This window comes from Nicotiana tomentosiformis, chromosome 2 (assembly GCF_000390325.3).
Source record: "Nicotiana tomentosiformis chromosome 2, ASM39032v3, whole genome shotgun sequence".
Taxonomy (NCBI): domain Eukaryota; kingdom Viridiplantae; phylum Streptophyta; class Magnoliopsida; order Solanales; family Solanaceae; genus Nicotiana; species Nicotiana tomentosiformis.
In genome coordinates, this window is record NC_090813.1 from 147,643,836 (window position 1) to 147,715,924 (window position 72,089).

The 72,089-nt window shown below is 39.0% G+C and overlaps 2 protein-coding genes across 3 annotated transcripts; one reads left to right on the forward strand and one right to left on the reverse strand.

The window, feature by feature from the left end:
- Positions 1 to 7,758: 7,758 nt before the first annotated feature.
- Positions 7,759 to 23,679, reverse strand: LOC104106257 (lipase-like PAD4). 2 transcript variants are annotated; one of them, XM_070196229.1, is made up of 4 exons: positions 23,530 to 23,679; positions 23,094 to 23,412; positions 9,005 to 9,673; positions 7,759 to 8,775 (listed from the first exon to the last, which is right to left on the reverse strand). In XM_070196229.1, exons 1-4 carry the CDS (start codon positions 23,547 to 23,549, stop codon positions 7,963 to 7,965), a joined length of 1,821 nt encoding a protein of 606 aa, XP_070052330.1. In that variant the 5' UTR covers positions 23,550 to 23,679; the 3' UTR covers positions 7,759 to 7,962. The 2 variants fall into 2 exon arrangements, with proteins under 2 accessions (XP_070052330.1, XP_070052331.1); XM_070196230.1 differs by having other exon boundaries at positions 23,526 to 23,668.
- Positions 23,680 to 32,809: 9,130 nt separating this feature from the next.
- On the forward strand, positions 32,810 to 36,289 carry LOC138905822 (uncharacterized). The gene is made up of 2 exons (XM_070194338.1): positions 32,810 to 33,411; positions 36,172 to 36,289. The coding sequence occupies exons 1-2, from the start codon at positions 32,810 to 32,812 to the stop codon at positions 36,287 to 36,289; spliced, it is 720 nt and encodes a 239-aa protein (XP_070050439.1).
- Positions 36,290 to 72,089: the final 35,800 nt, after the last annotated feature.

The following is a 72,089-nucleotide window of genomic DNA, read 5'->3' on the forward strand; positions in this document are numbered from 1 at the left end:
CATATAAGAAACGCCCAGAACATTCAATGAAAATACATCTAAGGCAAAGGATAAATATGATTGGGGAGTTAAAAGATGGTCATATGTTGACTAATGAATAGCAAATCCAAGTTGTCATACACTCTTCACCTAATTCTTGGGATCATATAAAAATGCATTTGACCCATAGTGAGCGAATCACAACTCTAGAAGATGTCTGGAGTCATCTTGAGTTAGAGGAGGAATGACTTGAGGCTGCAAAGCCAATAGCTGAGTTGCACATGGCAACAAACTCCAAAACCAAGAGTGATTCAAAGAAAAGGAATTGTGGAAAGAAGAGAGGTCCACCTCAAGCTCAGCCAGCTCAGCATGCTACAAGGACAAAGACTGAAAAAGGCAAGAACAGACGTCCCAAACGTGTCAAAGTTGCTAAAGTGAAATGCTATAATTGTGACAAAAAGGGTCACTATGCCAGAGATTGCTCTAAGCCTCCTAGAAAGGTATTTCACGATGCTCGAATTAGTGAATTTTGTGTTTCTAGTTCTATTTTTGTAACTGAATCTAATCCTTTGTGGATTATAGATTTTGGAGCAATGGACCACATAGCCTGGGAATGCAGTGCCTTTGTTGAATTTCGGCGAGTTTCATGTGAAGAAAAGTGGATATATATGGGCAATAACAATAAAGTTACTGTTGAAGGGATCGGTACATGCAAGTTAGTCTTGCGTGGCGGTCGAGACCTAATACTATATGATGTTCTGTTTGCACCAACAATTCGCCGGAATGTTATTTCAGTTTCAGTTTTGCTTAACCTAGGATTTGACTTATTTTGTCATGGTAATTCTGCCAAGTTGATTTTTGGTTCAACTATATTTGGTTTTGGTCATGTGACCGGAGGCTTAATTATTATGGATTTGGATTATGATTCATTTAATAACAATGCAGTTTTTCTATGTTTCTTTTTTCACATAAATATGATAGTGATGTAAACATATGGCATGCAAGAATAAGGTTTTCTAAGTTTTTCTATAATTTATTTAGCCAACAAAGAATGCAAAGCTTCGCAAAATAAGGTTTGCTTTCCAATATTGAACATGTGGAATTGTCCACTTGTAAAAATTGTCTAGCTAGGGATGGTAATGGGGCGGTGCGGGTACGGGACAGTGCGGGTTTGGGAGTTTGCGATTGCGGGGCGGGGAGGGTTCAAATTTAAAATAAAAAAAATCACGCGGGGCGAGGCGGGGATTTAATTTTTTGAACTAACTAGTGTTGTGTCCTGTTGAAGGTTCGTTAAAGTGCTGTTTTCATAACTATTTTTTCTTCTTCTTTGAATATGAAATTGTATGCATTTAACAGGAGAAGCATTAGTAATTATTTGTAAATCATTGTATATGAAACATCCTTAAACGCATTTAGATTTGACACGAATGTGAGCAGAAAATAAGTCCTACATAATGGTCGAAATCTGTGTTATTTTCAAGTCACCTGATGTGATTAGGGTGGGAGTTTATCTATGTGATTGCCTTATTGGCAAAAAAATCACAAAAAAGAGAATTTTTATTAAAAATATTTGTGGGGCAGGTGAACACGGGTGGAGTGTGGGGCGGGTGAATGCAGGTTTAAATCCTATGCGGGGCGGGACGGGGTATGTAGAAATTATGCGGGTTAAGACAGAACTTACCCCGCCCCACATCTCCTGCCATTCCTATGTCTAGCTAGAAAATCTATAAGAAAACCTTTTGGTCATGCGACTAGAGCTGAATATCCTTTGCAATTAGTCCATTCGGACATCTGTGGGCCTATGAATGTTAGGGATAGGCATGGAGAAAGTTATTTCATCACACTTATCGATGAATTTACCCGTTTCAGTTATGTCTATTTAATTTCCCACAAATCAGAAGAAATAAGTTGGTTCAAACGCTATATGAGCTTAGAGGAAAATCAATTAGACAAGAATATAAAAGCTCTTTGAACATACCATTGTCGTGAATACTTATCAACCTAGTTTAATGGGTTATGTGATGAAAAGAGAATAGTTCATCCGTTAACTATCCCAAATACTCCATAACAAAATGGTGTTACAGAGAGAAGAAATAGAACACTCCTAAAAATTGTTAGGTCAATGATGGCATAAGCTAACCTCCCAATTATTTACTAGGGTGATGTATTGCTTACTGCCCCCTATGTACTTAACCGAGTGCCTATAAATCAGTTACTATTACTCCGTATGAGTTATGGACTGGAAGACAACCCGACCTGAGTGTATTATGACCTTGGGGTTGTGCTACCCATACACATGATTCGTCTCACAAATATGGAAAATTGGGCCCGAGGGGAAAGAAAAATATCTTTATAAGATGCTCTGAAACCTCAAAAGGTTATGTATTTATAGGTCAGCAAGACAGTGGGAGTGTAACTAAATTTGAATCACGAGATATCACATTCTTAGAGGGTGAGTTCCCTAACAAGGGAGATGTAGGTCAAGACCTAACCTTATTTGAGATAATGGATCAAAAAGTACAAGGATCACTTCATTTGAGCAGGAGAATTTTAGCAGATGATGAATTAGTTTCTCATCAACGACATTCTTCATCATCAGATGCAAATGAAAGTAATCCTTCTATATTTAATGAAAGTGACCAAATGAATCTTGTTCCAAGTGGGAGCGAGATGGTCACAGATCTTGTTCCAAGTGGGAGTATGATGGATGTTCCTGATCTGAGTGGGAGCAACAACGATCCAAATAGGAATAATGATGAATCACATATAAGACGTGGTTCTCGTAAAAAGATTCCCCGTCGTTGATTTGATGTTGAAGGCGGTGAACTATTTATGATACTCCTGCAAGAACAAAACGAGCCTAAAAATGTAAAAGAGGCTTTTTCATGCCCTTCTAAAGATAAATGGACAAAAGCAATAGAAGATAAATTGGAGTCTATGAGAGTCAACAAAGTTTGGGAACTAGTTGACCTCCATGAAGGACACAAAGAAATTGGGAGCAAATGGGTTCTCAAAATTAAACTTAAGGCTGATGGCACAATTGAGAGAGATAAGGCTCGACTGGTGGAGAAAGGGTATACACAACAGAAAGGAATAGACTACGAAGAGACTTTCTCGCCTGATATATGATTTACCTCTGTTCGCCTAGTTCTAGCTATTGTTGCAAGCTTGGATCTTGAATTACATCAGATTAATGTAAAGACTGTCTTTCTTAATGGAGAACTAGATGAAAAAATATATATGGAACAACTTGAGTGTTTCATTGAAAAGGGCCACGGACAAAAGTTTTGTAGACTTTTGAAGTCTATTTATGGCCTCAAACAATCTTCAAGACAGTGGTATATGCGCTTTCAGAATGATGTTGTATCCAATGGTTTTACCATGATGGTTGAAGACCATTGCGTTTATACCAAAAGATCAATGAACAAGCTTGTCATTTTAACATTGTATGTAGATGCCATACTTATAGCTGGAAATGATAAGGAGTTTATCACCGAGATAAAGTCATGGTTGTCATCTCAATTTGAGATGAAAGATATGGGTGAAGCTGTATATATTCTTGGAGTTTAGATTTCAAGAGATCGTCCGAGGAAACTATTGTATCTCTCACAAGAGAATTATGTTAGAAAGGTTCTTGAATGATTCAATATGTAAAATAGTAGCCCAGTTGACACTCCTATCAGTAAAGGCCATGCCTCGAAAAGTAGATGTGTCCTAAAACTCCTGAAGAAACAGAAAGAATGAGACGAGTTCCTTATAGGAGCGCAATCAGAAGTCTAATGTATGATATGGTGTGCATTAAATCTGATATCTGTTAAGCAGTTGGCTTGGTAAGTAGATATCAAATCGATCCAAGTTTAGTATATTGGAAAGCAATAAAGAGGATCATGAGATATCTGAAGGAAACTGCTGATTATGCCTTTTGTTACCAAGGCGGCAATGATCTGCGATTAGTTGGATATAGTGATGCTGATCATGGAAGAGGTCTAGACAAAAGGAAGTCAACCTCATGATATGTTTTCTTACTCAGTGATGACGCCATATCATGTAGTAGTAAGAAACAATCATGTGTATCACTATCTACAATGAAAGCCAAATACGTGGCTCTCGCATCAGTAGCACACGAAGTTGTTTGGTTGAAAAAGTTCTTGGAACGCTTGTTGGATATCGCTAAAAATACTGAATCAGTGTTAGTCTACAGTGACAGTGAGGCTGCAATATCCTCCACCAAGGACTCTAAGTTTTATTGTAAAACCAAACACATAGATATCAAGTATAACTATGCGAGAGACATGGTTAAACGCAAGGTAGTGAATGTGAAGTATGTGTCTATAAAAGATATGTTAGTAGATCCATCAACCAAGCCTTCGTCTAGAGATGCATTTGTGAGACACACTAGGTCTCAAGGCTTGCGTAGACTTTGATATTCTTCATTTTGTTATTATTTTCCCGTGTTCACAAAAGTGATATTCTTTAATTATCAATAAAGTTAATTTACATACATACATATTTATATTACTGAATGTTACGTGTATTTTTTGTTCATTTTTTTTTTATAAGTATGTCAGATAGACAAGAGGTTGACCTTCTCACACAGGCAACCGCCTCCTTATCTTAGTGATGTGCGGAGATGAGACATGATTTTAAGCAAAATTATCATAAGAATAATTAGAGAGCTATTCGCTTAAAATCAGAATGTCACTTAAACAATGACACATGGTCATTAAAGTGAAAAATGTTCACCTAGTCTTCTCTGTAAGCCAGATGTGAGTTAAATATGATATTGTAGATCAAGAAACTCAAATTTACATACTTATAGTGTCTAAATATCATCTGTACAACATTCTTTATGAGATAAAGACATACTCTCCTTGAGAAAAAGGAAAAAATATTGTAGCACGTGTTTCATACCATATGTGCTAATGTCAACCAATTGGGTTAATATAAGTCCATTCTTAACTTATTGTTGTGTAAGACCTAGAGCTTTTATGGAAGCTCAAGATTTTGTACCCTCAAGGACTCCGATCAGATGCTTGAGGCTTAGTGTGATGTTAGTTATCTTAGTGTATTTCCAAAGGACCATGAACACAGATTCGGTCATATCTAGAAAAATAGTCAAACTAATATTAGAGGGATCGTGAGAAGAGGAAGATCATTGATGGAATCTCATTTAATTGTATTCATTGGTGCACCCGTTATAACTTATGAGTTATGATTGTGAATACAAGAAATAATAATTTATGAGATGTTGAGATTATATCAAATGTGATTTCTATGATCTAGGGTACTGCATATTTTATGATCTACTTGCAGGTTTGCACTCGACAAGAGGCTATATACTCCTACATATATATAACACTTAGCTCTCATAATATGCTGGTCGCACGGTCTACTATCCCTTATGAATGATTGCGGAGATGAGATGAGAATAAGTTTCTCAAAATTAGATGAGCAATTCCATTATGTGTGAGTGAGAGATGTAGAAAATTTTGGGTCCACCCAGAAGGGGTGCACTAAGGCCCATTAGGGTAATTAGTTTAACCCTAATTATTTTCCATATAAGTACACCTAAAGTGTATAATTAAATATAATTAGGGGGTTGATCCGTCACAACGTGACAACCACCACCGACCAGCAATTCCAGTCGCGGTTTATCCATTCCTTCCGCTTCCGCTACGCGAACAAGTTAGTTCTCGTTTTATGATTTAGACGCTATCTAATGCGTTTAGTTTACCGCGTATTCATTCAATAGTACACTAAACCAAAAAAAAAACATTTCGATTTTCATTACAATTAAGAAATCAAATATCTTATTCGAACCATAGAACTTATAATTTCAACAAAGATATCAAAAACATAAGTACCACTCCTTAGCAACCAAATAAGCCATCAAAACACTTGTCGAATCAATGAATTAGTTCATAAAAAAATTATTTGGAGTAAGTTTAGAGGCAAAATGTTAGACGCATAAATCTAATTGTAAGGCCATAAGTATGAGAAAGTGTAATAACTTATGAATGGCTTTGCGGAGAGTATTCTGTTGAGTGTTGCCTGTGAGTTTGTGAGGGTAAAAGTCTAGATATTACAAATTAATCCAGCGCTAATCTATATTTTGAGCGAATGCTTTAGTTTTTGAAGGATATAAAGTTGGTTAATATTTAAAGAACTTGTTCATGATAAACATTTAGTATTCATTCTTCTATAATAACATAAATATAGATATAGATTTGCAATTATTAGTAGCAGAGGTTTACCCATCCAAATTCTTCGAGCAATAAAGGTTCAAATTTATTCCTTAACATTTAATTAGATTTAAAATTGGGCTTTTGACAAAGTTAGCTGCTCGACAAAAACTATGAACAGTCGCCTAGCCCACAATTGCACATTATAACTTGTAGCCAAAAATAAATAAAATATGTTAACCAGCATATTTGTGCTGCCCCGCCCTCCCTAGTGGCCAAAATCCAAATTTTTCTTGCATTCTTTCCTCTTCTTCCAATTTATCCCGTTCACTACAACTTTACCAATCTTTGCTCTCCTATCTTCTTCGTTCTTGGAAACAAATCATACCCCAAAAAATTTACTACAATAATACAAACTCTAGCACTTCTTTTCGGGCCAAAATTCCAAAACTTTCTTTATTCCGCTGCTTCCATTCTTATTTTATATAAAATTTCATTTTGCCTTACCAAATTCTCCTTGTTCAATTTATATATTTTCCCACAGATTCTATAATCTTCACTACTCAATTCTTCTGTTTAATTCACATTGTTTCTCCTTCTTCACAACAACAATCAGAATGGACGTTTGTAGGAACTCACACTGTTTGAATTTGACGCACAGTGTCCTTAAATCTTTCGTTTCTTAACATTTAAGGTTTACTGAGGCAAAATTCCTTGAAGCCTATTTTTGTTATGTGTTCTTAAAACCTTTGAAATTTATTTTTAACGATGGAGCTTCAAATAAAGGGAAATATCAGATGCCTCCCTCCAAATTTAATGCAAAGGAAATATCTATTGCATTAAAGTTCCTGAAATATTAGTACATGCGACATAATTCCTGCTAATCCCCACATTTATAAGAACTTGCTCCTCCTCATTTTTCCTTTTCACCATTTTTCCAAATTCTTACTTGGATAAATAACACATGTCCATTTAGTTAAATTCAAATCAATTAAAGAAAGGTCTTAAATAGTGTTAGGATAATAGATATTTGCATATATTTGTCCGAAAAAATTTGGCAATGCCACGATTCTAGCAAGAGTTTTCTTTTTAAATAATCGAGAAACTTATGAAGTGCAATTGGCGTACAGTTCGAAACTCAATGAATGATGGGATTGTTCTCAACCCTTCTCCAATTAAATACGATGCATTCGCTCATAACTGAGTTTGAACTCGTGACTGCATCATGAGCTGCGCTCTTACCACTAAATTAAAAGCCTAAACACGATTGTCTTTGATAGTTATGAATTCGAACTCGTGACGTTCTTATCCACACATCATGAGTTGTAATCTTAACATTTGATCAAAGACCTAGGCAATTGTATTTGGTGATTATAGTTCCTTGAGTAGTTTAGTTCCTCCTATTTTAGCAAAGATAATGCTATCTAAAGATTATCTAAGTTCACTTTGGGACATGTATACATTCATTACCAGTTTATCACTAGTGTTAGTAGCTTATATGCCTTTTGTTTTCGTAATATGTGCACTTTCTAACCTCTAAAATTTCTTTCAACTTTTTCATCCAGTGATTATTGACAGTTCCTTAAAATAGATCATCTGGTTATAATTCATATCTGTTTTCCTTGCAAAGATAGATCCTCTTTATATAATTCAGGCCCACTTTTGATACTGATGTGTTTACATTAAGATTGGAGGTAAGACTTAGAATAGATATTTCAGTTGAGCTTCTTTATTACTACTATGTAGAGATAAGGTGGATCTGATGCCCTAACTGGATCCACAAACTTCAAGCAATATTTATCTAAGGAACCATTTCACCCTCAGGAATTCCAGGAAAGTGAGCTTGCACCAGCTGTAACTGAGATTGGAATTCCTTCCATTCCTCTATAAACAATGTGTAGCTTGAGTTTTTGGCCAAAACATCTATTGAAACCTCCTTATTTTCAATCAATCTCCTAGCATATTGATCAAACTTAGTGATATCTTCCAACATCTTGACAAACTTTCTAGCATCAGCCTCAGCTCTGACTTTAATCAGCTTGTCTCTTGCCTCCTCAACCTTAGCCCAAAAGCATGAATCTTGTGTCGAACTCGCGAATCTGCTCCTTGCAGCAGTAGTATGATCTGTGCCATTCTCAACCTCTCCGTCATTCCACCACGTATCGAAAATCTTGTACCTTCTCTCCCGACCGTGCTGCATATAGTGGCCTTTCACACGATGCATCCCACTCCTGTAGTACTCTGCAATATCGAGTGGCTCTACGAGGAGTTTGTAGAATTGAGAAGCATTTACCCACTTTGCACGCTTATGAAAATCATAGGGCAGTTGATTCTTTTCCCACTTGTCAATCACAGAATCCCAAAACTTAGCAAGTCTGATCCTGTTCATATTGACCTTAAAGTCCCTTTTCGAGGCACCTCGTTGCTTGTACGAATCGTAATATCCCATTTGATCACTAGATTTATCACATGATTCTTTATACCACTCTATCTGTGCTCTTAGTGGATTGATCTTGGATAAATCAATTGCAAGGTTGGCACTATTATGGTTGCGAGTTCGACCTGACTTTTTTGCCTCTTTCAGGGCCTTCTTAGCATCTTCTGAATTCAATTCCTGTTTGTCAAGTAGAAGCAAAATCAGAGAATGAGAACCAACATAGAGATGAACCATGTGAAAACTAGAATCAACAATATGAGAGCAATTTTCATCCCTTTAGAGCAAGGTACGAGTATCAATACATGTGATATAGTACCAATACAGCATACATTGCTCTCGTGTGATGAAAATTGCTCTGCAACATTACTAGCATATGAAATTAGTCAATATAAATGTCTGACATTACATGAGAAGCTATTCCTAATGACTCCAGCGCCAATGTTATCCCTGCTTCATAGCTTGCCTCAGGTAGATTGCCTCCCACGAAGCATCTACTCTCTATAAATTGCCAATGAACTTTCTGAATAAAATGCGCGTAACCAAGATGATCGTCGAGGCTAGAACTTGGTGAACCATTCAGTAACGTCAAGTAAAGCAACTTTACGATAAGCATCCCATTATCGACACAAACTGCACCCATGTTGGTGCAGAACAAGTAGCTCCCAAAGGGCCAAAATGAACTCTTACATTCACCTTTCGATATAACTTCAAGAGAAGCCAGCACAATGCGGAATAGCAGAGTCTTGTTTTCCTCAGATAAGTGAAAAATAAACTGGAAAGAACATGAAGATGAAGCCAGTGGAATGAGTGGAGTAGGAGAAGGGGCAAAGAGCAGTCTTGGCACTATATCATGCTGTGAAACCACATGGCAAAAATGTCCAGCCCATCTTTCTTGAAGAATGGCTTGGGAAAAGGACTCATTGCCAAGCATTGGGGAGCCAAAGGTAATGCAAATTACTGAACAAACAGTTTGCAGGTGGGAGAGAAGCCAAAGAGCTAAGAGGGAAGCAATTGCTCCTCCAACCGAGTGTCCTGTTATGACTAGTGACTTGGTCGTGTTCATTATTTCTACCATCTGCATATTTTCAAGAGAAGAAATGTGACAGAATTTCTTTGAGGGAAAATTCAAGAAAATAAAAACCGAGAAAAAGCTTTTAATTTGTAGGTAATTTTATGAAGAGAAACAATCTTAGAAATTATTAGATCTTGTATTGTTTTCAGATTTCTTAAACATTTCGAGAAATTCATTAATTTCGTCATATCAACTTTTTTCAAATGATTATCCTTCCCTTTTATTTTTTTCAATTTCCAGTTGATCATTAAGTTTTAAGAGATACTTTACGAAAGAGCTTTAAGTTTTAGTACCATTTAAAATAATCTCTCTCAACTTACCAACTTACCATGATTAAGTGATCAAAAGTGGTGGAACACATGATAATTGCCCATAGTTAAATGATAGAAATTTATGTCCAACCATGTCATGCAGATTCGTTTGGTGCAAATATTACCAAGTGTACGTATGCTTTTACCCACATTTTACTCCTGGCGAAAAATTATGTATTTGGAGTGATGAATGAGACTAACTCAACCTATGATAGTCTTGTTCACGGTAACTTTTTTCTTTTTATTACTAGTGCGCTATTTTCGCATTTGCAAATTAAATAAACAATTACTTTGTGTACGGTCAAAACCGATTTGACCGATTCTCAGTCATAAAGACCGGTCGAGACAATGACGTTTCAATCGAAGGGTATCCACATGACAAGCTCGGACGAATTCCGAAGTAGAAACGTCGGGCTTCGAACCATAAAACCAATCAACGGCAAAACTCGATATCATTATCGAGCCCGTGTCCGAATCGGACTACGGGGCAACACCGATCAACACAAGCCCCGAATATCGATGCCCCAAGGCAGAACTGAGCTCGAGTCAGTGCCAAGCTCGCACACAAGAGCCGTTACAACCGCACCAAGGGAGAGAATCTTGGCGAGAATCAAGAAAGAGACAAACCATCATGGGTCCTCCACTATATGTATTTTTTTATTATGTTGTTATAGATGAAGCAGTGACCATCTACTATAAAAAGGGAGATAGACTGCAATAGACACAGGTCCTCCAGGGATATATTAAGATTTCATTGTGCTTGTTTTTCGAATTCATTTTCAGTCTTCCCGTCCAACATTCCCATTTTATAGCAAAAATACTTGTATTGTCATTTTGTATCAAAGGAATTTACATACCCTTAGAACCATATCTAAATTTAACGTTATCCGATTTTTTCGGGTAAACAGTTTGACGCCCACCGTGGGGCTAAGGGTAACAGTGATTGTTTGATATAAATCTACAGTATACTCCAGCTTACAACTTCAAATCACCAATGGCTCTACCTATAGACCTCGAAGCCGGCTTTCAAGATGAAACCAACAACTTGGCGCCCGGGGTCGGAAGGCTACCTGACGACGGCAACGAGGCTCGAATCGAAGAACCCGAAATTCGAGCCGAAGTACCATTGGATGTCAATTCACAAATAGTTCTAGAAGCGAATCAGCATTCTGAACCGGAAATAAGCGTTCAGGGCGGTGCTCGACCCATAGCCCGAGACACCTACAACACCGGGGAAATCGGGGTCAGCTTGCGTATGATTTTCGAAATGTTACAAGCCCAACAAGCAGCGATAGCTCAGTTGAAGAGTCGAACTCATATGCAAAGTGAGCCGAACTCCAATCCGCTTCTTCGAGAAGTCACCCCCAGAACGGAGCCCGCCGTAGTGAAATCAAACGAGCAGGAATCGGGGACCGCTCCTGAAATTGTTAAATTGCTCGAGGAACTCACAAAATGAGTTGAAGCCAACGACAAAAAAGTAAAAACGTATAACGCTAGGGTCGATCAAATTTCGGGGGCTCCGCCAATGATAAAAGGGCTCGATTCGAAAAAATTCATACAAAAGCCTTTTCCCTCGAACGCGGCCCCAAAACCAATCCCAAAAAAATTCCGTATGCCCAAAATTTTCAAATATAACGGTACGACCGATCCTAACGAACATGTCACCTCCTACACATGTGCCATCAAAGGCAACGATTTGGAGGATGATGAGATCAAATCCGTGTTGTTGAAAAAGTTCGGAGAGACCCTCGCAAAGGGAGCAATGATCTGGTATCACAACTTACCACCAAATTCCATTGATTCCTTTGCCATGTTAGCAGATTCGTTCGTAAAAGCACATGCTGGTGCCATAAAGGTCGCAACAAGAAAATCAGACCTCTTTAAAGTAAAACAAAGGGGTAATGAAATGCTGAGGGAATTCGTATCCCGATTTCAAATGGAACGTATGGACTTGCCACCGGTCACAGACGATTGGGCCGTACAAGCTTTCACCCAAGGACTGAACGGGCTAAGTTCGACATCATCACATCGGCTGAAACAAAATTTGATCGAGTACCTAGCAATAACTTGGGCAGAAGTACACAACCGATACCAATCAAAAATCAGGGTCGAAGATGATCAATTGGGAGCTCCGTATGGGCCCGTACGTCAGAACCACACAACCACTAAAAATCAGAGGGAAATTAACAGAGAACAAAGGTCGAACAGAGACCGATACCAACCGTACGATACAGATCGGATGAACAACGGTTTAGCACGTGATACGGTTCGGAACAACTGAAGGATTAATCGGGGGCAAAATTCTCGGGGACTTATGAGCAAGAGAGGCTTTGATAAATATGCCGATTCTATAGAAGTCCCTCGATTATCGGAGTATAACTTCAACATTGGTACATCCGCCATCGTATCGGCCATCGGACGCATCAAAGGCACCAGATGGCCTCGACCCATGCAAACCGATCCTGCCCAAAAGGAATCCCAATCAAATGTGCGAATATCATGGCACCCATGGCCACAGAACGGAAGATTGTAGGCAACTAAGAGAGGAAGTGGCCCGCTTATTTAACAAAGGACACCTTCGGGAATTTCTTAGTGATAGGGCGAAGAACCATTTTAGGGACAAGGAATTCGGCAAGCAAAACGAGCCAGAAGAACCGCAACACGTCATTCACATGATCATCGGCGGCGTCGATGCCCCTCAGGGACCGATGCTTAAAAGCACTAAAACATCGATTGTGAGGGAAAAGCGATCTTGAACTCAAGATTATACACCCATAGGGACTTTGTCCTTCAGTGATGAAGATAAAGAGGGAATCATCCAACCCCATAACGATGCACTGGTAATATCTGTACTCATGAATAAAACTAAGATTAAGCGTGTGTTAATTTATCCAGGTAGCTCGACCAATATCATCAGATCGAGGGTCGTAGAACAGCTCGGCCTGCAAGATCAGGTCGTACCAGCAACTCTGGTTCTAAACGGATTCAATATGGCATGTGAAACCACCAAAGGCAAGATTACCCTGCCGATAAACGTGGCCGGAACCATCCAGGAAACAAAGTTTCACGTGATCGAAGGTGATATGAGATATAACGCCCTTTTCGGAAGGCCGTGGATCCACAGCATGAGAGCCGTACCCTCGACCCTACACCAGGTCCTCAAATTCCCAACATCAGAAGGTGTCAAAATAGTGTACGGAAAACAACCGGCCGCAAAGGAAATGTTCTCCGTCGAAAAAGCAAAATCAATATCCTCGTCTTCGCCGATAAAAGGATCAGGTTCAGAGCAGAGCGCCAAATAGCAATCACAGACATCGGCTTCGACCCAGCCAGGTAAGCAGAACGTTGAAGAAGATGATGATGATCGATGGATCCCTCGATCCTTCGTAACCCCCGATGATTTCGATACCACCAAATCAACAATCGAGGAACTGGAGCAAATCATACTGATCGAACACTGGCCCGAACGAAAGGTATACCTGAGAACGGGTTTGAGCCCCGAACTCAGGAAGAAACTCATTCAATTTCTTATCAATAACATCGACTGTTTTGCCTGGTCCCATCTAGATATAACAGGGATCCCGCCGGACATAACGGCGCACCAACTAAGCTTGAACCCTAGGTTCAGACCGGTGAAGCAAAAAAGAAGGCCCCAGTCCGAGGAAAAGCACGCATATTCATAAAGGACGAGGTAACCAAATTTCTCAAGATAGGGTCCATTCGGGAGGTAAAATACCCCGAATGGTTAGCCAATGTGGTTGTTATACCTAAAAATGGGAACAAACTTAGAATGTGTGTGGAATATAAGGATTTGAACAAAGCATGCCCCAAAGATTCCTTTCCACTGCCCAACATCGATCGCATGATCGATGCCACGGCCGGCCACGAGATCCTCACCTTTCTCGACGCCTATTTCGGGTATAATCAAATTCAGATGAACCCAGACGACCGGGAAAAGACTTCATTTGTGACCCGATATGGAACATATTGTTATAACGTAATGCCCTTCGGGCTAAAAAATGCAGGAGCTACTTATCAACGCCTAGTAAACAGAATGTTCGAAGAACAAATAGGTAAAACAATGGAAGACATCATGGTGTCATGGTGTCAAATCGGGGAATTGAGATCAACCCCGACAAAATCAAGGCCATCGAAGACATCACCATCGTGGACAGCGTAAAAGCTGTACAAAGGTTAACGGGAAGAATTGCAGCCTTAGGCCGGTTCATTTCAAGATCATCAGATCGAAGTCACAATTTTTGCTAACTACTCAAAAAGAAGAACGACTTCGCCTGGACACCGGAATGCCAACAAGCGTTACAGGAATTGAAACGATATATATCGAGCCCACCACTGCTTCACACTCCAAAAACTGACGAAAAACTATACTTGTACTTGGCGGTATCGGAAGTCGCCGTAAGCAGTGTCCTAGTTCGAGAAGAGCAAGGTACGCAATTTCCCGTTTATTACGTAAGTCGGACCTTAAGAGAAGCAGAAACTGGGTATCCGCACTTAGAAAAATTGGCACTTGCGCTGGTAAGCGCATCTAGAAAGTTAAGGCCGTACTTTCAATGCCACTCCATAAGCGTATTAACCACCTGCCCACTCCGTAATATTTTACATAGGCCCGAACTATCAGGCCGTTGGCCAAATGGGCCATCGAACTCAGTGGGTACGATATCGAATATCAACCCCGTACGGCCATCAAGTCTCAAAATTTGGCAGACTTCGTGGCCGACTTCACGCCAACCCTCATACCCGAAGTCGAAAGGGAATTCCTTTTGAAATCAGGTATATCGTCCGGGGTATGGATCCTTTTTACGGATGGAACTTCGAATATAAAGGGGTCCGGGTTAGGCATAGTTTTGAAACCCCCCACGGGTAACATTATTAGGCAAGCTATTAAAACTATCAGGTTAACTAACAACGAGGCCGAGTATGAAGCCATGATTACAGGTCTCGAACTAGCTAGAAACTTGGGAGCAGAAGTCATTGAGGCGCATTGTGACTCTTTGCTGGTGGTGAGTCAAGTAAAAAAAACCTTCGAAGTCCGAGAAGGTAGGATGCAAAGGTATTTGGACAAACTGCTTATCACTTTACACCATTTCAAACAATGGACCCTACGGCATGTTCCACGAGAACGAAATAATGAGGCCGATGCTATTGCAAATTTGGGATCGTCGGTCGAGGTAGATGATTTGAGCTCGGGGACTGTCATTCAACTTTCAAGATCGGTAATCGAAGATGGGCACGCCGAAATAAATTCTACTAGCTTAACCTGGGATTGGAGAAACAAGTATATTGAATACTTAAAAAACGGAAAGTTCCCTTCAGATCCTAAAGATTCCAGGGCCCTACGGACTAAAGCTGCTCGATTAACGTTGGCTACGGACGGAACACTATATCGAAGAACATTCAATGGACCGATGGCGGTATGCGTGGGTCCGGGAGATACCAATTACATCCTCCTGGAAGTACACGAGGGCACTTGTGGCAATCACTCCGGTGCCGACACATTAGTTCGAAAAGTGATCAGAGCGGGGTATTATTGGATCGATATGGGCAAAGATGCGAAAGAATTTGTTCGTAAATGTGATAAATGTCAAAGGTTTGCGCCAATGATCCATCAACCCGGAGAGCAACTTCACTCGGTTCTATCCCCATGGCCATTCATGAAATAGGGGATGGACATCGTCGGCCCTCTGCCATCGACCCCAAGTAAAGCCAAATTTATTTTATTTATGACTGACTATTTTTCTAAGTGGGTTGAAGCGCAGGCGTTCGAGAAAATAAGAGAGAAAGAAGTTATAGACTTTATTTGGGATCATATCATATGCCGATTCGGGATACCCGCCGAAATAGTATGCGATAATGGGAAGCAATTCGTTGGCAGCAAAATCACAAAATTCTTCGAAGATCACAAAATAAGAAGGATATTATCAACACCATACCACCCTAGTGGGAACGGTCAGGCCGAATCAACGAACAAGACTATTCTTCAAAACCTGAAGAAGAGATTGAACGACGCGAAGGGAAAATGGAGAGAAATCCTGCCCGAAGTCCTTTGGGCATACCGAACAACGTCAAAATCCAGTACGGGGGCGACCCAATTCTCCTTAGTATATGGTTCCGAAGCATTGATACCAGTCGAAGTCGGTGAACCTAGTCCCAGATTTCGATTCATGAAGGAAGAACCAAATAATGAGGCTATGAACACCAGCCTTCAATTATCGGACGAAGGACGAGAAGCTGCCCTCATCCGATTGGCCGCCCAAAAGCAACACATCGAAAGATATTATAATCGAAGAACTAAACTTCGCCATTTCAAGCCCAGGGACTTAGTGTTAAGAAAAGTCACCATCAATACTCGGAATCCAAACGAAGGAAAATTAGGAAGGACCATACCAGGTGCTCGAGAACGTTGGAAAAGGATCATACAGGCTCGGCATCATAAACGGCAAACAGCTATCAAGCAGTTGGAATGTATCACATCTAAAACGGTACTACTGCTAAGATACGACCTTTACATATTCATCTAACTGACCCATGCAGAAGTCCGAACAAGAGCTGAAGAAGATCTTTCGATTAAAAGCACGCGTTGCACTCTTTTTCCCTTAGACCGGTTTTTCTCCCAAATGGATTTTTCGGCAAAGTTTTTAATGAGGCAACCATCGATCGTGCTGCACTTTAAACAATATCAGAGGCCTCTTTCCGACCGACCTCGGACCTCGAATACCGGGGGGGCATCAAGGCCCTCAAATACATCGAGTTCAGATGCAAGAAAGTCATCTCACAACAATAGGGTTCCAACAGGAAAAATTGTAAGAGCCAAATGGTCAAAATGAACCATGCTCATATAGATTGGCCCAAACATAAACACATGTGCAATGACTTGAGATTTATTATGCGACCAGAATTAAGATTCACTCAACTATTAAGCCTATGGGCTACTTACATTCCGAGTTCGAAATAATCACTCGACTATTAAGCCTACGGGCTATTGTTATTCCGAGTTCGAGTAAGCACTCACTCGACCATTAAGCCTACGGGCCACATTATCTCGAGTTCGAAACATTCACTCGACTATTAAGCTTACGGGCTAGTGTTATTCCGAGTTCGAGCAAGCACTCACTCGACCATTAAGCCTACGGGCTACTTACATTCCGAGTTCGAAATAATCACTCGAATATTAAGCCTACGGGCTACTGTTATTCCGAGTTCGAGCAAGCACTCACTCGACCATTAAGCCTACGGGCTACTTACATTCCGAGTTCGAAATAATCACTTGAATATTAAGCATACGGGCTACTGTTATTCCGAGTTCGAGCAAGCACTCACTCGACCATTAAGCCTACGGGCTACTTACATTCCGAGTTCGAAATAATCACTCGAATATTAAGCCTACGGGCTACCTTTATCTCGAGTTCGAGCAAACACTCACTCGACCATTACGCCTACGGGCTACAATATTTCAAGTTCAAAACATTCACTCGACGGCTAATAAGCTACTTTTACTCTGAGTTTACATTAACTCAACCATTACATTACACCTACGGATTATGTTCCTTCAAAGTTTGAATCATCGACTCAACAAGCAAACCCAGGGGCTACAAATCTGATTGATCAGAGAGACTAGAAGGTCAACATTCGATTAAAAGTCTTCACAAAACAAAAACAAGTCGACCTGTTTATACATATATATATACAAAAATTGCCTACGAGATTAATGTACAAACATGAAGAATTAGAAACTAAGCTTCCTGGTCGAGCTCTTCCCCGTCCTCGGATCCACTTTCGCTACCATCACCATCATCATCATCATCATCAGAAGCCAAGGCTTCAGCTTCCGCTTCGAGCTCTTTTGCCTTTTTTTACCTCTTCGGTAAGGTCGAAACCTTGAGCGTGTATCTCCTCGAGGGTCTCCCTCCGAGACCTACACTTAGCAAGTTCGGCAATCCAATGAGCTCGAGTATCGGCGTTCTTCGCCGCTTCCCGGGCCTCCATCTGAGCAGCCTCAGCATCAGCCCGATATACAGCAATGGACTTATCCGCCAAGACTTTCGACGACTCAACCTCCGCCTTAGCCTCAGCAAGTCATGTTTCAAGCTCCTCGATCTTCTTATCTTGAACCGACCCCTTTTGCTTGACACTTCGAAGTTGAACGTCGGCCGATAATAATTTTGTTAAGATGGTATCTTTTTCCGCTGCCAGGCGATCGAGGGTCTCCTTCCACCGATTGTATTCAGCTCGGATTTGATCGACTTCTTTTGCTGCAACTGAGACAACGAAGGGTTAACTTCCACGGTTGAATCAGACCCATACTTTAATAGAACGAGGCTCACCTGCTTATCGAGCTCGACCCCTTCTTCACGGACCTTAGCCAAATCCACTTGGAGGTCATTTATAGCCTCGTCCTTTTGGCTGCAAAGAAGCCGCAGGGCATCTCTCTCACCTGAGACCTTCCGGAGCTCGGCCTCACACTGGCTAAGATCGACTCAAAACCTACTAATGGCCTGCACAGTAAGAAACACGAGTCAAGTATGGAAAAGAACAAAGAAACCAAGTATGGAAGAATCATTACCCGAGTAATGAAACGCTGAGCCTCCTCTAATAAAAGAGAAACGTCACCGATATCGGAACCATCGTCGACTCCAGTAAAACAATCCCTAAAAGGATCCTCTACACAAGAGCCTGCGCCGATATCGGGAGTCTTCAACTCTCGAGCTTCCTTCAGCGCCTCCTCAGAAAAAAGATGGAAGAGAAGGCGAATTACCCATTGTCATAGCCCCGAGCAAATCGCTCGGAGTACTCCGGTCGAGACTCAGGTCTTCGGAAACAACCCCGACAGGCACAGCCGCCATCGGCTCGGGAGCTCTGGCAACCTCGATGGCCTCCGTAGATCGGACTACCAAAGCCGAGGAGCTATTTTCTTCTTCTTCTCTCAGTCGTTGGACCGAGTCAATCGAAAGGGCAATTGCTTTTCTCCTCACCCTTCGAGTTTTGGGCTTGGGGTCCTCTGACCGAGAGGAAGCTTTTCGCTTCTTATCTTCCCCCTGTTTAGGGACCAGGGACTTGTTTCCTTCTTCACCGCTCGAAGGCCTCATAGCGGCATCCCTGGTTATGCCTGCACAAGAGGAAATCGGTAACGAATAGAACGCAAAGAATACTTCGAAGGAAACAAGAAGCAAACCTCACCATGGTTCTTGGCCTCCCATCTGCCTTTTGCCAAATCACGCCAAGCGCGCTCGGCGTAAGAGGAGGTCGAGGCCAACTTCCGAACCCAGCCCTCGAGGTCAGGCACCGCTTGTGGCATCTAAGGGGCAGCTGAACATCAGGGAAGGACATCAGAAAAAATCGGTAAAGGACCTGAAAAGTGAACAAAAATCACTTACAGTCAAAATTCCATTCTTCAGGGAACGGCATCTTCTCCTCCGGAATGAGATCACGGGTCCTCACTCGAATATAACGACCCATCCAACCCCGATCCTTGTCTTCATTGATGCTCGACATCAATGCCTTCGATGCCCGACGATGAAGTCTGATTAGTCCTCGAAAGATCTGAGGCCGATACAGTCGTATAAGGTGGTTCAGAGAAAAATCCAACCCCCCGGCTTTGATAGAGAAGAAGCGCAATAAGATCACTATACGCCATAAAGAGGGATGAATTTGGCCAAGGGTGACTTGATACCTTTTGCATAAATCAATAACCACCGGGTCGACGAGTCCCAGTGTGAAGGGATAAGTATAAACACTTAAAAACCCCTCCACGTAAGTGGTAACACTCTCATCGGAAGACGGAATTTGCAACACGACCTCGGAACCCCAGTTGCAGTCTTTTCTGACGGCCTCGAGGTGATCCTCCATTATAGAGCACGTATACATCGATACGTGTTCACATCGACCCGGAACGGAGGAAGGGTTCTCCACCTTAAAATCGGTCTTCAAAATGCACGGGCCAGGAACATAGTCATGAACTGACGGTTCCACCGTCGCCTTATCATCAGACGGCAGTGAGGAAGAAGCTTTTTCCTTCTGAGGTACGATTTTGGAAGTTTTCGCCATTGATATGAAAGGAAAGAGTGCAAAGGAAGGTGAAGAAATAGACAGCACCAAAATTCTGGTATGGACGGCCCCGTAGCAACGGAGTAGAGAGGATAAATAAGAAAGTTTGGAAGAAGAGAAGGCGCAAAAGTGGTAAAGGTTGTATGGAAAGACTATTTATAGACTAAGGCATGACGGTTCGGTATCAGCGGTGGCCGACCACCGTCTGACACACATTAAATGCCTCGGTAAAACCGAGCCGATAGGACAGCTATCACATACGTCAAGATCGGGTTCGATAGAAACGTCACATAAATTTGATCGAGCCGCAGGGAAATCATATCGTTCCTCGCCGCATCCTTTCCGAGAAACGAGGGGACTATCTGTGTACGGTCAAAACCGATTCTCAGTCATAAAGACCGGTCGAGACAATGACGTTTCAATCGAAGGGTATCCACATGACAAACTCGGACGAATTCCGAAGTAGAGACGTCGAGCTTCGAGCTATAAGACCAATCAACGGCAAAACTCAATATCATTATCGAGCCCGTGTCCGAATCGGACTACGGGGCAACATCGATCAACACAAGCCCCGAATATCGATGCCCCAAGGCAGAACCGAGCTCGAACCAAGACTGGGGATTCGATCTAACACCGAGCTCGAGTCAGTGCTAAGCTCGCAGACAAGAGCCGTTACAACCGCACCAAGGGAGAGAATCTTGGCGAGAATCAAGGAAGAGACAAACCATCATGGGTCCTCCACTATATGTATTATTTTATTATGTTGTTATAGATGAAGCAGTGACCCTCTACTATAAAAAGGGAGATAGACTGCAATAGACACAGGTCCTCCAGGGATATATTAAGATTTAATTGTGCTTGTTTTTCGAATTCATTTTCAGTCTTCCCGTCCATCATTCCCATTTTATAGCAAAAATACTTGTATTGTCATTTTGTATCAAAGGAATTTACATACCCTTAGAACCATATCTAAATTTAACGTTATCCGATTTTTTCGGGTAAACAATTGTCATTTTGTATCAAAGGCATTTACATACCCTTAGAACCATATCTAAATTTAACGTTATCCAATTTTTCGGGTAAACAAATGTGTTACATAAATGAGAGAATTTATAATGTCAAGGGCATAATAGACTTTTCAAGTAAAAGTATTATAAAATCTGGCCAATGTGACTTTTGGGATAAATAGAGCAAAGTAAAATGATTTTTGTATAACAAAAAAAAGAAAAATGACTTTTGAGTAATGAACACAAAGTTGAATGATTTGAAGAAAAATAACTTTTGTGTTATGAACACCCAGGAAAATTACTCTTAAAGTTTGAATAGTTTTGAAATGGTAGCTAAATACTGATTAGTTGTCTGAAAAATTGCTATTTGTCCATTTTTTCCGGAAAAAAGAAACTCACCCCTTAACAATATAAACGTTAAATTCGAGAAAAACTTTATGCAGAACGACTAACAAAGGATTGTAGGGTTTGATGTGACTTGAATGGTTCATTTAATCAAATAATGCACATGGAATCTACTTTGGACGACATAAAATGGTTGTTGAAAAGCTCGGTCTTTGCTTTGTCAATTTCAGAATTCTGAAAGAAAATAAATAAATAAACAAATTAGTATTAAAATACAAGAATGTGATGTTGACTTATATTGTGGTGCATTGAATCAAATGATGAAAGGAACAGTATAGAGTGTGTGAAAGTTCTAAAAAATCTAGAAGAGAATAATTTTTGTTTTTTTCCCAGGAAAAATACTCTTTGTTTTAGCATTAAATAAAAATTTTTATATTTTTTAAATCTTCAAACTTCTACGGTTCCACATCCTAATCAAAAGTCAAGAGTCAAGATTCGATTATGATGCACATGGAGATTTTTATAATTTTTTTAGTTCTGGAACTTACTCATTCTGGTAAAAGCTTTTCTTGTTACGAGGGACATGGAACTAAAAAATTAATCTTCCTCTTTTCACCCAAATTGAATTTCTACCTTCAGTAGCAGTATGTCTGCTTGATAATTGTTCCTTCTATTTCACATTAAAGTTCTTTTGCTTAATTTTGTAGATACAATATAAGAAATGTCGAAATTTTGAGTTACTTTATTTTGTCGAAGGAAAATGTGGCAGAATCATATGTTAGTATTTTTTAGCTTCCTTTTTAAGAATAAAAAAACAGGTCTTCGGAAACAGTACACAATATCCTCCACATACTTCATTTGCGGGATTATACTGGGTATGTTGTTATTGTTGTTGTTGTTACCAGGAGTATTTCGTAACTTTTTGTAAGCATTATTCTACGGAATTTTTAATTATTACAGATATCCGTTATTGCACTTTTTTTCCCTTAAAAAATGAAAAAGAAATTTAAAGTGCTATCCAGAGTGCTAAAGGTAGATCACAACAAGCACAAATCTTCAAGATTATATGGATGGAGAGGAATTAAATGATTTCTGAAAAGAAGAGTCGAAACTGGGAAGTCATTGCAAGGGAAAAAACCAATATTTGTAATATTAGAGCAGGTCTGAGGGTCAAGACCATGTTACAAAACTTTATGTTCTAGAGATAGATTATATTTTCTAGAAGTGTATAGGTCTGATTGTTTTTTCTTGTACTTGTTAGATAGCTGACTGTGTTATTAGTCTAGCTATAGGTTTGTAAAGATTTCAAAGGTGATTAATACAAAAGTTAGTTACCAAAAAAAAAATAATAAAATATTAATATATGAAAATGGAAAAATCCAATCCATGTCATAACATTATTTTTAATCCATTAAAATTGAATCGGTATATTCTCAATATGTATACCAAAAAATGAACCACCCTCAAATGGGGTCAAGTTATATTTGTTCAGTTGACTACGTATTGATACGATTAACTAAGTATTTGGCCGTCTGCGCAATTGTTCATGACCATTATGGAAACCTATAGTATGGAGATACATTAGTTACAATTTAGGATTAATTAAAACCACAGGAGAGTTCTTTATTAGAAGATGATATCCCAATTAAGTAAAAGATATATATATATATATGGAAATACTTACATAAATAAACTGACCTGATTACGGAAGAAATTGTCTGTGTAAACAGATAGGAAAAGATGCAATAATCCGGCATGGACCATGGGCAGATTATCCGGCCCATCCATGCACAAGCCAGAAAATAGTTCATCCGGCAGCGGCACCAAATTCCGGCAACTTTGGTCGACTCCGGCGGCCAATTTGATGCCGGAGAACGCGACGTATGCTGTCCCACCAACTTTAATCACGGCGAAGTGGCTATCCATCGAGGCATCGGCGACGCCGCAAGCCTTCCAAGACTCCTCCAGCAACGGCGTCGACGCCACAAAAGCTGCCAACGTCTCGCTTGACTCGAACCTGCAGCCATCATAATAAGTTTTCTTTTGTTGACTGAATTTATTAAAAAAACAATTCTATAAGTCCAATTACTATAGTTATGGGTTAGTGGAAAATTAAAGATTGGTGTTTACTTACGATGAAGCTTCCGATTCCATTGCTTACGAATTATCAAAGTTTATGTGAGAAAAGAGTTTGATGCAAAGTTGCTAACTGTAAAGATTTGAGGAATTAAAGGATATTTATGTATTAGTCTTTGAGATTTTGACATTTGTGCGTGAATGTTACTCTGCGTGTGTATTGTGCGCGTGCTGTCGCGCAATCAGTCCGTCCCATCATGAGGAAAATGAGTGAATGATAAGAGTAATTCTTTGAACTTGACATCCTGAAGTGTAAGGTACGTAGCAACTTTCATCTATTTCATATTTCTCTAATTAATAATAACTTCCATTTTCGATTAAATATTCTCTTCTGCAACATCTACCATTATGAGGTCGTTTGATAGGGTGTATTAGAATAATGCAGAGATTAGTAATGCAGAGGTTATTTATGCATAAATTATTTTTTATATCGTTTGGTATGGTGTATTAAAAATTAAAATGCTTACAAAACGCCCTTCATATTCTTTAGTTTTAAGGGACTTTAAAAATAATTTTATCTTTAACCATGCTAGTGCATGCATTAATAACCTTGGTATTATTAATATCATGGTTTGCTATGTATTAGTTATACATAGGATAATACCAAATAGATTATATAACTAATATTTGCATTAGTAATATATAGGTTGAAAAAATGTATCAACCAAGGGATTAGTAATACCAAAAATTAATGTATGCATTATTTTTCTCTAATGCATCCTATCAAACGACCCCTAAGGATGTTTACGGAATGTTAAAAAAAAATTCTAAATTGAGAATTGAATCAAATTAATAACCCGATAATATTTTGATTGATTTCGTTTTGGTTTTGAATTTTAAAAACTGGCAAATTTGATTTGGTGTTGGTTTAAGCAAAAACTGATCAAAAAATCAAACCAAACCGACTATAACGATATATATTTAAAACTTATTATTACACACACACACACACACACACACACACACACACACACACACACACACATATATATATATATATATATATATATATATATATATATATATATATATATATATATATATATATATATATATAGATAGATAGATAGATATATATAATATTTTTAAAATTTTATTGGTACATATTAATCATTTGTACTCTTGGTTTATAGTAGGGCTGTTTAAGGGGAGGGTACACGGACATTAAAGGTTAAGGGTACGGGGAGGGTAAGGGTAAGTGGAGGGTTTCTTAAGCGTACTTTTCTTAACGGTATTTAAGGTTGAGAATTAAGGATATTTTTTTGGGTACCCTACTAGTAACCCTATTGGTCCTAAGGGTACCGATACTTAAGGGTGCGGTACCGATATTTTAGGAGTTTTTTAAATTAAAAATTAAAAAAAAGTATATTTAAATACAAACAAGCTTTAATGGATAAAAAAAATTCAAGGCTATGAAGTGCCTTTTATTTTATTTTATTCAATGTAAACATTAGATTTCTAATACAAGTTATAAGTATTTATTTGTATTTCAACATTTATAAAAATAAAATTACATATTTCTTTTGAACGATTTACGCAATTTTTCAATAACTTAATGTGGCTCTTCGGTTGGAATTGGTAGCACTTGTTCGTCTGCATCCCCGCGATCTCCGGTTGATAGTATTTGATTATATGTATCGTCGTCTTCTTAAATTATTTTTGGAAGGACAAAGTTTCTTCTCTCCACTTTAATCCAATCTCTGAATAAAACGGTAGTCTCCAAGGTGTCTTCTGCCAATGAGTGTCTGTGGTCTCCAAGTTGAAATCGTGATGCACTGAAAGCGCTTTCAGAAGCTACCGATGAAGTTTGAATAGTTAGCACATCTCGGGATATTCTTGAAAGAATCGGAAATGATTGTTCGCTCATTCTCCAATATTTTAGCAAGTCTTCATGTCACGACCCCAATTTCCCTCCGTAGGATGTCGTGATGGCACATAATCTCTACGACTACGTAAGCCTAACAAATAATAATAATAACTTAACAGAAACAATTATCAAAATGCTAAAAACAAGCTGAATAACTGATATAACCTTCCGATGCAAAACATAATCTCAACAATACGTTCCTCAAAACTGGTGGAACTGAGTCATAAGCTCTACAAAGTATAACTAGAATAACTACTACATCACTGTCCGAAAAAAATACAACAGTAAATGAAAAAAATGGGGAAGGTGACTCCGAGGCCTGCGGACGCCGAGCAGGCATACCTTGACGTCTCCGATAAAGGCAGCTAACAGGTAATCTCTAATGACCGGCACGAGCAGACGTACCTGAATCTGCACAAAATGTGCAGAAGTGTAGTATGAGTATACCACAACAATACCCAGTAAGTATTAAGTCTAACCTCAGTAGAGTAGTGATGCGGCTAGGTCAAGACACCTACTAGGATATAAATAACAATATGAAAATGTAATGCGGATATGTAATGGCAAGTGAAGAAATAACTGATATGAAATAAGATAATAGCATGAACTAGTATCGGAAATCAATAATGGAAATAGCATAACAGAAGCAACTAAAGGGGCTACAATGATCATATACGGACAATAACTGCTAGAACAATAAAGAATGAAACAACAAAAAATGTTCCCACCATATCCGAAATAGCTACATGCACTTTAGCCCATCTTATGATACCATGTGGCTTCGCGTAGATCCCCTACAAGCAACACGCATATAAGTCCCACCTTATACCGCCACATGCATATCAACCCCAAGCCTTATATCGCCACATGCGCATCAATATCACATTACAATAACAACTCGCACCATATGTGTTCATATATCACAATTTGCCAACAGTCCATAATATCAATATTTTCACAATAATAGCCCACGGCTCCACCACAACGGGTACACAAATATCAACAACAACAATGAATGTAAAATGCTCAAAAAGGAGATATTCATCAATAACAATTTCGCCTCAATATGGTAACGACTTTCACAACTTCAACACCAATAATTCAACAATGAGATACAATGTACAGCCACGGTGTTAAATAGCAATAACTCACAATAGAAAAGATAACGTGTAGCAATGACTTTAGATAATAGAAATCAACAATGAAAGAGATAACGTGAACAATATTTCAAACAATGGTAATCAACAATGAAAGAGGTAACATGGACAATAACTTCAATTAATGATAATCAACAATAAAGGGGATAACATGTATAATGACTTCAAATAATGATAATCAACAATGAAGAGATAGTATGTAACAATAAAAGAGGCAACAAGTTCAACTAAAGCATGAGAGCAATTAATCAATTAGGAGGTAGAGCAGGTGTTAACGAAATCATTTAAGAAATGTAAGGATAGACTAACACAAGTAAGAATATATTGACTAGGAGAATTTAGAATATGATATGATATTTCAATTTAAAGCGTGAAAATAGCCTAAGTAGCCTAAACATGTCAAATTCCACGTACAACTCGTGTACTCACTCGTCACCTTGCGTACACGAATTTCACTTAGCACAATTGAATCAAACAATACCAATCCTAAGGGATAGTTTTCTCACATGGAGTTAGGCAAGACACTTACCTTAACTAGGCCAATTCAATACTCGGAAATAACTTTTCCCTTAAAATTCGCCTTCACACGGCTCAAATCTAACCAAAATGTACTTAATATCATCAAATAATGCTAGGGAATTTAATTTCAATAGATAAAGCTAAGATCTTTACACTTTTCTTAAAAAGTCAACCCAGGGCTCGCTTGGTCAAAACTCGGGTCTAAAGGTAGATTCCGTCTACCATGACCCCATGAGTTCATATATGTGATTAGTTTCAAAATACGAGTCCAAATCGACTTACCCAAGGTTTGTTAATGTTAAAATCTAACATATGTTGATGGAATATTATTAGAAATGGATTAGAATCACTTACCCAAGGTTTGTAGGTGAACATCCTCTCTCCAAATCGCCTCCTACCGAGTCTAGGATTCAAAAATCAGAGAATGATTTCAAAAATCCCGTCTCCCATCCCTTTAACCAGTTGCAGATGTCGCATTTGCAACATAAGGTTCGCATTTGCTAACCCTCGCAATTGCGGACCAGGGCTTGCATTTGCGAACCCTGACAGACTCAACATTCATCGCAATTGCAATAGAGTCTTCGCAATTGCGAACTGGAGGGTCATCGCAAAAGCAAACACTGTCCAATTTCTGCTGGCTTCGCAAATACGAAGGGGAGTCGCATTTGTGACAACTGCCCCTCTTATGCCACCTTCGCAAATGCGACCTTGGTGTTCGTATTTGCGACACCCGAGCACCAGACACAGGTTTTGTCATTTTTCAGTTCAAACCACTCTAGAACATGTCTGAAACTCATCCGAGCCATCGGGGCTCTAAACCAAATATCCACACAAATTTTAAAATATCGTACGAACTCGCTCACGCGATCAAAATAAAAAATAACGTCTAAAACTACTAATCGAATACTAAAACGCATGAATTTCAAATAAATTTTTAAGAACTTCTAGAATTACAACTAAACGTCTGAATCCTATCAAATCAACTTCAAACGACACCAAAATTTGCAGACAAGTTCTAAATACCATAACAGACCTATTCCAAGTCCCAAAATCAATTTCCGAGCTCGATAGATAAAAGTCAACCTACGGTTAAACCTTTCAACTTCAAATTGTCAAATTTTGACAAATCAACATAAATCAACTTACGGACTTCCAAAAATCAATTCTGGGCATACCCCTAAGTCCGAAATCATAATACGAAGCTATCAGAGCCATAAAAATACAGTTTCGGGGTCATTTTTACAAAAGTCAAAGTTTGGTTAATATTTTCTAATTTAAACTTCTAATCAAGAATCAAGGGTTTAAATTAACCCGAAAACTTTTCCGGAACGAAACTAACCAACCCCGCAAGTCATAAAATCATAAACACATACATGTGTGAAGCAATAAGAGGGAGAGGGTAACATGGCGCAATTACACAAAATGACCGATGGGGTCGTTACACTTCATTCCCCTCATCATCGCAAATATCAATAATTCCTACAAGTAAGTAAACATCAAAATCATTAATTTGTGAAGATTGCGATTGACTAATCATTTGCCAAATATAACCAAAAGGTCTATTTGCAATAGTCTTTTTAAGAGGTTGAGATGATGAAGAAGTAGAGGCACCAGTCTTTGGTAACAGTCATACACAACTTTAGCATTATCTTGAATACTAGCCAAACAAGTAGAAAGAGTTGGTCTTTGAATTGGTTCTATTTCTAAATTAAGGTAAATTATTTTAATAAGTGTCTTTGCACCAATAACTTTTATTTGAGGATTTAAAACAGTAGCAGTAATGTAAATCATAGGAATAGGAAAAAAATATTTATAAAATTTTTCTACCATTATTTTAATAGCATCTTTATAATCTTCTTTTGTTTATACTCAAAAAATAACATCAAAATTTCAGCTATATAAATTAACATCCTAGAAATAGTTGGATAATATACCCTAGAAAATTCTTTAGTAGCATAGAAAATATTTTCTAAAAATGAATAAGATAAAAAGCGGTATCCCAATCATCATCTATTATCATATCGTGACCATATTAAACATGAGAATTAAACATGTTGGAAACATGCAATCGAGATTCATAAGCAAGAGACAACATATCATATATTGAATTCCATCTAGTTGCAACTTCTTTAGGAATTTTTCTGAAGCGTAATTCACAAGATTCACAAGGCATTTTAAATTCTCTACCTCTAGAAGGTATTTGAGAGCGAAAGATATAACCAACTGCAAATCTAATTTTGTCAAGAGTAGAGTATAGGGTAAAATATGTTATATTAAGTAATTGCATAAGAGGGTAACTCGTGGAGCCGAAGGCAGAAGATAGCAAAGATCGAAGACAACTGTTCCATTTGCTACCGGAAAGGATGGTGCTCATAAAGGTGCAATAAATGCCTGCCACCCGGTAGCATTTAATGAAGAATATTCTATAACATTTAATACACTGCCCGTTATAAAGAATTTGTCATTCATGCTCACCGTTATACATTCTTCAATGGCCCTCATAATTGACATTAAAGAAAGGCATGATCCTACGACTTTGTTCCCTAGGTACACCTATAAATAGTGAGCTCTGTTATCATTGTAAAGGGCACGAACTACAGAGCTCCAATAACATGCTCCAGAAAATTCGTTTGGTTAATAAAGTTATGACAGAACTAAAACAGGCATTATCGGGTGCTTCCAATAACACAAATGGACGAGGTCCAGTTCCTCCCGGTGCTCCTACAAATCAAACAACGCAGAGGATTGACAAAAATAACCCGAGGGCCGAGGTCGGCTTCGATGGAGCAGGGGGAGCGGGTTCAGTCACAACAACGATAGCGATCCCTTCAAAAATGAACTCTTACAGTTTATGAGGGAAGTGAATGCCCGCATGGACCAAATCCCGGTTGCACACCAGTGCTAAAAGGGTCGGACTCAAAGAAGTATACTCAGTTGCCGTACAAACCATGAGCGACACCAGAATTAATCCCGAAGCGGTTTAAAATGCCCGATGTGCCGAAATATGATGGGACTTCGGACCCTCAGGAGCATATTACCACCTATATAACGGCGGTGAAGGGGAACGATTTAGCTCCCCACGAGATTGAATCTATTTTGCTGAAGAAATTCGGAGAGACTCTCACGAGGGGAGCCTTGACGTGGTATTCGCTGTTGCCCGAGCATTCCATAGATTCCTTTGAGATGCTCGTGGATTATTTTATTAAAGCCCATGCCGGGGCCAAAAAAGTGCAGGCCCGAAAGACCGACATATTTAGAATTGCACAAAGAGAGTCATAGTTGCTATAGGAATTTGTCACCCGGTTCCAAAAGGAAAGAATATTGCTCCCGGCTGTTTTGGATGAATGGCAGGTTGAAGCATTCACCAAGGGTCTGAATCCGAGAAGTTCTGATGCTTCCCGGATATTGAAGAAAAGCTTGCTTGAGTTCCAAGTGACAAACTTGGGTGGATGTTCACAACCGGTACAAGTCTAAGATAAGGATTGAAGATGATCAGATTGGCTTCCCGGTGTCGGCAAAAGGTCGAGAGAAGAATAAAGAAAAATCAAAAGACGATTTTGACACAGATATACGGTCTTTGAGGGGCCGATTTTTGCCCTATGAACGGGCCGAAGGACGTGGCAGAGGTTTTCGGTTGGCATACAGGTTCGTGACCTACAGAAGAACTGATCGTTGTCGGAACAACAAATCATTGTAGGACAAAGAAACGTCAGGTTCTCGGGATCTTTCCTATCCCAAGCTATCAGAATAAAACTTCAACGTCAGTATAGTAGAGTTGGTATCGGCTATGAGGAACATTAAAGAAGCACGGTTCCTGAAGCCGATGAGGTCCGATCCCAGCCAGAGGGACCCTAATTTATGGTGTAAATACCACAGAACGAATGGCCACTGGACTGGGGATTGCCGACATTTGCGTGAAGAGGTGGCGACACTACTGAAAAATAGCCATCTCAGGGAATTCTTAAGTGATCAGACCAAGAACAATTACAGTCGCAACTGTGATAACGCGAAGCCCTCAAAAACAGGAGAAGATCCCCCGTGCCAGATGATCAACATGATCTTCGGAGGGAGGGAACGAGATCAACGGGGTTACCTTCTCGGCAGCAAAGAAGATGAAGGTATCAGTAACACATAGCAAGAGACTCCGAGAAATCGCTGAAGATGACATCAGTTTCACAGAGGAGGACGCAGACTCACTGTTGCTACCGCACAACAACGCATTGGTAATTTCTTTAAATGTACTGGATTTTAAAATCAAACGTGTTCTGGTGGATCCAGGAAGTTCGGAAAATATCATACAATGGAGGGTATTGGAGCAAGCCAAACTTACTGGAAGCATCATTCTGGCCACAAAAATCCTCGTCGGGTTCAACCTCGCAAGCATAACGACCCGAGGAGAGATCTTGTTGCCCACAAATACCAAGGGGGTGATAAAGACAACCCTTTTTGAGGTTGTGGATAGTGATATGGGTTATAACATTATTTTGGGAAGACCGTGGTTGCACGAGATAAGAGTCGTACCATCAACATATCATCAGTTGCTGAAATTCCCAACTCCCTAAGGGATCAAACAGATAGAAGGCGACCAACCGACAGTAAGGGAGATGAATGCGATTTTGGTCTCCAGTAGCAAAGGGAAGGAGCATGCGGCATAGCGATTACAAGAACCAGTGCATGCTCCCGAATCAAGTGAAGTTAACCAGGGAGAAGAAGCATCAGAATCTTATCACGTGCCAAGATGTTTCCAGGTACCAGAAGAGACAGACACAACGAAGTCCACAACGGAAGAGCTCGAGAAAGTTCAATTATTTGAAACCTTTTTGGAGAGGAAATTCCACGGACAGGACTGCACCCCGAGCTCTAGTCTAGATTTATTAAATATCTTAAGTATAATGTTGATTGTTTTGTATGGTCGCATGCGGATATGACAGGTATCCCAACGGAAGTGGCCGTACACAAGTTAAGCTTGGATCTCAGCATCCCTCCGGTAAGACAAAAGAAATGCCATATTACGGAGGCCAGGAATTAATTCGTCAAAGAAGAGGTAACTCTCCTACTTGATATCGGTTCAATCCGAAAGTTAAAGTATCCAGACTGGCTAACTAATGTAGTAGTAGTTCCTAAGAAGAATAATAAATTTTGTATGTGCGTAGACTATAAGGACTTGAATAATGCGTGCCCAAAGGACTCGTTCCCACTGCCAAACATCAATCAAATGATTGATGCAACAGTCGGGCACGAGTTAATGAGTTTCATCGATTCTTATTTCGGGTACATCCAAATTAAGATGAACCCGGACGATCAGGAAAAAACTTCGTTCATAATAAATTTTGGCACATATTGTTATAATGTGATACCCTTCGGGCTAAAGAATGCCGGAGCCATGGAAGTTTATATAGACGATATGTTTGTTAATCTTTGAATGCATGTGAACACCTTAAGCATTTACAAGAAACTTTTGACATCCTAAGGAAGCATAAAATGAAGCTTAACCCAGAGAAGTGCACGTTCGGGATCAGCTCCGACAAGTTCATAGGATTTTTGGTATCACAAAGGGGGATTGAGGTAAACCCCGATAAGATCAAAGCCATCGAAGACATCCCGGACCAGCTATCAAGCATGAAAGAAGTTCAAAGGCTCACATGGAGATTGGCTGCTTTGAGCATGTTCATTTCCAGGTCATCATAGAAATGCCACCGTTTCTTCGTGCTACTCAAACATAAAATCAACTTCGAATGGACCCTGGAATGCCACATGCTTTGAGAGATTTGAAAAGGTACTTTTCAAGCCCTCTGTTACTATCAAAGTCGATGGAATATGAAACACTGTTAATCTACCTAGCAGTCTTAGAGGTAGCGGTAAGTGCCATTTTAGTCCGTGAGGACAAAGGTACACAATCTCTCATTTATTATGTTAGTAGAATTTTAACGGGAGTAGAAACTCGCTACCCGCACTTGGAGAAGTTGGTCTTAGCTCTCGTAGTCATCGCTCGGAAGCTGAGGCCTTACATCCAATGTCACCCAATGGCTGTGGTGACCACCTTTCCCCTACGGAATATCCTTCACAAACCCGAACTCTCGGGTAGATTAGCCAAGTGGGCCGTCGGAATGAGTAAATTCGACATAGAGTACAAATCTAGGATTGCGATTAATCCACAAGTTTTGGCTGACTTTGTGGCAGATTTCAGTCCAGGATTGTTTCCTCTAGCAACCAAAGAAGCAATGATAGTGTCAGAATCGACATCGAGAGTTTGGACCTTATTTACGGATGGAGCTTCAAACGTAAATGATCCTGAGCTTGGCATAATATTAACCATGCCTCCGGGAGAAACCCTAAGGTAGGCCATAAGAATGGTCCCTTTGACTAATAACGAAGCAGAGTATGAAACTTTGATTACAGGACTCAAATTGGCCCGGGGTCTAGATTACGAGGTCATAGAAGTCAAATGCGACTCCCATCTGGTGGTAAATCAAGTCTATGGGATCTTCGAAACCAAATAGGAGCGCATGCAACAATACGTGGCGAAGGTTCAGGCTCTACTTGCTCGATTCCGGGAGTGGTCAATTACGCATATCTTAAGGGAAGAAAATTCATAAGCGGATGCACTAGCTAACCTCGGTTCATCAATGGAAATGAAGGGATCGGATTCAGGGACGGTAGTGCAGCTCATGCACTCGATTCTGGACGTAGATAGCTACTATGAGGTGAATACAACTAATTTGATATGGGACTGGAGGAATGAGATCATTGATTATCTCGAACACGAAAAGTTGCCCGAAGACTCCAAGGCATCCCGAGCGTTGTACGCCAAAGCAACGTGATATAGCTTCAAAGGAGGCCAACTGTACAGGAAATCATTTCAAGGCCTGCTGGCCCTATTCTTGGGAGCCTCCAAAGCTAATTATGTTATGCGAGAAGTCCACGAAGGGATATGTGGAAATCATTTGGCGCAGACTCCTTAGTACTAAAACTGATAAGGGTAGGATACTATTGGCCCCGAATGGAACAAGACGCCAAAGCTTTCGTGCAAAAATGTGGTAAGTGTCAACGCTACGCACCACTGGTACATCAACCAGCAGAACCATTACACTCAGTTCTATCTCCATGGCCATTCATGAAGTGGGGAATGAATATCATCGGACCAGTGCCGCCGGCCTCTGGTAAGGTAAGATTTCTTTTAATTTTAACTGACTATTTTTCTAAGTGGATTGAAGCAGGTCCTTATCAGAAGATCGGCGAATGCGGGGTGGTGGATTTCTTATGGGAGAACATAATTTGTAGATTTGGAATTCCAAAAGAGATAGCCTACGATAATGGGCCATAGTTTATAGGCGCAAATATCATAAAGTTCCTTGAAGACTTGAAAATCAAAAGAATCACGTCTTTGTTCAATCATCCGAGCACAAATGGTCAAGCAGAATCAAAGAACAAAGTGATTATACAAAATCTCAAGAAGAGGTTGGAAGCGGCCAAAGGTAAATGGCCTGAGGAACTGCCTGGAGTGCTATGGGCGTACCGAACAACGGCCAAATCAAGCACAAGAGAAACTCCTTTTTCCCTTGTGTACGAAGAAGAAGCCTTAATCACAGTGGAAGTAAGGGAGCCCACCTTGAGATATTTTCAAGCAAATTAAGAGACAAATAATGAAGCAATGTTAATCAACTTGGAGCTACTCACCTCCGTTATTTCAAAGTGGGAGACTTAGTTCTAAGGAAAGTAAGTCAAAACACCCGAGAACTCAACGACGGGAAACTAAGCCCAACCTGGGAAGGCCCCTACCGGGTTTTGGCTGTCACCGGGAAAGGTTCGTACGAGTTGGAGAATCAGGATGGAGAAAAGTTTCCAAGCAACTGGAATGTGGCACACATCAAGAGATATTATTGCTGATGAACATCACATGTACTGAAAGTATGTGCTGCACTCTTTTTCCCTTCGTCTAGTTTTTGTCCCAATTGTGTTTTTCTGGCAAGATTTTAACGAGGCATCAACAAAAAGCGTACTGCAAAGAAGGTAACAACAGCAATAAGACCTTTAATAGTAAGGCACACAAGTGAAGAACCACTCATGAGCGGTTAGATAATCTTTGGCTCGATAGAAAAATTCCCACCAGGATATTAAGTTTGCTATCCAGCAAAGGTTACCCGACCGTTCACTAGTGCAGAACACTAAAGGATTGTTAGATAGTCTTTGTATCGATAGCATAAATTCCAAAGGGGAAGTGAATTTTGTTACTGAACTGAAGATTATCTAGCAATTCATTAGTGGAATCCTCGAAGGTTCAAAACTTCTAGTGTTCCAATTCGCTTTCCTTGCATTTGAACACGGGGGGGGGGGGGATGATATGAGGATACTGCAACAATGACTGCCACGTCGACCGGAATACGAAAATCGATAACATAGTTATATCATCAGGACCAGGGATTGCGTAGCCAACCCTGTAGAAACAAGTTGACAAGTTAGCCACAAGAAATGGCAGTTTCGTTTTAGCATAATGAATGCTTATGTACTTTTTGAAAATAGAAGGAATAAAGTAAAGTCCTTTTATTTCTATCTTGTTTCTTGTCTGAACGATAAATTGATTTTATCATTTGAAAGTTAAACAAGTACTTCAAATGTTAGTACCGTAATGAATAGGAGACGTCCTCTTCAAGAGCACCGTAAACATAAGAGGGCCCTCTCTTATAAAAACCCTCACGATAAAGGGTTGATTTCAGATTAACTTGTGCCCGAAATCCAAATGCATTTGGTGAAAAAATGCACCCAAGGCCTTACATAATCAGACGCAAACAATAAAACTTGAGCAAAACACTTAAGCAAAATATGAAAGGTCAACTCAGGATATTTATTCAACAAAAGACAGGATACATGACAAAGGAAATGAAGACCGTTGCGGCATTGTGCATGGCATTCTTCAACAAGCACACTCCCGAGAGAGCATGTATACTTTTTCTGAAGCCAAAGGCTTCCGATAGTTAGCAAGTTCCACCGGTCAGGATAGCAAATTGCATTCGGTGGAGACCGATAGAGTAACACTCCTCCTCCTTTGCGGATCTTCTGAAGGGGAAGCATAATTTTGCCCTAAATTCCCATGAACTAGGGACTGGGAGAGAGGAACATCCTCTTCTCGGATAGATGCGGCCGGTGGCGATGATGTAGCAGTTGCTGGTGGAAGAATTGGTGAAGAAGGAGATAAAGCTGATGGTGTTGAAGGGTGAGAAACACCTGCGACAAATGCAGTGCTGGTTGTTGGTTTCTCGTCAACTGAAGATGGTAGGGACCCGGTACTCAGCTCCACAATATCGGGCGCAGTGACTGGGATCCGAAAACGGGAGTTGGCATTTTCCACCATTTCATACTCCCCCATAGTGTCGAGGCATCGTCCTCGGTTGGTGTAACTAACTCATCATATTGAGCAGTCTATTGAGTTGAGGAAAGTCGTCGTCTTCTATGTAGAGAAGCTCCCTCCTCGCTAGCTTCTCCATTATCGTCAATCATCATGGTATCTACGGCCGGCCCGGGCAGAGGGCTCATCACCACGACTTACGAAGATGACTCGGGGGCAGCATTCTTCGCCCTCTTATTCTTTCCCTTAGCCGTGGAGGAACGCCTTCTTTTTGGTTGCATGTTCTTCGGCCGGGGAATCCGAGAAGAAGCACTTGTACCAAAAGCAGGCCCGGAGACGCCTGTCTATGAAAAAGCTTTCTGCAGCAACCTCGTCGCATCAGCAGGTTCAGCCAAAATGTCCTCTTCAGGGAGGACAACCGAGCCCTAGGGTAGACCTATATTCAGCAATAGAGAATAATCAAACAACTTTCTCATAAGAAAGGATAAGGACAAGATGAGTTCAACTTACCTTGATTTTTGTCCTCCCACCCATATTTCATAGACAGTTCTTTCCACGTGCGGGTTTCAGGCGTAGTGGCATCCAAAGTTTTCGGAACCCATTAGTCCAAGCTGTCAACCCTAGGGGGAACCCACCGAGTCGCTGAGACAGGTAAAGGGAGAAAAGTTAATAATGATAAGGAATGGTCTTTAACAAGAATAGAAGAAAACTGTATACTTATGAGTGCGATTCCATAATTCCGGGAAGGAAGGAGCCGATGATAGGATGATGTCATTGGTGGAAATTGAAACAAATTGTTCCATCCACCCACGATCGTTATCATCATCCATGCTGGATAGCAATGCATGGTGGCTCCACTTGCTGAAGTTAATCATCCCTCCACAGAAGATCTTGGGGGGAATAAAGGTTCATCACGTGAGCTAGGGATAGTTCCTCCCCCATTTCTTGGCACAGGTACCGAAGGCAAGCAATCGTCCTCTACACGGAGGGACTCACTTGTGCCAAACATACTTAGTAGTGGAGGCAAAACTCCACAATAATGGAGTCAAGCTCTCCACTCAGAGCAAATGTCCCCAAAGTGAAGGGATACGTATAGAAGTACGTAAAAACCCTTCTTGGGTAAGGTTACCCGCTGCGCCAGATCAGGAGCAATAATGTTTATATCCTGGAAATGACAATCTTCCTTCACAGCAGGAATGCTGGAAGGATGGATGGAAGAAGGATATCTGCGAACGACCCATGTACGAGGACTAACAGAAGAAAATTTCTCTTCAAAGTCTTTAGTTGTGACAAGACTTCTAGGGATGATGGTGCGCACTGTAGGAGGAGTGCCTTCATCGGCTTTGTTTTTGCTTTTTGAGGAACTGATATTTTTTGAAGAAGAATCCATTATATGTTATAGAAGAAGGAAAATCTTTTCTCGTATGAGGAGAGTTAAAGAAATGTTGAAGAATAGAGTACAAATTGAATGAAGAGAATTTGAGAGAGTTTGGACAATTATGGGGTGTGAATGAAGGAGATTGATGAGTATAAGTAAAGGTTTAGGCGGCTAAATTCATGGCCATAATTACCTCGATAACCAGCAAAAGTTATCCTGAATTATGGGATGACGTGTGTTTGGGGCATTAAATACGGAGAGACGTGCGTCTAATAAACCGTCAGAAACTTTTCAGAGGGGGTCAGATAAATTTCCGCCAAAAAGAATGTTTCTACCAACTTTCCGGTGACACAAAGTTATGTCACCGGAAAGTAGGGGGACTATCTTTATAGGATAAAATATGTTATCTTAAGTAATTGCATAAGAGGGTGACACGTGGAGACGAAGGCAGAGGATAGCTAAGACCGAAGACAACTGTTCCATTTGTTACCGGAAAGGATGATGCTCATAAAGGTGCATTAAATGCCTGCCATCCGATAGCATTTATTGGAGAATATTCTACAATATTTAATACACTGCCCGTTATAAAGAATTTGTCATTCATGCTCACTGTTACACATTCTTCAATGGACCTCATAATTGACATTAAAGAAGGGCATGATCCTAGGACTTTATTCCCTAGGTGCAACTATAAATAGTGAACTCTGTTATCATTGTAAAGGACACGAATTTTCTGGCAAACTTATGCTATAATCTTTTCAAAGCTTTATACAATTTTACCTTCTTACTTTTTAGTTTCATTACTATTGTTTCCGGAAGCCTTGCTCCCGGAACTACTGTTTCTGCTATTTCATCTTCATCTCAAGGTTAAGTATCGCATATTTCTTCAATTCTTTTATTATTTCAAGATCGAATTAATTCACTTGTCTAGAAAATACGTATAAATTCAACTGTACCGTTTTACGGGTAAACAAGTAGTGCCAAATAAAGTAAGTCTATCTTGAACAACTAAGTTATAAATATGACATGCACATCTTATATCAAAATAAATTCGCAAAATGTGGAGTTAATCTAGTTTTTAAAACTCCAATAGAAGAAGTGTTACTAGAAGCATTATCTAAAGTAATAGTAATAATTTTGTTAGAAAGTCTATGAAAATCACAAATTTCTTTAATTTGTTTACAAATAAAAATACCAGTTTTCTGGTCATCAACAAATTTATAACCAATAATGCATTTTTGCATATTTCCGTTGTTATCTATCCAATGACATGTAACTGTTAAGTAATCATAACCATTTACACTACAACCTATGTTAGAAGTGATAGAAACTCTACAATCTAAGTGGAAAAATAAATACCGTAAATATTATTGATATTCATATTGAAATTTATAAATATCACTTCTAATAGTTGTTCTATGAAAACCTTGAAAAGTGGGATTATAGGTTTCTTGTATGTAACGAACACACCCGTCAGATGACAGAAAACTAAAAGGCAAACCCTCTACAGCAAGCATTTTTGCTATATCTTCTCTATCCTTTTTTTGGTCATAATGGAGAAGACCTCCCATCACAGGGTTAATTTGTGGTTGTACAGTATGAGAACTGTGCCCTGACTGAGTAGTATTTGTTTCAGAATGGGGACCCCCCTCCCTAGCAAGCCAAACATCTTTGTGCTTAAGTTGCATATTCTTCATTAAATCTCCCGTTCTGCCAAGATCAGATTTATTTTTAAAAATTTAATTCTTGTTTACAAAGTTTACAAATAGCCTTTTCACTAGCCTTATCCTGTGTAAACCATTGCCAATAAATTTATCTTTTCTTACGTTCAACTGGTTCTCTAGTGGGAGGTACCGAAACATCAGCTCCCAACTGAGATTGACTCTAAGTTGGAGCTGCATAAGCAGGACTAGTAGGTGTTTCTAAGTTCTCTTCTTTCTCACTTAAATTATTAAAATTATCATATTGTGCTTGTAGTGTTTCATGATATAGTGGGTGATAATTAACATTAACATCATGATATTCAGGAGTTTCATCTATGTGAGTGAAGTCGTCAACATGAGTAGGAGTACTAGAGCTAGTATTTCCCTTATTCAATTTTTTTAAACACGTTTTTACTAGTTTAGGAGCCATTTCTATTAATTAATAACTAAAATAAAAACAAATACCAACACAAGTATAACAAAAATAAATGCAAAAATCAATAAGAGTTGGAACGAATGTACCAAACACCGACGTATAATTGATGTCGATGGAAGAAAATTGCTCCAACTAGTAATGTAGTGCCAAAAAACATATACGCCACCAAATACTTGATGTTGATGCTTGAAAAGTTATACCAAAATAATTGAGTGCTATAAATGTTAATTGCAATTAGAGACAGAGAGAGATAGAGAATTAGAGAGATAGAGTTTTTAAATAAAAATTGAAAGAATAAAATGGGGTATTTATAGTTTTAAAATAGGGCTAAAGTGTATTTGAACAAACTTAGGGGTTATAAATATAAATTAAGGGGTAGGGGGCTAAGGAGGCAAAAGTAGTCGTTGTTGGCCGTTGCCAACTGTCACGACCCAAAATCCAACTAGTCTTGATGACACCTAACCCAACTTGCTAGGTAAGTCAATTAACAACAATCCAATTCAAATGAGATTTACTAAAATAAGAATAAATGATGAAATAGCTGAACTTTTATACAACAACTCAAGAACTTGTAGTACAAATCATGAGCTTCGAAGACTTAGAGTTTACAAAGCTGGTATGAAATAAATACATCATCTGTTCGAAATGTACATAAACAGATTTATAAATCTAAAGCTACAAAGAACAAAAGGGAGCTATAACCGGAACGCATGTACATCTTCAATGCCAGCTCCTGCCAAATGCAGCAACATCAGCTCCAAAATCTGCACGCAAGGTGCAAAAGTGTAGTATGAGTATCACCGACCCCATGTACTCAGTAAGTAAGAAACCTAACCTTAGGTTGAAAGCAGTGACGAGCTCGGGAGAAGGTCAAAGTCCAACAGCAAAGACCAAGAACAACTCGTAACAATATAATGAAAAAAGTACCAAGTAATAACTCAAAGTTATTATGCTCAGCTTGTTCACAGTTACGGAAAACAGGCATGCTTTTCAGGTATAACAGTAAAACCCAATTCTTTCACCGAAATCACCAAAATATAAATATATTAGAAAACCGTAATTTTTTCCAAAATCTTTTAACAACAGATAAGATATTTCATTCACATATAGCATGAGGAAAATACATCTCTACACCTATATGTCAATGTGCATATGAAGTCATGAATGTCACAATACCGTATAGCATGAGAAAATGCATCTTTATGCCTACATGCCAAGTATGCATGTCAAATATAATGCATCACGCTGATAAATTCATGTACTCGCACTCTTAGAGTACTCAGTCTCATTATCTCACACTCAATCACTCGGCACACTCAGTCACTCGGTACACTCGATCACTCAACACTCGGTACCTGCGCTCACTACTTGTATGTCAGACTCCGGAGGGGCGAATCCTGCACATGCGCTAATATAAGCCAACATGGCATGCTGCGGTGTGCAGCCTGATCCAAAAATGGGTCAATAAAGCCTGTTGTGGCATGCATCCCGATCCCATAAATGCCACTCACAACTCGGCCCTCATGCCCCAACTGAGTCATCAATCTCTCCAGTCTCCCGGGCTCACAAATCTCATGCCAATCAGTCCAAACAATGATAACATGATCTAACAACAAATGATAATAGAGACTGAGATATGATATGCAAATGAATGAATATGACTGAGTATATAATTGCAATTTAAGCAAATAAGTCAACAACAGAGATGACCTCAGTAGGTCCCAACAGAATAAGTATATAGCCTAAACATGATTTCTAACATGATTCACAACTCATATAATCAAACAAGTAAGGAGAACATGGAGAAAACAAGATATAACACCAAAACAAGTTTGATCACAGTCTAATAGTCAACTAGCATCGTGATTTCCCCTGCGCACGCCCACACGCTCGTCACCTAGCATGTGCGTCACCTCAATGCATCTTGTATAACATAGTCCCCATGGTTAAATACCCTCAAATCCAAGTTTAGATATGTTACTTACCTCGAACAAGCCGAATCCAATACTGAGCAAGTCAAACAATACTCTAGAAAATGCCATCTCGTGCGTAACAACCTACAAATGGCTCGAAACTAACCAAAAAACACTTAAAAACATCAAATAATGCCAAAGGAAACAATACCAAACAATAAAGGTTGAATCTTTAATCGAAAGCCCAAAGTCAACCAAAAAGTCAAACCTAGGCCCATACCTCGAAACCCGACAAAACTCACAAAACCCGACAACCCATTCAATTACGAGTCCAACCATACTAATTTCACTCAAATCCAACTCTCAATCGGTATTCAAAACTCGAAAATTCACTTTAGGAAAGTTTAGACAAAAACCTCCAATTTCTCTTTTGAAATCATCAATCAAATGCCAAAAACGAAGATGGAATCACAGAATAAAATCACTACCGAGTAGAAAATACTTACCCTATTCCATGTGGTGAAAATCGGCTCCACAATCGCCCAAATCCGAGCTCCATATCTCAAAATATTATAAAGTGTCTGAAACCTTCGAAATATAGTACTTGTAAGCACTGCCGAGGCGAACCCTTCGCGAACGCGGAAAAACTATCGCGTTCGCGATGAACAAAACGAACAGCCACCAAAAATGCCTTACGCGTTCGCGATGCTTCCCACGCTAACGCGATGCCCAAAGATGCCACCCAACGTGAACGCGGCGAACGTCTTGCGGACGCGAAGAAGAGTGCTCCAGCTCACCATCACGAACGCGACTACCCAAAAGCGAACGAGAAGGTCAAGTCCTAGATACACCGCGAATGCGACTCAACACTCGTGAACACGAAGAGATAAAACAGCCCAGTCCAATTACTTATTCGCGATCACGATGACTCCAATTCGAACGCGATTCACTGCAGACATCAGTAAAAACCAGCAATTCAAAATCAGAGGAAATTGTCCGAAAATGATCCGAAACTCACCAGAGCCCCTCGGGACCCCGTCCGAAAATACCAACAAATCCCATAACATAACACGGACTTACTCGAGGCCTCAAATCATGCATAACAACATTAAAATCATGAATCACACCTCAAATCGAACTTAATGAACTTTTGAACTTTTAACTTCCAAAATGCGTGTTGAACCATATCAAACCAACCCGGAATGACCTCAAATTTTGCACACAAGTCCCAAATGACGTAATGAAGCTATTCCAATTCCCTGAAACACAATTTGAACCCGATATCATCAAAGTCAACTCCCGGTCAAACTTATGGACATTCCAAACCTTTAAATTACCAACTTTCGCCAAATAGTGTCAAAACCTTCTAGAAGCACCCAAATGCGAATCCGGGCATATGCCCAAGTCCAAAATAGCCATCCGGACCTAACAGAACCAACAAAACTCCGTTATGGAGTCAAATATACAAAATTCAAACTTGGTCAACTCTTCCAACTTAAAGCTTTCTAGTTGAGAATCTTTCTTCCAAATCAATATCGAAACACGTAAAAACCAAAACCGACGATACATGCAAGTCATAATACATCATATGAAGCTACTCAAGACTTCAAATAGCTGAACGGAATACAAATGCTCAAAACGACCGGTTGGGTCGTTATATTCTCCTTCACTTAAACATACGTTCGTCCTCGAACGTGCCAAGAGTTGTTCCAAAGCCGTCAAATCACTGTGTAACCTTACCATGTACATGCCCGGGGGTGATACCACGTCACCCCAAATCCATATAAGTTTGTCAACTCAACATAACCAAAGATTCTTCCTTCAACCTTAGCTCATAAATCTTGGAACCTAATTTTCAACATCCAGAATTCCTTACAAGACTCGAATCTCGCGTCTGCACACTGTATAAGTCTGAACAAGCTGTATCAAATCATAACCATAACCTTAGATGTAATCACATGATATACCACATAACTCGCATACCCACAACAGTAACATCTGACCACAATAGCTTCCTAAAATCAAGCCCGACACCGGTAACAAACCTCATATCAACTAAAACCTTGTTCCAACCCTTCATACACTGCCAATGGTGAATAAAACATGCAGAAAATCATAACCACTCATCAGATTAACAAGTCATGGAGCTCTCTCTCATCCGACAAAATCAAAGTCAAATTCTAAGCCAATTTTCGATATTATTCTTCCAACCATACCGTAAATAGATTTGATAGCACCTAGTCTAAGTACAATGACCTCATCTCATCAAATACAACTATTCTATTGACATTCCACATTAATACGACCTAAATCCACAAACCGTGCAATCTGTGTACCAATAAGCAACAATTCAAGTGTACTCAAACATGGAAAATGACTCAAATAAGAGAATCCTTCCACAAGCGCAACAAGTACCACCATAACGTAATGCTGTGAACCTATCACACAGTAGAACCAAGACACATGAATCTACCACAAAGGATCATATCCCAACATAACCCCGCTGCAATGCGTGACCCAATCCAAACACTGGTCCATATGAAATACCTCAAGCCACAATGCTCAAAATTAATAACTACACGCAATTTGACATCAAGTACACGAAGTGCATGACCATAACTACGGAGAAGTGAATAACATTATATACCACAGCCCGAAAAGACCATAACCAGGTGCAATCAACCATTTAACACCCAATGACCATCTCGCTCGAATTCCACTACAATGCCCAAACAGAACCGCATCGTGTGTGCATATAACCAACAAATCACAACCCCTCGTAGCATAGAAGAGTAACACATAGAACATATCAGAACACGAACAAGCTCAACTCTAACCGAATGCCACACCCCTCAACACTAACAGTTCTGAGTCAACAAATCCGATCCGGTGTCGAATACAGAACCTTATTGGGCCTACCAATAGACCCCCAAATCAACTCCGGTCATCCCTAAATGGACAAATAGCCCTCCAAAAGTCCACAATGACCTAACCATAACACGTACCACCATCTAGCTATCTTTGGACACATCTTCACGATCCGCAACCCCAAACAATCTGCTTCTGAGAACTCCTAGTCTTGAAATCCACATAATACATGAATCACCATAGTTGATCCCACTCCACCACTTGAATGACTAATACATCCCTCATACATAATCATACCATGAGAAATACATTTATAATTTCCCCCGTTGCCACATGGAAAAATCTGAATATCAGCTGACGCTCAACCAGGCGAGCACCACATAACCAATGAAGCATCTGTAAGTCATAACACAGTGCGCCTTCTGAAATGTGCACCCTCCTCAAGCAATACCAAGTAGTAATAACATTCATCTAAACATTTGGAACCGACCATGCTGTATAAGAATTTGTGACCTTCCCTCCAAACTGAACCGCTACCTTGTATATGCAAATCTAAATCCCACAAGATGCGCCACATCTATCATGCCATCATGTGAAAAGCACAAGAATCTTGTTATCAACTCTGAGTCACAAGCAAAATATATTCCCGATCATTCAGAAACCTTCCACTTAATCCCATCCAGGAGAATATCATAACATGCCACATACCCCTCATACTTGTAGATAAATCCATCTCAAGTTATGGCAGAAATTTTTGAGAACACTTCGAAACCCATTTGCACATAACCAAGCCATAAGAATTAAATCCCTCTAACTCAACCAAGCCACGCAGGTTTCCAAACCCAAGAGTATTTCCACAAAATACCTGTAGAGACTCACCGCATCATAAGTACCAAAAGAACCGATCATATCCATTACCGTGCTGATCCAACCTACTACCAAGCTGTCCTATTTCTTCGAGTTCCTTCCGAATTACCCTCAATTTGACACTTCTCTACCAAAACGCCATGATCCTTACCCAAAGCTCACCACAAGTACCATAAGCCGTTATATTCCGTCTTGAGCACCCCAAAAGTACCACAACCGAGACACCCACTCTGAAGAGACCTTCTGTGAATTTAAAGTTGTTCCTTTTACCTTTCTGATAATGAAATGTAGAATCTATAGTGATTCAGAAATACCGCAAGTGCCGTCACCATCCAATGCAAATCTCAGATCTTAGCCATATACAAATCTAGAAAAATCCACAAATGCCACATATGAATCTTAAACTATTTAGAACCTCCTCGAGAGTCATCTGCCCAAACGAGCCAAACGATATGTGCTCTATTAGCACACCATCACCCAAAGAAGTAATCAACACCTCTAAGAAACTGAGCAAATCCCTTTTCTTAGTACATTACATCCATCATGAACAGCAAGCCTAAACCATTCCAAGACCTTCGTATATCCATAAGGTGTAATGCATCATGCATCCAAAAATTTCCTTGCTGAAGTCATCCTCAAAACCAACCTCTGCAAGTCGTAACCGATCCACAAGTATGCCTCAGACCGAAGCCAATACAACACATAACCATGCAATCAAATCGTCGATAGCAGACTCCCCCACTTAGCTCAAAGACATAGATCAAAACATTCGATAACTCACAATACCCATACTCTATTACTGCCATAATACCGCGGTGAGATTCAACAAAATTCTTCACAAGCTCATGCAACACAAACCATAAAATATCTCAAATCATCTGCTACGTTTGCATTCATCATCGTGATAGTCATGTCAACTTTCTCAAACAATCTATACTCAAATCGCAACACATATAACCCACTGGTAGAAAGAAACCCTCCACACAACATCATATGGATCACACATCCGTAGATTACCCCACAGGTGATAACCCACCTGCTTAGACTCAAACTGACATCTCTCTATGCCCTTTCACGGCCACAACTGCTATGCAATCACTTAATCTTCCTGAGTCTAAACTCGTCAACAAGCCATGAGAATCTACATCGTTCCGCAAATGACATGAAAGGAATCGAGCATCGTTCCGCATAACACATCCAAAGAAATCGAGCATCCAATAGTCCTTTTCACATCTCAAGTAAACTCTTCCCGTCACATTCAAACCATCTAAACACATCCCGCAGTCACATCATACTCATCATATAGCCATCCAACCACACACCGAGCCATAAATTTTACTCCTAGGGACACTACTGGGCATATAAGTCCAATAGTATATGCACTCACAACTGAAACTACCGAGCCTAAGCTACGGCCTAAACCTGGCCTCAAGTCCTCCAGACTGGCCCATCACCAAAACTAAAAAAATGCATCTCGCACATCATCCATGGAATCGCAGGCCGTCGATGCACCGCTAATACCAAATGCTCACATACGCATATGAGTGAATGGAAGGAATTCAAAGAGATACGCTTCAAGCTGAATCAATGTAGCACAATAAGGAAAGAAATATGGGAAGTTTATCCTAGATGCCATGCAGCCTTTCAAAGATAGGTATGGACGTCATCATACCGATCCGCAAGACTCTACTAGACATTTGCTCATGACACAGAGAATCTATGAACCTAGGGCTCTAATACTAAGTTGTCACGACCCAAAATCCAGCTAGTCGTGATGGCATATAACTCAACCCGCTAGGTAAACCAATTAACAACAATCCAATTTATATGAGATTTACTAGGGAAAAAATGATGAAATAGCTGAACTTTTATACAACAACCCAAGGACTAGTAGTACAAATTATGAGCTTCTAAGACTTAGAGTTTACAAACCTGGTATGAAATAACTACATCATCTGTTCAAAATGAACATAAACAGATTTATAAATCTAAAGCTACCAAGAATAAGAGGTACATCTTCAATGCCAGCTCCCGCCACATGCAGCAACATCAGCTCCAAAACTTTGCACGCAAGGTGCAGAAGTGTAGTACGAGTACTACCGACCCCATGTACTCCATAAGTAACAAACCTAACCTTACGTTAAAAGCAGTGTCAAGCTCGGGAGAAGGTCAAAGTCCAACACCAAAGGCCAAGAACAACTCATAACAATATAATAAAACGGTGCAAGTAATAACTCAAAGTTATTATGCTCAACTCGTTCACAGTTACAGAAAGCAGGCATACTTTTCAGGTATAACAGTAAAACCCAAATCTTTCACTGATATCACCAAAATATGAATATATCAGAAAACCGTAATTTTCCCAAAATCTTTCAACAATAGATAAGATATTTCATTCTCATATAGCATGAGGAAAGTACATCTATGCCTACATGTCAATATACATATGAAGTCATGAATGTCACAATACCATATAGCATGAGAAAATGCATCTTTATGCCTACATGCCAAGTATGCTTGTCAAATATAATGCATCACAATGATAAACCCATGTACTCGCACTCTCAGAGTACTCAATCTTACTATCTCACACTCAATCACTCGGCACACTCGATCACTCGGTACACTCAATCACTCGGCATACTCGGTCACTCTAAAAACTTAATTACTCGGTACACTCGATCACTCAACACTCGGTACATGCGCTCACTGCTGGTATGTTAGACTCTGGAGGGGTGGATCATGCCCAAGCGCTAACATAAGCCAACATGGCATGCTGCGGCATACAACCCGATCCCATAATGAGTCAATAAAGCCTATTGTGAAATGCAGCTCGATCCCATAAATGCCACTCACAACTCAACCCGCATGCCCCAACACAGCCATCAATCTCTCCAGTCTCCCGGGCTCACAAATCTCATGCCAATCAGCCCAAACAATGATAACATGATGTAACAACAAATGATAACAGAGACTGAGATATGATATGCAAATGAATAAATATGACTGAGTATATAATTTATCACGACCCAAACTGATGGGCACGACGGGCATTTGGTACCTTACCTAACCGAGCACCAACGTAACGTATCTTTATTATTATATCATCATGGGTAAATGGGCCAAAAGGACCATCATGATATAACCAGAATAAAACATAAGGGAATACCCGATATAGGACGACCCAATATGGAATACAAACTTATACATGTGACATACGGGCCTATAAGGCCAACATGATCATTTGTACACTCAAAACATAGGCCAACAAGGCTATACAATCATCTATATACATGACATATGTCTACAAGCCTCTAAGAGTAAATAAACATCATAAAGGTCAGGACAGGGCCCGCCATACCAATCAATACATGTCCAAATTATACTGACGAAATAGGAAACTCCGGAGCAAGTGGAGTGCACCAACACCTTTCGCTGAGCTGATAGCCTACTAGGAGGACTCTCAACCTGTCTATCTGGACTTGCGGACATAAAACGCATCATCCTCAGGCAAAAGGGACATCTGTACAAATAAAGTACTGAGTATGTAAGGCAAGAAAGCAGTATATAAAAGACATGAAATAAATAGGGAGTAAAGAACTCAACCTGTAAGTCTGAATAGCTCTGTGAATCATGAAACATTTATAATTTCATGCATATGCGTATAAATGTCACATTATGCATAGGTATGTGCGTACATAACATCATTAAGCCTCTAAGGGCATCTCATCATATCATCTCGGCCTCTATGGGCGAAATCATCAACGTAGACCAGCTGATCAGATGGTGGTGCGTATATAACGCCATAACCTTTCCCCATACTCCATATACATATACTAAACGCGTATATAATGCCATATGGTCATGGGTCAATATACATGTATAAATAAATGCAATGCATAATAAAGTAAGTCAATAAGATCTCCCGGAATGTTATTAGATCAATATGCCTTCGGTTAATATCATGAAATAAACTTTATCAACTTATGTATTTTCTGAGACCCATGAACAAACGATATAATAATAGGACACATGGGGAATCAAGAATATAGGCACTCCTAGTACTTCTAAGAATAGAATCATTTGTGAAAGTTACGTACTTGCTAGTTTCATTGCTTCATATGGATCATGCCAAAAGGAAAGAAGGGATAGCCTTAATATACCTTAACTTCATTGAGTCCTTAATACCTTCCAAGCAATTCTTCAAACAACTCAACTCAATATACCATAGCATAAAGAGATTCAAAATCAGTGTTGAGTAAAGGCTAAGTCTGCAACTTAAACTAGTAGCTCGCTTATGTAAATTTGAGCAACATCTCCCCTATAACAAGAGCCTCCTCAAATACCATATACCAACAACATTGACCAGATCAATCCAACAATATATGATTATCAATAACAAGACACCATATAACAACAACAAGTCACAACTACTTCACGATGAGGGCCAAGCTCCAATTGAAACCTGTATACCCTATATCACTCATTATAGACTTCTTAATTTAACTCAACAGTATCATTAACATAATAATAAAGTTATTCATAAATGATTCCAGCCTTATACCATATATTTATAACAAAGAAAACAATCCACAACTCCAACTATCCTCAATTAGCAACTTTATTCACTAGTTCATGTCTAGCCCATCCATTTAACTTAATCAACATCAAGATAACCTTAAGCACATGCAAGAACACAATATAGTTACCTCCTACAGTGGATTTAAGTAGCAATCCATGTTATATTTAGCTTACAACAGCCCAACACACCCCAATCACTTCATTCCCAAACCGACAATATAGTAGTGTCAAACACCCCGAAAATGTTACAAAGAACGACTAATCCACCATTTTTCCATTATGTGGTGTTTATCCACACCATTTCTCCTCCAAAACTCCATTAAACATTAGCAAAATATACAGCCCAAAAATAACACGAAACAGCCCACAAAACAGTCCACTATAATTCGAATAACTCGAACTCATGGCTTCCGATCACCACCCCTTAGTTCTAACTATTAGGAAACGAATTTATCAACCTTCCTTGATATTTAAAATCTTAAATAAAGAAATTAGGCATTTTCTTAACTATTAAATACCTTCCAAAACTCAAACTACAAAGAAAAAAGAGAGGCGATATAGCGATACTTACGTCGTAGGGATCATTCTAATATTATCGCTTCTTGATTTCGTACCCGGGATGTTAATCTTCTTTGAAACACTTGTAGAGAGCTTAAGGGTAAGTTTATGGGTCTTATTTGATCGTTTTTTCTGAAAAAATGAAGAAAGAGATGACATAAGGGATATAAATATCCATTTTGCTAAAAAATTAAAAAGGTTTACTTGGCACCCTAGCATTGGCCCTTCTTCCAACGTTTATATCTTTTTATCCGGATGTCGTATGAATGAATGGTTAAACGCATTGGAAACTACATTCCAAGAACATAAATTTGGTATATAATATGTCCTAAAAATATATCATATAACACACGAAATGTATTGATCAAAAAGCTTCATTACAAGGCAAATCCTTAGTCGGTTTTTCCGCAACTTAAATCCAATTTTTCCCAAACTTTATATTTTATATCCAAACATCATATATAATAATATTATGACTTTAAACTCAATTAAATCATGATTAACAAGTCTCGTATTTATTACGTCACCTTAGAACGTACATGGTGTAACATAATTACAATTTAAGCAAATAACTCAACAGTAGAGATGACTTCAGTGGGTCCCAACAGAATAAGCATATAGCCTAAACATGATTTCTAACATGATTCACAGCTCATATAATCAAACAAGTAGGGAGAACATGGAGGTAACAAGATATAACACCAAAACAAGTCCGGTCACAGTCAACTAGCATCATGATTTCCTCGGCGCACGCCCACACGCTCGTCACCTAGCATGTGTGTTACCTCAATACATCTCGTATAACATAGTCCCCATGGTTAAATACCCTAAAATTCAAGTTTAGATATGTTACTTACCTCGAACAAGCCGAATCCAATACTGAGCAAGTCAAACAATACTCTAGAAAATGCCATCCCGCGCGTAACAACCTGCGAACGGCTCGAAACTAACCAAAAGCAACTTAAAAACATCAAATAATGCCAAAGGAAACAATCCCAATCAATAAAGGTTGAATCTTTAATCAAAAGTTCAAAGTCAACCAAAAAGACAAACCTGGGCACGTACCTCGGAACCCGACAAAACTCACAAAATTCGATAACCCATTCAATTACGAGTCCAACTATACTAATTTCACTTAAATTCGACTCTCAATCGGTATTCAAAACTCGAAAATTCACTTTAGGAAAGTTTTGACAAAAACTCTCATTTCCTCTTTTGAAATCATCAATCAAATGCCAAAAATGAAGATGGAATCACAGAATAAAATCACTACCAAGTAGAAAACACTTACCTTATTCCATGTGGTGAAAATCGGCTCCAAAATCGCCCAAATCCGAGTTTCATAGCTCAAAATATGATAAAATGTCTAAAATCTTCGAAGTAGAGTAATTATAAGCACTGCCTAGGCGAACCCTTCGCGAACACGGAAAAAACATCGTGTTCGCGATGAAAAAAATGAACCTCCACCAAAAATGCCTTACGTGTTCGCGATACTTCCCACACGAACGCGATGCCCAAAGATGCCACCCAACGCGAATGCGGCCCACGTCTCGCGGATGCGAAAAAGAGTGCTCCAGCTCCCAGCTCACCATCACGAACACGACTATCCAAAAGCAAACGTGAAGCTTAAGTCCCACATACACCGCGAACGCGACCCAACACTCACGAATGCGAAGAGATAAAACAGCCTACTTCAAATCCTTATTCGCGATCGCGATGACTCCCACGCGAGCGCGATTCTATCAGTAAAAACCAACAATTCAAAATGAGAGGACATGGGCCGAAAGCAACCCGAAACTCACCCGATCCCCTAGGGACCCCGTCCGAACAGACCAATAAGTCCCATAACATAACACGGACTTACTCGAGGCCTCAAATCATGCATAACAATATCAAAATCATGAATCGTACCTCAAATCGAACTTAATGTAACTTTTAAACTTTCAACTTCCAAAACTCGTGCCGAACCATATCAAATTACCTGGAATGACCTCAGATTTTGTACACAAGTCCCAAATGACATAACGAAGCTATTCCAATTCTCGGAACCAAAATTCGAACCCGATATTATCAAAGTCAACTCCCGATCAAACTTATGAATATTCCAAACCTTCAAATTGCCAACTCTCACCAAATAGTTTCGAAACCTTCTAGAAGCTCCCAAATGCGAATTCGGGCATACGCCTAAGTCCAATATCGCCGTCCGGACCTAACGGAACCATCAAAACTCCGTTCCGAAGTCAAATATACAAAAGTCAAACTGGATCAACTCTTCCAACTTAAAGCTTCCTAGTTGAGAATCATTTTTCTAAATCAATCTCGAAACACCTGAAAACCAAAACCAGCAATACACGCAAGTCATACTACATCATATGAAGTTACTCATGACTTCAAACAGCTGAACGGAATGCAAATGCTTAAAATGACTGACTGAGTCGTTACACCAACGACACAAAAATGACTATATTTAAAAAAATAATGATAATAATATCATTGGGTACCGGTACGGGTCTGGTACCGGTACGGTACCTTAAGGGTACATCTTGTACCGGTAATAGGGGTACTAAATTGGGTACCCTACCATTACCATTATCCTCCACCCCAAATCCCCTACCCCTACCCAACCTTCGGAATGGTACGGTCTGGTACGGTCCGGTACGGGTACCTGTAATACCGTACCATTAGACAGCCCTAGTTTGTAGTCTAATTTTTTGCCTTCATAGTAATCTAGTTTTTTCCCTTTATATTCTAGTTTTATTGGTAGATTTTAATTGCTAGGTCCAAGATTTTATTTGATGTTCAAAATAACTTGTCTTTAATTGAGTTTTAAGATTATTCATCACTATATAATTCAATTATTATCAAGATATCTTGGTAAATAATATATTTTCTCAAATAGCAATTGATTTGATAGTATTATGTTGGAATATAATTGTCGGAGTGTGTTTGACAGGGTATGTCTCATATTGTTTTTAAAAACAATTGACAAAATAAAAAAAATCAAACTGATAAAAAATAACTTAAATGATTTGGTTTGATTCCGGCATTTGAAAAGCTCGATTTAATTGCTATAATTTCTTTTTAGGTGAAACCATCCCAAACTCGAACCTTGAACACTACAACTACCATCGGTTTATTTATAATTATTTGTTGTCGTGGGTGAAGTGCACCAGTAGCCACTTTTAAGCTTTCTATTTAAAATATATCCATAATTTATAATGTATTTAAAGATTAGTCAATTCGTCCAAACTTCAGGACTACATATCCTAAAAGTTTTAGCTTTTAATTTGAAATTCAGGACTTATGTGATACATTTCTGAATTGCTGATTTGGAAATTCAAGACTAAGTGTCCTGAATTTTTAAATTGCTAATTTAAAATATCAGGACATAAGATTTGAATTTTTGGACATAATTTTCGAACTTTAGGACACGATATTATAAAGTTAATTTGAAAACCTTGAGGTTTAAACTTCAGTTCGTCGTGTCCTGAAATTTGAGCGAATTGGCTAATTTTTAACTATATCATAAATTGTGAATATATTTTAAATAGCATGCTTAAAAGTGACTACCTGGTGTCATTTCCTTTGTTGTCTCACCCGCATGTATGATAAAATTTGATGAAATGATCTAATATGTTAAGGAAAAAAAAAACTAATATGTTGGCTTTCAATTTAAAAAGAAGCAAATGATGTTAGGATCGGGTTACCGGGTAGTGCAAAATTTAGCCAAACAACATTATAATGACAATTACAAAGACAATTCAAGTTGATAATAACGTTAATTAAAGAAGATAAAGAAGACACAAATTTAACGTGGTTCGGTCAAGGTGACCTACGTCCACAAGCGGAGAGGAGCAATTCTACTATACCAACAAGAGTACAAAAAAGTGTACAAAATTAGAGTAAATACTCTAATTATTCCTAAATACCCCAAGAGAATAACCTCACAAGATCACTCCAAAGAAAGGGTTTACACAAGTGTTTCCCAACACTCACTCTCTTACAAAATACTCTATAATAAAATAAAGGAGGAAAAAGAAAGATAAGAGTGAAAAGCTCTTGAATTATTGTGTTTGCAAATGAGGAGAAGCTCCTCTATTTATAGCAAGAAATCTTTGACCTAATAGTGGATATTATGTCATGAAAAATGTCATGATCCACAAATTTTGTTATAATGGATATTATGTCATGGCAAATGTCATGAAAATTTGGCATTACAAATCTCCACCTTGGCCTAATTTCAACTTATATATAGTAAATTTGCTCCACCTTCTCTGCAAAAACCCCAATGGGCAAAATCATTCTTCATAAATGCCAATCAAGTTGGACACTGGAAGAGGTTTTATGAACATGTCAGCAGGATTGTCTCTAGTGTTGATCTTCTGAACAGAGACTTTTCCTTCAACAATGGTTTCTCGGATGAAATGATACTTTATATCAATGTGCTTCGTCCTCTCATGATACATTTGATCTTTAGTCAAGTGAATGGCACTTTGACTATCGATGAAAATGGTAATACCACCTTGGTGTAAACTGAGTTCCGCAAATAGACCCTTCAACCATAAAGCTTCTTTGATCGCCTCGGTCACTGCTATATATTCTGCTTCGGTAGTAGATAAAGCTACTACATGTTGTAATGTAGCTTTCCAACTAATAGTACAACTACCGATGTAAAATACATAGCCTGTCAGTGATCTTCTTTTGTCAAGATCACCTGCATAATCTGAGTCTACAAAATTAACCAAAGTGTTAGTATTTCTCACACACTCCAAACATGTGTTTGAAGTACCTCGCAAGTATCTGAGAATCCATTTCACAGCATGCCAATGTGCTTTACCATGGCAAGCCATATACCGGCTTACCAAGCTCACTGCTTGTGAAATGTCTGGACGTGTACAAACCATTGCATACATAATACTGCTAACTGCACTGCAATAAGGAACCTGTGCCATGTACCTCTCTTCTTCCTCTGATTGCGGGGGCTGAGCAGCTGATAACTTAAAATGAGAAGCAAGAAGGGTACTAACTGGTTTAGCATCTTTTATGCCAAACCTCTCCAAGACTTTCTCCAAGTACTTCTTCTGGGTCAGAAATAGCCTGTTGGCTTTTCGATCTCTTTTGATCTCCATGCCAAGGAATTTCTTAGCTGCTCCCAAATCTTTCATCTCAAATTCACTTTTCAGCTGACTTTTCAAGTTGTGAATTTCTGTTAAATCCTTAGCAACAATGAGCATGTCATCAACATATAATAATAGGTACACAAATGAACCATCATTTAACTTCCGGAAGTAAACACAACTATCATACATGCTCCTCGAATAACCATGACCCAACATAAAGGAATCAAACCTTTTATACCATTATCTTGGAGACTGCTTTAATCCGTACAAGGATTTCTTCAACAAGCAAACATGATCATTTTTTCCTTCAACTTCAAATTCTTCGGGTTGATGCATGTATATTTGTTCCTCAAGTTCGCCATGTAAGAAAGCTTTCTTAACATCAAGTTGTTCTAATTCCAAATCATACATGGCAACGAAGGCAAGCAAGACACGAATAGACCTATGTTTAACAACAAGTGAGAAAATATCATTAAAATCAACTCCTTGTACCTGACTATAGCCCTTTGCAACTAATCGTGCCTTATACCTCGCATCTTCAACCCCTGGAATGCCATCCTTTTTCTTGAAGACCCATTTACAACCAACAATTCTGTTTCCTGTTGGCGGCTTCACAAGAGACCAAGTACCATTCTTGTGGAGAGACTCAATTTCTTCATTCATTGCAATCAGCCACTTGGCTGAGTCAGTACTAGAAACTGCTTCTGAATATTTTGACGGTTCTCCAATTTCTTTAGTTTCCTGTGCAGCTGAAAAAGCAAATGCAACATAATCACCAAACCTTAATGGTTGTTTACCTTCTCTTCTTTGTCTATGTTTGGCTATAGAATACTCCTCTTCTTCTGGTTCAACTTCAGGAGTCTCAACTTCAGGAATTTCAGCTTCTGTCTCAACTTCAAGAGTTTCAACTGTATTTTGCTCCAAAGTTGATGAGCTTGGCTCAGAAGGAATGCCAATCTCAATCTCCACCTGATTCTGTGTACTCTTTCCTTTATCTGTATTATAAGAACTAGAAGACTCTTTTCTAGAATGTAACATAGAGGATTCATCAAAGGTTACATCTCTGCTAATTATAAATTTTGGTGTCGTGGGATCAGGATACCATAGTCGATATCCTTTCACCCCAGATGCATACCCAAGGAAAATGCACTTTTTAGCCCTTGGCTCTAATTTTCCATCATTTACATGCATGTATGTAGGGCAACCAGATATCTTTAAATTAGAATAACTAGCAGGAGTACCTGACCACATTTTCTCTGGAGTCTTAAAGTTCAAAGGTGCAGAAGAAGCTCGGTTAACAATATAACAAGCTATAGAGATAGCTTCTGCCCAAAAGGCGTTTGTCAACCCAGCATTTGAAATCATGCAACGAGCCCTTTCCAAAAGAGTTCTATTCATCCTTTCTGCCACATCATTTTGCTGAGATGTCATTCTCACAGTACGATGTCGAGCAATTCCTTCAATCTTGCAAAATTCGTTGAATTCATCATTACAAAATTCCAAGACACTATCTGTTCTAAGCCGCTTAACATGTTTTTCTATTTGCTTCTCAATCAAAAGTTTCCATTGTTTGAAATTTAAGAAAACATCACTTTTATTTTTCAGGAAATAAACTCAAACTTTCCTTGAATAATCATCAATGAAAGTTAACATATACCTGACACCACCTTTTGATGGGGTACGTGAAGGACCCCAAAGATCTGAATGAATGAAATCCAAAGTACCTTTTGTTGTATGAATCGCTGGAGATTTGAAGCTGACTCTTTTCTGCTTTTCGAACATACAATGTTCACAGAACTCCATATTTTCGGTACTTTGGCCTCATAAGAGACCTCTTTTTCCCCAATCGCATATGCCACAATTTGGTAATGTCAGAATCTGATTTATCTGATATTGAAACTACAGCAGCACCTGTAACAGTAGATCCCAAAAGAGTATACAACGTACCAGATCTGCGTGCTTTCCTGATCACAAGAGCACCATGAGAAATTTTCAGAACTCCACCTTCACCTGTGTACTTGCACCCAAGAGATTCTAGAGTGCCCAAAGAGATGAGATTTTTCTTCAAGTCAGGAACATGTCTAATATTGGTGAGAGTTCTCACCACACCATCGTGCATTTTGATTCGGACTGTACCTTTTTCAATAACTTTGCAGGCAGCATTGTTGCCCATCAAGATAACTCCACCTCCAATAGATTCATATGTGGTAAATAAATCTCGACTGGGACACATATGATAAGAACAACCCGAATCTAAAATCCACTCATTGTTAGATTTGAAACTATTATTAGTTGCTAAAAAAGTAGTTCCCTCAGTCTCATCAACAGCTACACTTGCTTCGGCAGTGTCAGTATTTTTGTGCTCATTTTTCTTTTCTGTATGCTTTTCTTTGTTTTTCAATTTAAAGCATTCAGAAATAATGTAACCTTTCTTATAACAATATTTGCACATGACATTTCTGTATCTTGATTTTGACCTTGATTTAGGTTTCTCACTACTTGAATCTTTCTTATTGGATCTATCTTTTATGAATAAGCCTTCCCCTTGATTCCCACTAGTTTCCTCGGTAATATCTCTATCTATTTGTTCTTTTGATTTCAAAATAGATTTGATATCTTTATTAGAGATGTTATCCTTTCCATAAAGCATAGTATCTCTTATATGTTTAAACGACTGGGGTAAGGAAACAAGCAATAACACAGCTTAATCCTCATCTTTGATTTCAATATCTATGTTACTTAAATCCATAAGAAGAGAATCAAAAGTATCAAGATGTGTAAGTATAGAGGTACCTTCAGCCATACGAAAAGTGTAGAGTTTTTGCTTTAGGTAAAGCCTGTTTTCTACTGTTCTTTACAAATATAGGGTTTTAAGCTTTTTCCATATGCCTTTGGCTGAGCTTTCTACTGCAACTTCACGCAAAACCTCATTTGAAAGATTTAAAATAATACTTGCTTTTGCCTTTTTGTCTATGACGGTAAACTCCCCGTTCGTAATTTTATCCGGCATCTTATCCTTTCCTTGCAGTGCCAAATCTAAGCCATCCTGAATTAGGATAGCTTCCATCTTTAGAGTCATTTTGGCTATTTAAACTAACCCGGTTAGATCTGGCTCTGTTACCAATTTGTTAGGATCGGGTTACCGGGTAGTGCGAAATTTAGTCAAACAACGTTATAATGACAATAACAAAGATAATGCAAGTTAATAATAACGGCAATTAAAGAAGATAAAGAAGACACAAATTTAACGTGGTTTGGTCAAGGTGACCTTACGTCCACAAGCGAAGAGGAGTAATTTTACTATACCAACAAGAGTACAAAAGAGAGTACAAAATTAGAGTAAATACTCTAATTAGTCCCAAATACCCCAAGAGAATAACCTCACAAGATCACTCTAAAGAAAGGGTTCACACAAGTGTTTCCCAACACTCACTCTCTTACAAAATACTCTATAATGAAATAAAGGAGGAAAAAAAAAGACAAGAGTGAAAAGCTCTTGAATTGGTGTGTTTGCAAATGAGGAGAAGCTCCTCTATTTATAGTAAGAAATCATTGGCCTAATAGTGGATATTATTTAATGGCAAATGTCATGATCCACAAATTTTATTATAATTGATATTATGTCATGGCAAATGTCATGATCCATAAATTTTGTTATAATGGATATTATGTCATGACAAATGTCATGAAAATTTGGCCATACTACAAATGATCCTACAATTTTTTTTGTCTTTTATTTACGGGTTTATTTTGGTATTGCTACAAAATTATACGATTAAAATTATACTGTAATAAACTACAAAATTAAATCTCTCGAAAAAATTGCTAACCTGAAGGAACTCTCCGCGTGAGAATCGAAGGCCGCCATTCTTCAATTTATATCCACATCTTCACATCTTCATCGGCTATTGAGATGGATGATAAAGAACACGTTATTTTTTGTGTGGATAAAAGCACGTATTAACTTATTAAAATTTTGTCCATAATTATTGTAAAGTAAATTGAATTTATATTTTATGTAGAAAAAAAAAAAGCTCAAAACTGAGAAAATCGAAACCTAAAAATTGATCTAGCTAATTTGCGTTTGATTTGATAAAAACCGAAACAAATCGATATTGAACACCCATACTTACGAAAGCAACTTTTCAGTCTAATCTAAATTCTCAAACGGGTAATGGTTATGGTGTTGCAAGGTGTTAACACAAAGAAGTACTATACTATGACTTGCAAGTTGCAATTATTCTAATACTGACTTATTATTAGTTCAAGCATATTTATGTTTAATACTACTGAGTTAGGAATTTAAATTAATTTTTGAGAATTTAAAATTGTATGACAACCTAACCTAACAATGACATAAAAAAAAGATAAACTTATGGTTATCGGTACCTTGACGCCCATATTCATATTTTAACTTAATAAATTAGTTATCTCACAGTAAAACAAAAACAAAAAAAAAAAACAAAGAACGAAACGCATTCTAATTTCTATACACACACACACTCGCTCTCTCCGAACACATTCTACTCTCTCTCTATATCTCTTTTCTCTCACTTAGAACAATTCTTTTTCTCTTTCTTCCCAAATCTTTTAATCTCTCTCCTCGTTATGGTTTAAGTAATTCATTATTTCTTTTCAATTCCCAATCTACTAGTACAAATGTACAATAGTTGAAATAAAAAAAATGTTTTTCTTGTTGATGCTTTTATTTGGAAGGGGGATGGGGAAATGCTTCGCCAAATTCGCCAGCAAGACCGATAAACTAATTACTTTTATGACTAATCTATATCCAAATACATTTGCATCTATTCTCCATTTTGCATGCAAAAATTCGTTCCAAGTGTATTTGATGTTGGAGTTTGTGCATTATATATATATATATATATATATATATATATATATATATATATATATAATGTTGGTAGTCCAAAATTGTAGAGTCCAAGTCAAATTGGTATATAAATACAAGTAGAATAAATTTTTGCATTCAATTTTACAAAGTTTAACGTTAAGAAACGCTAATTGTAACGACCCAGCTGTTGTTTTATGTATTTGAACCTCATTTTCCCTTTTGAAGCTTCTCGTATGTGAATTTATTATTATTTGACTTGTGGGGATGGTTGGTTGCTTTGGTTGGAAGTGTTGTTTTTTGATGGTCCCAATAGGTTAGTATGGTGATTTTGGACTTAGGCATATGCCCGGAATGGAATTCGGAATTTCCTAGGATTAATTGGATCTTTTTGCTTAAAGTTGGCAATTTAAAGGTTTAGAGTTTTTTTAAGTTTGACCATGGGTTGCCTTTGTGGCTATCGGGTTCGAATTTTGATCTCGGGACATGGAATAGGTCCGTTTTATCATTTGAAACTTATGTGCAAAGTTTGGTATCATTTCGAGTTAGTTTGGTAGGAATCAGATGCTTGGTTGTGATATTAGAAGTTCTTGAGTTTTATTGTAAATTCGATGGGTTTTGGTATTAGATTCGTGGTTCCAGACGTTATTTCGGTATTTTAAGCTCGCGATCGAGTCCGTTGATGTTTCTAGACTTGTGTCAATATTTGGTATGGAGCCTCGGGGGTCTCGGGTGAGTTTCGAACGTGTTTCAGAGTATTTTGAATGTAGTTCAGTTTTTGCTGGTGCTGCAGGTCTCGAAAATGCGAGAACGAGTTCGCATTTGCGAGGTATCAGTCGCAACTGTGGAAGTTGGCAGGAGGTGATAATGTGAAGCCTTACTCGCAATTACGAATGGGGATCTAGGCAGGGGTTGGTCGCATTTGCGATCACTATGTCACTTTTGCGATGCATGTTAGCTTCACATTTGTGAAGTTCTTTGGGCTAGGCAGACTTCGCATTTGCGATCCTTTGGTCGCATTTGCGGAGGTCGCATTTGCGAACCTCTGGTCGCAAATGAGACATCTGCAGTTGAACATATAGCTGAAATTTTGGGACTTAGTCTCATTTTATCACATTTTTGATCCCTAGACTTGGTGAAATGGGATTTTTGGAGAGGATTTTCATATATAGCTATTGGGTAAGTGATTTTCACTCCATTTTGATATTATAACTTGATTTCTTATGGATTTTAGCATCAAAATCATGAAATTTGAAGGGAATATTTGGGGATTTTGACTATGTTTTGAAAATAGAAATTTGAGATTTGAGAGTCAATTTGGACTCGATTTTGAAAACTTATCATATATTAGGACTCGTGGGGTTATGGTTAGTTGAGATCTACTCCCTCGACTCGGAATTTGACGGAGCAGACATGGGGTTGACTTTTATTAACTTTTTGAAAATTTGTAAAGATTTCAACTTTAATAATTCACTACTAGAAATTCACTATTTTTCGACTATCAAAATAGTCGAAAAGTACGTATTTCGATTACTTTTTGACCGATTTACATAGTCAGAAAATGGTACGTTGGAAAAAACTTTCCGACTACTGTAGTTGAAAAATGTATTCTGCCAAAAATTTGAAAAGGGAGCTATTTTCCGACTGAAAGTAGTCGAAAATTCAATAAAGTAATTATTTATTTTAAAAAATAATTCCGACTACTGTAGTCGGAATATTATACAAATAATAATTATTTATTCATTTTTTAAAATTTTTCGACCACATTAGTCGGAATGTTGAATTTTCTGAAAATTTTTAGTAATTGTTCCATCTATTGTAGTCGGAAAAATTATTATTTCTGGGCACATTTTCCGACTACAGTAATCAGAAAACTGGGCTGATTTTTTTTATTAGCACACCGCTTTCCAATTGATCAATACAATAAACAACCAATTCCAACTAAACAACCTAATAATCCAACCAATTCCAATTTCAACTTCAACAAACAAACATTCAAACCCAATAATATCAAACTAAAGCATTAATTAAAATCTAAATATTCAATATCAAGTTTAATTAGCTAATACGCATCGACACTAATATAATAAAGTCTAAACATATATACCACAATATTCAAATCTACCATAAAGTCTAAATATCCATGAATATTAATCAACCATAATACACTACTACGCATCAGATTCAGTCTCTTCATCATCATAAGAGTGGGGCATGTGCTTTTTTTATGAATTTATCCACTCCAACAATGTGAGCTTCTGTTATTTCACACCGGTTCGACAACAACTCAATTTGCTTTCGCATCGCTTCCATTTTTTCCTGATTTCGCGCAGTAGGAGCATCCGACAATAATGGCGATGGACGAAAAGAGGAAGGTTGTACTCCAAGCCCGTAAACTCTACCTTTCGATATACACCACCTGCGACATATGTCCATATTAAAGTCATATCATCGGGTGACGGTTGGATTGGGGTACCATCATCAGAAGCGGGCTACGTCTGACGCCATTCGTCCAAGTTTCTATGGTATTCATCCTGAAATAAAGGTAATAAGGATTGCCAGACCATGATCACACAATTAACATCCAAAAATATCATAGCAAAATCATAGCATGGAGATATAGCACTAGCCACTATATATCAGTTGAATTACAGATTGTACGTTCAAGCTACTTGGAAGAGAGAGCGCACCTACCTGATGAAGATCACCGTCGCTGATTTTGCTGGCGCCGTTGGATTTGATTTTGCCAGGGGCGGCAGAAATTTACGACTAATCTTTTGTAGTCGGAATTTGTAGTTGAAAATAGGTATTTTCAGGTATTGATTAAAATTGACTTCTTTTGCATTGTTTGATATTATTGAGTCATTTTTTACTAGATTTGAGCTGGGGCGGAGGTGAATTGTTAAGGAAAAGTATTTTTAGATTATTGGTTTGGCTTAATTGAGGTAAGTATCTTGTCTAATCTTGTGTGGGGGAATTACCCTCAGGATTTGGTCTAATTTGCATATTTGTGAACGTTTACACGAGGTAACGAGTGTGTACACGGGCGTATATGTGATTTATGACCGGATTAGACCTTAGGCTATTAACATGCCTTGAATTAGGATTGTTTGCTATATGAAATATGCCCTGCACTCTTATATTATTGTCATGTCCTTGTGCACGTTGTTGTTGAGCTGTGAGACTATATTTTTTTATGTGACTTTGGGTATTGTTATTTTGTGATATTGTGGCATAGTGGATATGTTGTGCGGTTTGATTATTATTATGTGGAGTATAAGGGTGGCAAGATGCGCATGCAGCAACATAATAGAGGTGTTTCATTGTGATGTGCATGCGGCGAGATAAGGGTGGCTATATGTATATGCAGCGATATAAGGGAAGCATTACATTGATTATGTGCATGTGGCGACATAAGGGTGGTTCGTTGATGATGTTATGTGACTTTTGGGGTATTTCTTTGATGTTGTTCATGTGTTGGAATGGGGTTGATATTTTGATCACATACTTGTTTCTTAAATGCTTACATCTTGTGTATTATGAGTTGTTGGTTGATTTTGATATGCTATCACATGCCCCATTCCCATTTGGTATTTTGTTGTAAGGATAGATTATTCTACATTGAGTTGTTGTTACACGCTCTATGAGGTTATTGATATTTGTTATGTTTTCTTTTGATATCTCATTCAGGTTATTTGACTAGTGAGTGTCATGACTTGAATTTTGTTACTACTCCACCAAGGTTAGTCTTGATACTTGCTAGGTATCGACTGTGGTGTACAGTCATACTAGGCTTTTACACAAATCCAGGTAAGTCGGATTGAGTTGATCATTAGGAGGCGTACCGGAGCTTGTTGGAGAATTCAAGGTATCCCTGTTGTTCCGTTCGCAAGCCTCGAAGTCACCCTCTTACTTCGTTCCTATTGTTTATGTATTGCAACCAATATTTTACTCTTTGAGATTTGTTATGTATTCCATGTAGATCTTATGATTCAGTATTACCAGGTTTTAAAAAATTGATTGTTGTATTTCTGTTCGGATTGTATTGTTGCATTTTGCAGTTTTATTAAATATGAAATTTTTATATTTTGATTGATATCGTTATGTAATAGGCTTACCTAGTCTTAGGAACTAGGTGTCATCACGACCCATATGGTGGAATTTGGGTCGTGTGTTTAACCCAAAAGTAGATTTCTCAGTCAAAGTCAATATCAAGAAGAAATCGGGTTACTGATAACCAAATGGTAATTTGAAGAATAAAAAGAGTAATGAAAATAATAGACAAGGAAATAAAACTTAAGACAGATTGATAAACTTTCCTAGAATTGCGGTTAGAACCTTTCGAATAAAGCAAATGAATAATTACATATATTTGATTAAAATTCAGATACCATTACAAATGAGGACATGGCCCTTACCTACTTAATTCTGGCTTGTTAATGGCATTAATTGTCTTGATTACCCGTTACTATATATGATTGTAACAACAACATTAATGACTGAGGATTTCTTGTAATCACGTTCAATGTCGATTTCCCTTCCCTATTTGTGATCTTTATCCATTCTGTTCATATTTCTTCTATTCCAACTGTCAGGACCGTGTCACGATCCAAATTTTCCTCCGTAGGACATCGTGACGGCACCTAATCTTAGAGACTAGGTAAGCCTAATAAGTATGCGGAATAACTGAAATATTAAGAAACAACTCAAACGTCAACAACGGTAATAAATAAAATCTGCAACTCAAGTATAACAACTCCCAAAACCCGGTAGATATAAGTCACAAGCTCTAAAGGGAAATACTAAATATCCCTACACATCAGAGTGTAATGAGGATAAGGAAATAACATAATAAAGACACAGGGGGACTCCGAGGTCTACGGACGCTGGCAGATGCACCTTGAAGTCTCCACGTATAGACTAGCTCTCTGGTACCTAATCTAGTAGGCAGCACCTAGATCTGCACAAAAAGATGTGCAGAAGCGTAGTATGAGTACACCACAACGGTACCCAGTAAGTGCCAAGCCTAACTTCGATAGAGTAGTGACGAGGTCAGGTCAGGGCCCTACTGGAAATAATAAGAAACAATGCAGAAGATAAAATAATATAATGAAATGACAGAGAAGTGAAACAATGAGAATTTACGGAAGGTAATAATACGGAATCAAAGAAAGACAAATACAATATGAAAGAAAAGCAAAAATCTTACACGTTAAGGAAAGACAACAACAACCAATACAACAAATAGAGGAAATCAACAGGGGCACTCCCGAGGTACCGCCTCGTAGTCCCAAAAGTAAATATCTCACAATCTTTCTTTATATTACCGCGGGAGCCTTTATATTTTGTTTTGAAAAATTATTTTTCCGAAATAGCATCCCGCGTTTTAGCCAACCTTATCATACCGCATGACTTCTAGTAGTTCCCCTACTAGCCACGCATATCAAGCCCACCTTATCTCACCGCATGCGTTTCAACACCCAGACCTTATATCACCGCATGCGTATCAATAATCACAATGGTACGTCAGAAACCTCGTGCAAACAATAACAACCACACGACAGAAACCTCGTGCAACAACCAAACAATCATCTCACCAATAATCACGAAAACCAAAACATAACAAATGAAACAACGATATTTCAAGGATAGCAATTTCAAGTAAAGAATCCCACAGTTAAATAAGGAATATGGAATCAAGAAAGCAGGTAATTCGACTAAGCATGTGTAATGACCCAACCGGTCATATTGACTTTTAGAACCTCGTTCCCTAAAATAAAACTTTTTATATGTACTTTTAATGATTTATAACTTGCGGGAATGGTTGGTTCGGGATTTGGAAGTGTTTGGGTTGAAATCGGAACACTTGGTTCCTTAAGTTGGCTTTAAAAGGCCAAGTTTGACTTCGGTCAATATTTTGAGAAAATGACCCCAAAATAGAATTTTGATGATTCCAACAGCTCCGTATGGTGATTTTGGACTTAGGAGCATGTTCGAAATTGTATTTGGAAGTCCGTAGTTAAATTAGACTTGAAATGGCTAAAACAAAAACATAGGTTAGGAAGTTTGACCGGGGAGTTGACTTTTTGATATCGGGGTCAGAATCCAGTTCTGAAAATTTTCATAGCTCCGTTATGTCAAAATTTGAGGTCAATCGGACTTGATTTGATAGGCATCGGTACCTAATGTAGAAGTTGAAAATTTTAAGTTGCATTAAGCTTGAATTGGAGGATAATTCATAGCTTTAGCGTTGTTTCATGTAATTTGAAGGTTCTACTAAGTTAGAATGATGTATTGGGACTTGTTGGTATATTTGGTTGAGGTCCCGAGGGGCTCGGGTGAGTTTCGGACGACTAACGTATCACTTTTGGCCTTTGGGAGACTGCTGGTATTTTTCTTCTAATTTTCTTATACGCGATCGCGTAAGTTGGTCTGCGATCGCGTAGAGTAATTTGGACAGAGGTGGATTTGTTATACGCGATCGCGTGAATGGGGTTGCGATCGCGTAGATTTATTTTGGGCAGCTGGAAATTTGTTCTATGCGATCGCGTGGGCACGTTTGCGATCGCGTAGGTTAGGCCAGCTTGTACATCGCGATCGCGTGTCGTTGTTTGTGATCGCGTAGGGGAACCTGGAGAGGAGCTGGGCCATGCGCTTAATGCTTCGTGATCGCGTGAGGAGGCTCGCGATCGCGTAGGCTTGCGGAGACTGTGCTTCGCGATCGCGTAGGATTTTTCGCGATCGCGTAGGGTTATCTTCTGGGCAGTAAAATTTGTGCTACGTGATCGCGTGAGGAAGTTCGCGGTCGCGTAGAAGAAATCGCTGGGCAGAGAGTTTAAGTTCTGAAAATGGGGCTTCGTCCCATCTTCCACTTTTAACGATTTTGAGCTCGGATTTGGACGATTTTTGGGAGATTTTCTGAGAAAAAAATGAGGTAAGTGTTCTTAACTTAATATTGGTTATATTACCCAAATCCATCACTGTTTTTATCATTTAATTGGTGAATTGAGTTGGAAAAAGTTTGAAAACTCTCTTGGATAGATTTGAGGATTTGAGGGCCGAATTATTATCGGAATTTAGTAATTTTGGTATGGATAGACTCGTGGTTGAGTGGGCGTTCATATTTCGTACTTTTGCCGGATTCTGAGACATGGGCCCCATGAACGATTTTTAAATTAATTTCGGACTTTTATTGAAAAATATAGTATTTTCTTATAGAATTGATTCCTATAAATTTTAGTGATTGTAACAAATTATTTTTGGTTAGATTCGAGCCAATCAAAGTTGGATAATCGAGGAAAAGGCCTTCTAGTGGATTAAATTGGAGCAAATTGAGGTAAGTCTCTTGTCTAATCTTGTGAGGGGAAAATTACCCCATAGGTAATTAAGGTAATAATTGTTGCTAATTGTGGGGGGCTACGTATGCACGAGGTGACGATATATATATATATATATATATATATATATATATATATATATATATGTATGTATATATATATGTATGTATGTATGTATATATATATATGTATGTATGTATGTATATATTCTGAATTGTTAGATAAAAATATTAAAGGATGGAAATCTCATATACTTGATTTTCTATTTAAATTAATTATTTATTAAGAGAAATTGTTCTTCCTCCTGAATTTATTTTATAATAAATATACTCTCATTTTAGAGGTACATAAAAAAATGTCCTCCTTTCTTGTGGAGCAGGCCGAACGCCTCGGCATGATAGATGCATCTATGGATCGTGTCGCGCGTCCCTCGGCAGTGTACACGATACTCTGGATCGGGCCGTACGACCTCGGCAGAAATCATGCCTGATAAAAAAATAATTACACGATTCTTTGATAGTTTATTGCAGTTTGTAAAGCTAACTGATAAATAGAAAATCTCTGGAATTTAAAGAATTATGTTCTCTGCTTGTTAAGGAATTATTGTTATTCCTGTAAATGAGGCTAATTGATAAATTGGAAATTTTATTGGAATTGAAGGAATTTAATTAATATATTGAGAATTGTTGCATTTGAGAGAATTTAATTATTTCTGCTGATTAAATAATATTATTGTTGACTTTGTGAATCAAGCTGAGTTAAATAAATTCTGTTTTATTCTATTTAATATTGTTGACTCTTAGTGAGTGTCAAAGTCGACCCTCTCGTCTCTACCACTTCGAGATTAGGCTTGATACTTACTGGGTATACGTTGTTTACGTACTCATACTACACTTGAGGCAAGTACTAGTGGGGAACCTATCGTCTTACACCCACGTTATCCAGGGGCATAGTGGTAAGCTGCCTTTCTGAGCCGTTCTGCAGCTACCAGTGTCTCTTCTTATTTTTACATTCTGTTTATTTTATTTCAGACAGTATTTGGAGTTTTGTAAATTCTAATAGATGCTCATACGCTTGTGACACTAGGTCTTGGCACACACACTAGTAAAATGTTTGGATTTAAATTTGCTTCTTGGTTGTTTTAATTTACTAATTTCCTGCTAGTAAGAACAGTTTAATTACACGGTTAATTTTTAAAAAATTGAATATGGGTTTAATTTATTTGTTGGCTTGCCTAGCAGTAGTGTTGGGCGCCATCACGACCTATAGGTAAAATTGGGTCATGACAACATGGTATTAGAGCACTAGGTTCACGTAGGTCTCACAAGTTATGAGAAGACCTAATAGAGTCTTGTGGATCGGTATGGAGATGTCTGTACTTATCTTCGAGAGGCTATAGGGTGTTAGGAAACTACCTTTCTTCATATTCCATCGTGCAATTGATGTAGTACTAAATATCATTCTCTTATTCTCTTATAGATGGTGAGAACACGCTCTAATGAGGTTCCAGACCAGGGAAGAGCTACTCCCCCACTTGCTAGAGGCCGAGGCAGAGGCCGAGGGAGGTCTCCAACCCGTGGTAGAGGGCAAGGACGTCCCAAGACTGTTCCAGTTATGCCGCCAGTGGGTCCAGCAGAGAATCCCATTATTGAGGAGCAATGTGAGGTGCCTGTGACAGAGCCAGCTCCGGTGGATTTCACATTTGCACCGGGATTCCAGGATGTTACGAGTCGTATGCTGCGGTTCATGGACAATATGACTCATGTCGGTTTATTTCCGGCAGACCCAGCCACATCCCAGGCGGGCGGGGGAGCACAGACCCCTACCGCACAGGCTCATGGACAGGCAGCTGCTGTATATCAGACCCAGGGTGCACTACCCGTGGGTGGAGCCCGCCAGTGGATCAGCTACACCTGAGCCCAGGCCATTTGCAACCGCTGATCCTCAAAAACTATTAGACAGATGGACTAGACTACATCCTCCTGTCTTTGGGGGTGAGCGACATGAGGATCCCCAGGATTTCATTTATCGGTGCAAGGATAGACTGTACAACATGAGGATATTGGAGTCTCATGGGGTAGACTTTGCTACTTTTCAGCTAGAGGACAGAGCCCGTAGATGGTGGCAGTCTTATGTTCTTGGCAGACCAGCAGATTCTCCTCCCATGACTTGGGACAGGTTCACCCGTATTTTTCTGGACAGGTATATTCCACCCTCTCAGAGGGAAGAGATGCGGTTTCAGTTTGAGCAGTTCTGGCAGGGTCAGATGTCACTGACCGATTATGAGGCGAGGTTTTCTGAATTATCTCGCCATGCACTTATGATACTCCCTAATGAGGCGGAGAGAGTGCGGAGGTTTGTTGCGGGTTTACATACTAGAATTCAGGCCACTATAGCTCGAGAGGTTGAGATGGGAACTTCTTATGAGCTAGTCGTAGAAATAGCCCACAGGATTGAAGGTGTATGTCAGCGCAGCCGAGAACAGTTTACGAGAGATAAGCGGTTCAGGTATTCTAGAGAGTTCAGAGATGCTCCATCTGGGGGCAGAGGTCAGTTCGTGAGAGGTCAGTCTAGCAGGCCCCCATATCTAGCACCACCGCCTCCTCGAGGTGCTCCAGTGTGACCCTATCTCAGTGCTATACCAGAGAGTTCTTATCGCCCACCAACTATTCAGGGTCCTTCCAGTGGGTATTCAGGTCCCCAGGGCCAGACACTTAGTCATCAGGCCATCGAACCAAAGAGTTGTTACGAGTGTGGGGATCCCAGTCACATACGGAGATTTTGCCCCAGGCTTTAGGGTAAACTAGTGCAATAGGGTCAGCAGCCTATGATTACCGGACCAGTTACTCCACCGGTTGTCCAACCACCAAGAGGTGGAGGACAGGTGGGTAGGGGCCAACCTAGAGGTGGAGGTCAGCCAGGCGGAGGCCAGCCAGTTGGCACTCTAGCTCGGTTCTATGCTTTTCCAGCTAGACCAGATATAGAGGCCTCAGATGTTGTGATTACATGTATTATTTCTGTTTGCGGCAAAGATGCCTTAGTATTATTTGATCCAGGATCTACATATTCATATGTGTCATCTCTATTTGCTCCATTCCTGGGTGTTTCTCATGAGTCCTTGAGTACTCCTGTTTATGTGTCCACTCCTATGGGCGATTCTGTTATTGTGAACTGGATCTACCGATCCTGTATTATTACATTCTGTGGTTATGAAACTAGAGCAGATCTCCTATTACTTGAGATGACTGATTTTGAAATTATTTTGGGCATGGACTGATTATCTTCATATCATGCTATTCTAGATTGTCATGCCAAGACTGTTACCTTGGCTATTCCAGCATTGCCTAAGCTGGAGTGGAAGGGTTCGTCTGTTAGTTCATTTAATCGAGTTATTTCTTTTATAAAGGCTCAACACATGGTTGAGAAGGGTTGTTTGGTTTATCTAGCCTATGTTCGGGATACTAGTCCAGAGACTCCGGTTATTGATTCAGTGCCTGTAGTTTGGGAGTTCTCCGATGTATTTCCTTCAAATCTTCCAGGTATGCCACCTGATCGTGATATTGATTTCTGTATTGACTTGGCTCCAGATACCCATCCTATATCTATCCCACCGTATCGCATGGCTCGAAAGAATTGAAAGAATTGAAAGAACAGCTTGAGTTTGTCAGACCAAGAGTATCGTCTTGGGGATCACTGATATTATTTGTGAAAAAGAAGGAAGGAACAATGCAGATGTGTATTGATTATCTCTAACTGAACAAAGTCACTATTAAGAACAAGTACCCGTTGCCGTGTATTGATAATCTATTTGACCAGTTGTAGGGTGCTAGGGTGTTCTCTAAGATCGACTTGAGGTCGGGATACCATCAGTTGAAAATTCGGGATCTGTATGTTCCAAAGACTGCTTTCCGGACTAGATATGGTCATTATGAGTTTCTGGTGATAGCTTTCGGTTTAACTAATGCCCCAGCAGCATTTATGGATTTGATGAACAGGGTATTCAGGCCTTATATTGATTCGTTTGTCATTGTCTTCATTGATGACATCTTGATCTACTCGCGC

Coding starts and splice junctions, on each gene's coding strand:
- LOC104106257 (XM_070196229.1), bottom strand. CDS start 23,549: ATGGAATCGGAAGCTTCATC. Junction 23,413..23,529: donor ATGGAATCGGAAGCTTCATC/GTAAGTAAACAC, acceptor TGATGGCTGCAG/GTTCGAGTCAAGCGAGACGT. Junction 9,674..23,093: donor ACAATTTCTTCCGTAATCAG/GTCAGTTTATTT, acceptor GAAAATATGCAG/ATGGTAGAAATAATGAACAC.
- LOC138905822 (XM_070194338.1), top strand. CDS start 32,810: ATGGACCCTGGAATGCCACATGCTTTGAGAGATTTGAAAAGGTACTTT. Junction 33,412..36,171: donor CCTCCGGGAGAAACCCTAAG/GTAGGCCATAAG, acceptor CCCATGAACTAG/GGACTGGGAGAGAGGAACAT.